General features: G+C 39.9%; 1 protein-coding gene, 1 long non-coding RNA gene and 2 pseudogenes across 2 annotated transcripts; 3 read left to right on the top strand and 1 right to left on the bottom strand.

Moving 5' to 3' along the window:
* The first annotated feature begins 27,555 nt into the window (after positions 1 to 27,555).
* On the top strand, positions 27,556 to 27,656 carry LOC130466604 (uncharacterized; annotated as a pseudogene).
* Positions 27,657 to 37,562: 9,906 nt separating this feature from the next.
* LOC130466614 (uncharacterized) lies at positions 37,563 to 37,663 on the top strand (annotated as a pseudogene).
* Positions 37,664 to 43,759: 6,096 nt separating this feature from the next.
* LOC130459797 (uncharacterized) lies at positions 43,760 to 45,551 on the bottom strand. Its single transcript, XM_056827364.1, has 2 exons — positions 44,461 to 45,551; positions 43,760 to 44,173 (listed from the first exon to the last, which is right to left on the bottom strand). Exons 1-2 carry the CDS (start codon positions 45,431 to 45,433, stop codon positions 44,139 to 44,141), a joined length of 1,008 nt encoding a protein of 335 aa, XP_056683342.1. The 5' UTR covers positions 45,434 to 45,551; the 3' UTR covers positions 43,760 to 44,138.
* Positions 45,552 to 46,843: 1,292 nt separating this feature from the next.
* LOC130459816 (uncharacterized) lies at positions 46,844 to 48,258 on the top strand. Its single transcript, XR_008919472.1, has 2 exons — positions 46,844 to 47,021; positions 48,026 to 48,258. It is a non-coding gene; the product is annotated as an uncharacterized lncRNA (long non-coding RNA).
* Positions 48,259 to 72,089: the final 23,831 nt, after the last annotated feature.

Raw genomic sequence — 72,089 nt, 5'->3', positions numbered from 1 at the left:
CCAGAGCAATAAAAGGAAAGAAATGATCGTCGTGATGACATTAGTCTTTAGAGAAATGTAATCCTTAGTTATTTATTTTTCGTTGAATAATTAGTGGAAAAACTACTACTTATGGTTGCTAGTTCTATTATAGTTGGAGAAATAAAAGTCATATCATTGGTGGATGTAAGACCTATTCATTGAAGCATTAATAAAAGGATAGAATTTCCTTTTCGTTATCTCTTAAGTTCAATTTTCAATTCTAAGTTTTGTGGATATCGCAAATGGATTAATTGTTATTTCTTCAATGAAATTTTATGTGCAAGGTGGTCAAAGTAGCAACCATCTAAATTACATGCATCGAATAGTTGGGTGAAAAGGCCCAAAAGTGGCGCCAACTCCCCCTAGGGCACGTGTGATTGTGTTCTTGTTGTGAGTGGGTTCGTTGTCGAACTAGTGCCTTAGTAATGTCATGTCCAACCAATATTAAAGTTAGCCTTCTATTTTATTCAGGAGAAGGGATATGGCTAACCAAGAGATTTCTGAAGTGGTTAGACAACTAGCTGAGGTAGTTCGAGACCTGGCTCAAACTAGAGCCAACCCAGTGCATGATCCGGCTGGGGAAATGTTTAAGAAAATAGCTCAAAGCAAGCCCCCACTATATAGCGGAGAGATTGAACCAAGTGTGCTTGAAAACTAGTTGAGAGAATTTGATAAGCTTATTATAGCTGTGAATTGCCCCAAGAACCTTAGGGTGAACAGTGTTGTGTACTACCTGAGAGATGAAGCTGATTTATGGTGGCAACAATGTGAGAATACCCTTAGAGCCACACCTAACTTTGGGTGGGAAGCATTCAAAACCGCATTAAGGAACAAGTTTTACCCACCTTATCTGAAAAAGCAAAAGGCGCAGGAGTTCATCGAACTCAAAATGGAGGGTCTGTCGGTAACACTATTCTAAGTTTATAGAGCTGTCTAGGTTTGCACCTGAAGTGGTGGCAACGGAAGAGCTCAGGGCTCAGAGATTTGAGAATGGATTGACCATGGACTTGCAATTGTTGTTGTCCGGAGAGACCTTTACCTCATTAGACACCCTGTACGGAAAAGATGCTTACCTGTATGGGTTACAACAACGAAAGAATGGGAGTACTGAAAAGAGAGAGGATGGTGGAAACTCGAATCAAGGGAATAAACATCAGAATCAAGGGAATTTTAAGAAGCACAAAGGGAGTGGGAACTTCCAGTTTAGAGCTAACAATGGTGGCAATCGCAACAACCAAGGTGGTGGAAATCAGTCTGGAATGAATGGAGTAAGGACCTACAACTGTAGGCGCTGTAACATGAATCACCCTAGAAAGGATTGTGACGGAAACTTAGTGACTTGTAGATTCTGTCAGAAGTTAGGCCATAGGGAGTATGAATGCTATTCTAAGAATGGAAGGCCTAACAAAGGTAACCACCAGAACAATAATCGGAATCATCAGAACCGAAATGGGGGAAATGGAGGTGGAAACCAAAGGAATTACCAAGGTGGTAACAATGGTAACAGCAATGGCAATCACCAGAACCATGGAAAGCCTGGAGGAAACCAACAGCAGAATGGGAACCGAAACAACAATGGAAACACCAATGGAGGTGGCTATAACAAAGGAGTTGCCCAAAGGAAGTTGAATGTGATATCTAGGCAAGAAGCGGAGACTTCCTCTGATGTCATAGCGGGTACTTTTTCTATTAATTCCGTTTTAGTTAAAGTTCTATTTGATTCTGGTGCGACATATTCTTTTATATCAGTAGATGCTTTGGGGAAATTAGGGTTGAAAGAGCCCGAAACAATTGCAGTACCTATAGTCATACCTACTGGTAGTATAGTGAAGTGTACCAAAATCCATAGATATGTGCCTTTGACCATAGCCAAGACCGTGTTCTTATATAACCTAATCGAGTTTGAGTTAGGAGAGCTAGATGTAATTCTAGGAATGGACTGGTTGGCCATGTTCAAAGCCAAAATAGATTGTGAGAAGCAGAAGGTTCACTTGAGGTCTAGCCTAGGCAAAGTGGTGTCATATCGTCGTTTTGGTAAGCCTAAGAACATAGGAATTATCACGGAAATGGAACTCGTGAAGCTAGTCGGTAAAGGGAACCCAGTCTTCTTATGCAATGTGAGAAACCTAGAGCATGTGATCAAAGATCAGCCTGAAGATATTGCAGTAGTTAATGAATTCCTCGATGTGTTTCCGGAAGAGATCCGAGGATGCCTCTCAATCGACCTATTGACTTTACCATAGACTTAGTGCCTGGAACCGCGCCTATTTTAAAAGCACCATATCGAATGGCTCCAGCAGAAATGAATAAGTTAAAAGGCCAGTTGGAGGATCTATTGGAGAAAGGTTACATTAGGCCAAGTGCATCGCCTTGGGGAGCACCAGTGTTGTTTTGTGAAGAAAAAGGATGGAAGTATGAGGCTCTGTATAGACTACAGGGAGCACAATAAGGTGATCACGATCAAGAATAAGTATCCTTTACCTAGGATAGAGGACTTATTTGACCAACTGAAAGGTGCATTAATCTTTTCAAAGATCGATTTACATTCGGGTTATCATCAATTGAGAATCGCTGATCACGACATACCAAAGACCGCATTCAGGACTAGATACGGACATTTTGAGTTCACTGTTATTCCTTTTGGGTTAACCAATGCACCTGCAAAATTTATGGACTTAATGAACCGTGTGTTCCATGCCTATTTGGACAAGTTTGTAGTGGTTTTCATAGATGCCATCCCGGTGTATTCGAAGAGTGAAGAGGATCACGCTGAACACTTGAGATCTGTGTTGAGTACCCTGAGAGATAACCAGTTGTATGCCAAGTTCTCGAAATGTGAGTTTTTGTTGGAAAGAGTTGCATTTTTGGGATATTTTGTGTCTAAGGAAGGAGTGGCAGTAGACCCTGCTAAGATCAAAGCTGTTAGTGAATTGCCTACACCCAAGAGTGTGACTGACATTCGAAGTTTTCTGGGATTAGCTGGCTACTATAGACGCTTTGTGCATGAATTTTCTAGGATAGCCAAGCCAATGACAACCTTGATGAAGAAGGAAGCAAAGTTTGAGTGGAATAACCAGTGTGAGGAGGCGTTCCAAGCCTTGAAGACGCGATTGACAACCGCGCCAGTGTTAACCTTGCCAGATGAGAGTGGTACCTATGATGTGTATAGTGATGCCTCTAAGAATGGTTTAGGGTGTGTATTGATGCAGAACGGGAAGGTTATTGTATATGCGTCCAGGCAGTTAAAGCCATATGAATCCAATTACCCTACCCATGATTTAGAGCTAGCTGCTATAGTATTTGCATTGAAGATATGGAGACATTATCTGTATGGTGTGAAGTGTAGAATATTCACGGATCATAAGAGTTTAAAGTACATCTTCACACAGAAGGATCTGAATACGCGCCAACGAAGGTGGTTGGAGTTAATCAAGGACTATGATTTGGATATTCAGTACCATGAAGGAAAAGCCAATGTCGTTGCAGATGCCTTGAGTAGGAAATCAAGTCATAGTGTTAATGTGTTAGTAGTTGCTAATGAGCTGTGTAAGGACATGCAACGTTTGAACCTTGAAATAGTAAGTGGTGAAAGTCTTGAGGGAATGATGAATGCCTTAACCATCCAGCCGTCAATATTTGATGAGATTATGGAGAATCAAGCTTGTGATGTAAAGTTGGAGCGAATCAAGGAAAAGATTTCGCAAGGCAAGGAGTTAGATTTCCGAATCCATGATGATGGAAGTTTGAGGTACAAAGGCAGGTGGTGCATGCCTCAAAAGTGTGGAGAATTGAAGGAAACGTTGATGAAGGAAGGGCACAACACGCCATATTCTGTGCACCCGGGTGGTGACAAGTTGTATAAGGATTTGAAAAAGATCTATTGGTGGCCTAGAATGAAGAACGAAGTGGCTGAATTTGTGGCTAGATGCCTGACTTGTCAGAAGGTCAAGATAGAGCACAGGAGACCTTAAGGAAAGGTCCAACCTTTAGAGATTCCAAGCTGGAAATGGGACTGTATTTCTATGGACTTCGTCACTTGTTTGCCTAAGTCGAAAACCGGAAATGATACGTACAATTTGGGTTGTGGTAGATAGGTTGACCAAGTCAGCAGTGTTTATACCAAGGAAGGAAACCTGGAAAATGGAACAACTTGCTAATGCTTACATTAAGAATGTTGTGAGGTTACATGGAGTTCCTAAGGATATCGTATCGGATAGGGATTCAAGGTTTCTTTCGAATTTCTAGAAAAGTGTGCAGAAGAGCTTTGGTACGACATTGAAAATGAGTACAGCCTTCCACCCAGACACAGATGGACAAACTGAGAGAACCATCCAAACCCATGAGGACATGCTTCGGGCATGCGTCATTGATTTCCAAGGAAGTTGGGAAGATAGCCTGGATTTGATTGAGTTTTCATAGAACAATAACTATCATGCTAGTATAGGGATGGCACCATTTAAGGCCCTGTATGGACGGAAGTGTAGAAGTCCCCTTTGTTGGAATGACATTAGTGAAACCGTAGTGTTGGGAGCTCAAATGATAGAGGACACCATGAACCAAATCCGAACCATCCAATCAAAGATTCAAGCGGCGCAGGATCGCCAAAAGAGTTATGCAGACTTGAAACGTAAGGATGAAGAGTTCAACATAGGTGATAAGGTGTTGCTCAAAGTTTCACCAAAAAAAGGTGTCATGAGATTTGGAAAGAAAGGGAAGTTAAGCCCTAAGTACATATGCCCATATGAAATCTTAGAAAGAATTGGAAAGGTAGCTTATAGACTATCCTTGCCTATGGACTTGCATAGAGTGCATAATGTGTTCCACATATCTCAGTTAAGGAAATATGTCCTGGATAAGTCGCATGTGTTGCAACCGGAGACCATAGAATTAGACCAAAGTTTAACTTTCGAGGAAAGACTTGTCAAAATCCTGGATAGTAAAGTGCGTAGTACACGTACTAAAGATGTGAAAATTGTCAAAGTGTTGTGGTCTAATCAAGAATCTAAGGAAGCAACTTGGGAAGCGGAGGACGAAATGAGAAAGAAATATCCGAGCTTTTTCCCGAGGTCAGTTGAGTTACCGGGTCCTAACTCGTGTCTTTTAAGGGGGGTAGAGTGCGGTAGAATTTCGCGCTTTTTACCTTGTTTTCCCCTATTTTATGCTCAATTTAGTGCTTTCTATTGAATTTGCACTTATTATTGTCCTGTTTAATCATGTAAAGAGTACATCAACTTAAAAATTTTGCAAGTAAACGCATTAAAGTCTCATAAAGTCTCAAGTTTTGAATTTGAATTATGATTTCCGAACCCAAGTTTCGGGACGAAACTTCTTTTAAGGAGGGTAGACTGTAATACCTCGTATTTTTATAATATTTATAAATATATTTTATTATGTTGAAAAAGCATTTTACGATTTTTGGAATTTATTTCGCATTTAAATACTCCCTCCGTCCCAGACTAGTTGTTACACTTTCCTTTTTCGTTCGTCCCACATTAGTTGTTACACTACTAAATTAGGAATGACCCCACAATTATTATATTGTCTCTCTCTTCCCACTAATTTTTTTTGTCCCCACACCCTCTCTCATTCAATTAAAAAAATACCACACTAACTCCTATCACATGCATCTACTTTTTCAATAAAATATTAATTGATAACCACACTACTACTTATCACATTAAACTGTGTGCCCAGGAGAGTGTAACAACTATTCTGGGACGGAGGGAGTATTATTTAAATGTATTTTAATTAATTAGAATACTTATTATTTTAATTAATTACGGAACGAATTTAATTTTCGAGTCGAGAAATTTAATGGGCCGCAAGTAATTTGTAAAAGGTTTGGGTTTTAAATGAACAGTCCAATTCGTTTTATTAAACGAGCCCAATCAAAAGAATTTAATTCAAGCTCTAAGCTAGCCCCATCATTTAATTCCCTAAGCCCAATTCTAATTTCCTAAGCCTAGCCCATTAGAAATTGGGAGCCTATAAATAGGACTCTGTCCCCTCATTAAATGATCCCTCTATTTTGTCATAAACCCTTTTCTCTCTTACTTGCCCCTCACTCTTCCTCTCTCCCCCTTGTGTCAGGCTCCCTCACCCGCACTCGACCGAGCACGCTGCTCGTCGAGCCTCGCCCAGCACTGCCCACTCCTCGGCGCCCTCTCGCCCTCGCGCAGTGCAGCACGCAAGTGCTGCTGCGTGTGTTGTTGTTGTGTGCGTCGCTGCTGTGCTGCCCCTCTCGCCCAGCCACACGCGCACACCCTCCCTTTCTCTTGCTCGCGCCCAGCCCGCGCACTCGCCCTTGTGTCTCGCTGCTGTGTCGCGCCTGCTGCTGCTTCGTTCCTTTGTCCGCGCGCGCACACACATCGTGTGTGTGTGTGTTTTTGTTCTTTCGTTCAATTCTTTCGCCCAATCACATTAATTCGTGGTTGTTCCGTGCTATAGACAAGATTGGTATAATTCTCTTCTTCCTTACCTATTTTATTTAAATTCCGTATTTTAAATTATAATATTACTATTGTTTAAAATAATTAAAATGCTGGGAATCGGTTATGAACACCGTGTTTGAGGATTTATATGTTGTGATTCATTAGGCTTCTTTTAATTATTAAAGCATAAATTTTCAGATTCTTTTATTTAATAAAGAATTGATTTTTATGATGTTAAATTGGTTTTATCGGGATTTTCAAGTTAGGGTTTTAACCTAGACCTAATGAGTCAATTGATTAGCCTAATTAGGTGATGATTTTAATTATGATAATCAATTGTATTTTCAAATTTATATAAAGGCTTAAAGTGTTGATTTTTATTGATTTTAAAGGCGGAAAAAGTATTTTTTCATACTAGGGATTGGTTTTGCAAATTGAGGCGACTATTTTATTAAAGAACGATTGAATTCTAAAGTTTAAACAAGGTTTAAGATTTTATAAAGTTGCTGGAAATTTAATGAACATGGAAATCATTTAAGTTTCATTATCTTGGTGATAGGAGGTGATTTCTAAGTAAGTGCTCGTATTGCAAAGTGGCCCCTACGCTTAGGTATTCAAGGTACGTACAAGTCTAGGGCGACCACACCATTTGTCAAGAGAATTGCATGATTGTGTTGACGTGAATTATATTATGTGGATTCATGTTTATTTGGTTGAATGATCATGTGAATTATGATGTTGGATTTATTGGATTATTTGTTGAACAAGCATGTTGGGATTATTATGAGTATGGATTCCATTGTCAATCATGTTGTTCAATATTTATGCGTGTATGGTTTGTTTCACATGCAAGGGATGGATTATTTATTATTATGGCATTGTACGGGATGTCTAGCATACCTTGAGCCAATTATTAGTACCTCGTTGTACTATTTATTTTACCACATGTGAAGGGTTAGCTCACGTAAGCCACCGCACATGTAGTGTTCAGTTGGGAATTTTATATGAAATGAATTAGGATTTGTCGTGCAAGGGCACAACCCTCATGTTAATGGGCATGATGTGGAATCTCACTTTTGTGAGGAGGAACCTGGTAGTAATTTCACAAGTGTCTTGCTTTGTTGACCACAAGTCCTAAAGCATTAAAATAAGATTGTTTTGGTTGTTGTTTATTAATTGTATGTGTGTATGTTGTTGAGTCTTGAGTTCACCTTTAATAATATAGTAATAAACGTAAAGTTCAACCAGAACAAGCTTCAAAGCTCTTGGAACGTATATACCTTGAGTATGAACACTGGGGGGAGACTTGCCGGAAAGCTTGATCTCCTACTAATGATACAAGACGTTTCATTTATATTATGCGCAGGAATTCCGTCGGTATGGCCCGACACTCAGTATGGCCCGATTTTATTATTTATTATTTGGTGTATGGTTGGCTCCCATCACCTTTTTCCTTTATGGAATATTTCTTTGTCCCGTTCGAAGCTTATTCTATTTAAATTGTGAGTCAAGAATCGAGTCTTGTATTCATGATTTGTTTATTATATATGAAATGGCTTTTGCATGTTGATTAGTACTTAGTGAGTGATAAATGTTTTAGTTTTGTTTCACTCTATTCTTGTAAGTACTCAGCGTTTGCTGACTACGTGCTTTGTGTTTTTGCTCATGGCCTTTGCCTTAATGACCCTATGATGATCTATCATTTGCACTTGGATTGATGGGGAGTAGAATAATATAGCAGGTTGGTAGATCGAATTCATGTGGCTTGGATGATTGAGAGAGTTGCATGCTTTCGTACTTTGAACTATTTTATTATACTTTAATTATGTTTGAATTCGTTGAACTTTTTATACTTTGGTTTTTGGGCCGTCATGGTTCCAATTTGTAGGAGGCCTCAGTAATTTAATTATTTATGTTTTGAAAAGTTAGTTGGCATTCTGCTGCGTAATTCTGGTAATAGCCTTAACCGTTATCACGGTTGCGGTAATACTTTAGTAATTCCTTTATTTTAAGTTGGAAAATGGTTTTACAAAAGCAAGGAATTATTAGGGTGTTACAAAGGCCATGGGTGTGGCCCATCCCTCGCCAAAACCATCGTAGCAGCAGCGCCCATGGGCCGCGTGCACGAGTGCAACACCCATGGGCCTGCTCATTGCTTGGTCGCAGTAGCATAGCAAGCAGCATAGCATAGCAAGCATCGCAGCACAACAGCGTAGCATAGGGCCAGCGCTCGCTGGTGCGACGCAGCGCTCGCTGGTGCGACGCATCGCTCGCTGGTGCGACGCAGCGCTCGCTGGTGCGACGCATCGCTCGCTGCTTGCCTTGTCGACAGCATCGCCCATTAAGTGCACTCGTACGTTCTTGGCCCTTGCGGCCTTGTCCGTGCGTGCAAGATCATGAATGCTTTATAACAATTAAATTATTTTATATTTTAAATATTATGATAATTTAATAAACTATATTAATTTCATAAAATTTGGCGAAAAATCGAAAATTTATTATTTACAACAATTTCTGAGTGCATGATTTATAGGGATTAAAATCTTGGTCATAAAATCTTAAAGATCCATACTTTAACAAATTTTATGGTGGTTTTTAATCATAGGATCCCTATTAAATTATCAATGAATTATGAAAATCAAAAAAAATTCCAAATTATTTGAAATTCAACAAATTAATTATAATTACAAATTAGGTAGCATAATTAACGAATTTAGTCCTTAAAATTGTTAAACATATACAGTAGGTAATTTATTAATTCAATATTTATACACAAGATTCGCAAATATTTAATTTAACATCATCAAAATTACAAATTTTGCGTTCGAAAAACTAAAACATCCGAAAAGTCATAGTTAGGGTTCGAATTTGGGAATTCTGGGTTCGGCTCGAAATTCCTATTTTTGTCAAATTTTAAAACAATGTTTACATGCGCAATACACTATAAAAACATAAGATTCCTCTCATTATTGACAAAACTACCAAAATTCCTGCGAACATATAATTTAATAATTGAATATATTTGCAATTAATTACATATACGAAATTAATTCACCCCTTTAATTCATTGAGAATTTATAAAATTTAATCCATGTTAATATAATTGATCATGCAATTAATTAGAGGGTCGTGATACCACTGTAAGGTTATGAACAATGTAATTCATGCTGAAAAAACAATAAATCCAGGAATCCAAATTAATTGGCTTATGATCATTTAGCATAATTTAGTATACATACTATATGATGCATGCCTTCCCTAGCTGCTCCCGAACCGAACAAGAACAAGTGTAGGGCTCCAAATGTCGCCCCTCCGTAGATAGTCCACAACATGTTCGGATCCGCCTTAGGTTCAACCAACTAGGATATTATCTAAAGTTTTATGTACACTCAGGAACTCACAATAAGTGATAGGTAAATTATTAAATTCGATTGAATTCAACGTGTGTTGTATGTTCTATATTTTGTGATCATGGATCACATATATATAGGGGAGGAATAGAGTAGTCTTGTCCTACTAGGGTTAAGTTAATTAAACCCATTAGGATTCTAGTTAATCTTAACCTCTTAGTATTTCAGAAATAATCAAACACTATTAGTATTAGATTTATCCTAAAATTCTGGTTTAAGTAAGATTAGGAAAACGACTAGCTTGAGGCCCAAGCTACTGGTCGTTCAAGTAGGCTTAGCGCCCAAGCCTTTCTTGTTGCACACCCCAAGGCATGGTGCTGGGCTACACCACGCGTGGGTTAAGCCCAGGTAGCTGTTCCTCCTTGCATGCCGCGCGCGCAGGCCCGCTGGGCGCTGGGTCTAGCGCTTGCGCTTGGCCTTGCGCCTTACGGACTTCCTCGTCGAGCAATTGCTCGTTGTGTTTCCGATTCGTTTTCCAATTCCAGAATTTATTTCTTATTCGAACAATATTTACGTTTCCGACAATATTTCCGATACCGACAATATTTTCCTGTTCCGACAATATTTCCGATTCCGGTAATATTTCCGTTTCCGGCAATCTTTCTGATTCCGGTAATATTTCTATTTCCGTTAATTTTTTTCGAAACAAACCCTATTTCCATTTCTGGCAATATCTTCGACTTCGATAATATTTATATTTCTGTTATGAACAATATTTTCGTTTCCGGCAATATCTTCATTTCCGACAAATATTCTTTCTTTGCCTTTTGATGATTTCAGCTCCCACTGGAACCAAGATCCATCACTTTCCGGATGTCCATAAATGGCGTATTTAATGAATATTATATTCAACTAAATACTTGATCCGTTCACGCATTATTTGTGTGACCCTACGGGCTCAGTCAAGAGTAAGTTGTGGATTAATGTGGCTCGGAGACCAATGGAGAGGTTCGTTTGAGAGTTTGTACTTGGAATTTTGAATTTGTATTTAGGAATTGAATACTGTACAAAGTTCCGAAATGGGAACGGGCTTAGGGATTGTATTTTGGATTTTTGGACTTAGAATATTTAGCAATTGGGACTTCCACTCGGAGTTGTACCAACCTTGGCGCTAGGATAATGGTTTCGTCATCGGCCCTTAAGGGGAGACACAAATTTGGTGTCTACAATATGGCTTTAGGCATGACGAACATATACCAATATTTATTGATCTAAGTAAAGATCAACTTGATTGAGATCAAGAAAATCGTATGGTACTTGAAAAGGTAAATAAGAATAGTTCTTAATGCAAGGAAATAAAGATATGCTAAATATTGATGCTACACGCATAAAACACTGGCAAAGGATCAAGCAAGATCTCTTCAGAGTTAACCATTGGCAAGGAAGAGCTATAATGCATCGTGTTTTGAAATGGAAACATGGATAGAGAACCATGATGTTGGAGAAATGATAAATAAAGCAGAAATTAGTATCATCACTTGCATGATTATAGGATGCGTAAGAGAAATGACAATTTGAGGTGGTAAGCTATTTACTTTTATTCTCCTACTATTTTAGGAAAAACAAAAACATATATAAACATGCTATTGATTATTGTAACAATCATCCCAAAAACAAAAAGAAATATAAAGGAGAGAGAGAGAGAGAGAAAATCTTTAAAAGAATTTTTAGAGAAAAATTCTTGGGTGTAATTGGGGTGCGTATAGGTTGTGAGTTACAATAAGTATTGTGAACACTTGTGTATTATTTATCTTTTCAGTAAAAGTTTTGCACGGTATTTAGAGATTATAACACTTTTCGGATAATCAATTTGTTTGTGTGTGTTATTTTAAATATTATTGTTATTCCTACTAATCTAATTCATTAGGAAAGTTGCATAATTTCCTAACAACTGGTATCAGAGCCGAGTTGGTAAATTCTGTTCGTATCCATAGACGAATTGTCAAATACGATCCAACGAAGTTAGATTTGAGTGGGAGCAATGGCTGCAGATGAAGGAAAGATAAAACTCGAGAAATTCGATGGTGCAGATTTCGGATTTTGGAAGATGCAGATCGAAGATTACCTGTACCAGAAAAAACTTTATGAACCTCTCTCAGAAACTAAGCCAGAGGGAATGAAAGATGAAGATTGGAATCTTCTCGACAGACAAGCTCTCGGAGTTGTCCGATTAACGTTATCACGCAATGTTTCTTTTAATATAGCAAAGGAAAAGACCACGGCGGGTCTTATGAAAGCTCTCTCGAATATGTATGAGAAGCCATCGGCCTCAAATAAAGTTCACTTAATGAGGCGATTATTCAATTTGCGGATGACGGATGGTGCATCGGTAGCTCAACATCTCAACGAACTTAATTCAGTCACAACTCAATTAAGTTCAGTCGAAATAGATTTTGAAGATGAAGTTCGAGAATTAATACTTTTGTCTTCATTACCAGATAGCTGGAGTGCTACAGTCACAGCCGTGAGTAGCTCGTCAGGAAGCAATAAGTTGAAATTTGACGACGTTCGTGATCTGGTTCTCAGTGAAGAGATCCGATGGAGAGAGTCGGGTGAATCATCAACCTCTTCAGTATTGCATACAGATTCAAGAGGAAGAAATTCAACTAGAAGGAATGAACGTGGAAGATCAAGTTATCAAGGTAAATCTAGAAATTGGAGATCGGAATCAAGGACTCCCAATAATTCAACGAGCTCAAAGACTAATTGTGGGAAGATTGGGCACTACCAAAATCAGTGCAAGAGTGCACCAAAAAATCAAGAAGCGAAGGCATAAGCAAATATCACTTCTACCTTGGAAGAAGATGATGCGTTGATATGCTCTCTGGAGAGCAAGGAAGAGTCTTGGGTGTTAGACTCTGGAGCATCATTCCACGCTACTTCGAAAAAAAGATTTCTTCGAGAGGTAAATCTGTTAGGGGGAAAAATACCCTCTTGGTGACATGGGCATACGCGACAAGCATTGCTTACGTGGCTGCCAACAAGGCGCAATGTGGCATTATTCGAACGGTATTCCCAACTGCTGGGCTCAAAACGGACGTTACAAACCCTTGATGAAGTCGGCCTTCATTACGTATTTATTATCTAATTATGGGCAATTATTCCATAAACGTTACATTCTTGTTGTAAATGCCTATAAAATGGCTTAGTCTTGTCTATTTTATGAAGGAAATATGTCCTTCACCCAAGGTGCATTAAGTCTAATACCAAGGTTCGGATTAATTGCGAACAATTAATTCAGTGAGATCAAGTGATCGGAACAGCTAGCTGGAGCAATGCTTCCGATCAGTGAGTTCTAATGGATATTGAACTCACAACTTACTCTTGACTGAACCTACAAGGTCATACCAATGACACGTAACAGATCACCGGATTAAATGAATCGGAAATTCATTTAATAGCTTTTCGGGATTTAATTTGGAAACGTATTATACGATACGACCTTGCATCGGAATCGTATATCGTATCGCGAATATTCGTAAGCTAGGAGAAACGAATAAATCGTATCGTACAACGGTGATTCGTCGTATACGAAACGATAAATAATATATCGGAAATATATTAAACGCGAATACGAAGAGATGCCCACGAGCCGAGTGCACGAAGCACTCGAGGCCCATGGGCGCGCGCTAGGCGAGCAAGCAAGGGCCAAGGCAACACGGCAGCGCTGGCCCATGGCCGAGCGGAGCTGCGCGTGTGCGCGCGGGCCTATGCAGCGACACAGCCACAGCAGCGAGGCCCATGGCCCAGCGCGCTGTGCTTGTCTCACGCGTGGCTTGCTAGCCGGCCTTGCCTCCGGGCTTAGTCGGTTAGTAAGGTTAATAACCTTATGACCTAATTTCCAACTTACGGCAATCACAATTCAGATTACTCAAAACCCTAGAGACACAGAGAACCCTAATTCTCTCTGTGCCTCCAAAGTGAGTTCTTCCCAAAAAGCAAAGTATCTTGATTAATTGTCTAAGCTACGATTATCAAGACGGATCTGATCGTGTCGGTGAACCAAGTAGAGGAACGACAATTGGAGTTCTTTGTTCGTGTTCGTTGACGGATTATTGTGGAAAACACGCTTCGAATGTAAGTATGCTTAATCTGTGCTTTATACATGTTTCCTGGCTTTGGGGATTGTTCCGCACATGTTATTATGTTTAACTGTATTCCCTTACATTTTACACACATGATTTCCGAGTAATAAACCTACGATTATCTTATGCTATTACAACTTGCTCTCACCATTTTCAATTATCTAGCTCGATCGATTGTTAGCACCTTCATCAAGGCAAGTTCGTCTCTAAGTCGAATTTGCCCAAAACAATTTGGCGCCCACCGTGGGGCTGACAATCAAAAGCAGCTCGATAATACCATTCCAATCACCATGGCTGGAAATGCTAGCTCATCCGATGATATCACTCGTCGCTTCGAAGCCATGGAGCAGCGCATCAACATCCTCCAAAAGGATAACGAAGCGTTGCACTCTCAAGTTAGGTCCGCCGCCTCCATCGCCACCGGATCCAGGTTCCAGTACCGACGAGACACCTCCGGGTTAAACCGCCGCTTGGATCTTAACGCCGCTCCAGATCACCCCCTCCATGTACCCTTTGGCGAACCTAGGGGTCCTGTTCTCCAGTAGATCCGCGAATTCGATCCATTACCGAATCAACCCCGTTCTAACCCGAGTTGGCTTCCCCCGCCTCCAACTCAACCATCTTCTGCAGGTACATCGGCGACAGTTGTCACCACGACGGCTGCCCGGGTAACCCCACCTCAGGTCGGCATGACGACATCCACCCTGGTGACGGCTCCCGCCTCCGCTCCGGTGTCTCGTCTGTTGCCTCCCCCAATGGTGACCATGTCAATGCCCCTGCCTGTTACGCTTCCGGCGCAAGGATCAACGCCAGCGATTCAAATGCCATGGGACCAACCTGTTGTCAACCTGGTCACTTCGGCGCCAGGAGCACCTCCCCAGTTGATGAAGGTTCCTTTAGCTAGCCAAGCACCGCAAGCAGCGTTTCCCAATTCCCTAATGCGACCTGCCTCTTCTCGAAACTATTCTCCATACACTCCTCTTAACAGGTCAGTCGCTCCAGTTAGTCACGGTTTCGTAACTCCTTTCCCTTATGTTGCAGGTACCCACGCTACTCAAGGAACGCCCCCTTACATGCAACAAGTGGTGCCGCGGTTCACTCCTCACCAGCCTCATGGCGTATACCCGCAGAGTACCTATTATCAACATCTCCAAGCCAGCCTTCCCGAAACGTTTAGCCCCCTCGTCCCGGTGCTCAACAGCATCTGTGAGAACACCAATCACCAACTCCAACAAATCATGACTATGATAAACAAAATCCCTGGTGTACCAACACCAATCAAAGAAGCTAGCCTAGACAGTTATGCCGACTCCCCATATGCTGATTCCATTGATGCAATAGACATCCCAAAACGATTTAGCCCACCCAACATGCCCATGTACGACGGGACGACCGACCCAAGAGAACATATCTTGACCTACAATCAACGGATGATGACCATTCCAGTCCCCAAACACATGAGAGAAGGCAGCCTTTGCAAAGGGTTCGGTTCGACATTGGTTGGGCCCGCCTTAAAGTGGTTGACTAGCCTGCCAAATGAGTGCATTACCTTTTTTTCTCACCTCGACAACATGTTCAACCAACAGTTTGCTAGCAGCAGGTGTTTAGAGAAGCAGACAAGCGACTTATACCGAGTAATCCAACGTCCTGACGAACCCTTGAAGGATTATATAGCCCGGTTCATCAGGGAGAAGGTGACTGTTCCTGAATGTGATGTCCCGACAGCCATCGAAGCGTTCAGGCAGGGATTGTATGGCGAAACCGACCTTTGGAGGGATTTAATCAAATACCCCTGCAAGACGTTCGAAGATGCTCAAGCCAAAGCAATGGCCCAAGTTAGGTTGGAAGAAACTCTCCATTCTCGGAAAGGGGGCAATGATTACTCAAAGACGGAAAGACGGTTGCCCTATCCCAAGAGGAGCAACGACCGCCCTGCTCCTTATTCCCGACCTCAACATGTATGAGTGGTGGAGGAAGACGACGACTCCGGCTGGAAGAACAGCCCGGATCGGCCTCCAAAAATTAACGAATATTCTTTATGTGTTGACACTGTAGGTCTGATGAACCACCTCTCGAAGATGGGGAAAGCAGTGCAATGGCCGCCGAAGTCCAGCAAACCCGAGTGGAAGAAGGATCCCTCTAAATGGTGTGATTTCCATGCCGACATCGGTCACATAACCAACGACTGCGTCGCGTTGAGGAGAGAAGTAGCCTACCTGCTGAAAAATGGTTACATCAAGGATGTCATGTTAGATAAAGCTCGTGGCGTTGTCAACAAAGACAACTCTAACTCTCAATCTCGACCTCCTCCACTTCCCCCTCATACTAAAACTGTGAATTTCATTGCAGGAGGTTCTGATATTTGTGGTTTAACTTATTCTGCAGCGAAGAGACACGCCCAAGAAAATGAGATAGACAGACCTGTCCGAGTTGTAGCCGCCAAATACCTAACCCCTATATCTTTTGACAAACATCACGACGGCTTGGTGATATCTATTCCTGTTGGAAACTGCATGATCAAACGAGTCCTTGTCGACAATGGCATCTCAACTAACGTGATGATGCTCGACGCTCTCAAGGAGATGGCGCTCAACCCAGACACAGACGTCGTCAAAAAAATCCACCGTGCTAATAGGGTTCAGTGGCGAAGCAAAAACCACCTTCGGAGAAGTTACCCTACCCGTTTACGCACAAGGGATCAACCAACAGGTAAAGTTCTATGTTATTGATTGCCCTTCATCTTACAACATTATTTTGGGCAGGCCCTGGATCCACGACATGAAAGCCATCCCTTCGACATATCACCAAACCATCAAGTTCCCGACTCGATGGGGGGTTCAAGAAATCAAAGGAGATCAGCAAGAGTCCAAATAGTGCTATAAGGCGGCCCTAAAGCCATCGGCCACAAATAAATCCTCATTATAGCAATTACAGTCCAAACCCGAACCAACAAGCTACGAAGAGCCCAAATCTGAGCAGCTCGACGAGATCATCTTGGATCCTGCTAAGCCAAAATAGGTCGTCTTTATTGGATGTGATGTACCCGACGACATCAGGTCGGAGCTTGTTACATTTCTTAAAGCCAACGCAGATTGCTTTGCATGGTCACATGAAGATATGCCAGGCATCAGCCCAGATGTCATCACTCGCAAACTCAGTGTCGACCCCCGACATAAGCCCGTCAAACAAAAGCGGCGGAAGTTCGCTCTAGAACGCAACCAAATTATCAACGATGAAGTTCAGCAGCTACTAGATACAGGAATGATCAGGGAAGGAAAATACCCAGACTGGTTGGCCAATGTCGTCGTAGTCAGGAAGAAGAATGGGAAATGGCGAGTGTGCATAGATTTCACCGACATCAACAAAGCATGCCCTAAAGATTCTTTTCCCTTACCCCACATCGACGCCATGGTTGATGCCACTGCGGGACACGAGATGCTCACGTTCATGGATGCGTTCAGTGGATACAACCAGATTTTGATGCACCCAGAAGACCAAGAGAAAACCTCCTTCATCACGGAGCGGGGAACTTATTGTTACAAGGTCATGCCGTTCGGTTAAAGGAACGCAGGCGCCACCTATCAGCGCCTAGGAAAACAGCTGGGCGACACAATGGAAGTCTGCATCGACGACATGCTTGTGAAATCCAAGAAAGCCTCGGATCACATCACGCATCTTCAACAAGCCTTCGACGTGTTACGACAGTACAACATGAAACTCAACCCCACCAAATGCTCGTTCGGAGTCTCTTCTGGGAAATTCTTAGGTTACATGGTTACTCAAAGAGGCATCGAAGCTAGTCCTGATCAGATCCGCGCAATCATCAACCTACAATCACCTCGAAATCAGAAGGACGTACAGAAATTAGCAGGCAGAGTGGCTGCCCTCAACCGCTTCATCTCCAGGTCGTCCGACAAGTGCAAATTGTTCTACGACATCCTCAAGAAGAATGAGAAGTTCAGCTGGACTGACCGACACGAAGCCGCATTGCAGCAACTCAAGAAATACCTGTCAAACCCCCCGTTACTGTCCAAACCAAAAAACAATGAGGTGCTACAAGTATACCTCGCAGTTACAGAGTCGACCATCAGTGCGGTGTTAGTGCGGGAAGAAGACGGAAAGCAGCTACCTGTTTATTACGTCATTAAGTCTTTACTTAGCGCCGAAACAAGGTATTCTCATCTCGAAAAACTTGTCCTTGCTTTAGTCGTTGCTTCTGTTAAATTGCGTCCTTATTTCGAATGTCATCCTATCACTGTTAGAACTAACTATCCCATGAAGTCAATCATGAGGAAACCCGAGTTGTCTGGCAGGATGTCCAAATGGGCAATATAATTAGGTTGTTACGACATCAGGTATACGAACCTCGTACAGCCATCAAGTCGCAAACCCTGGCTGATTTTGTGGCTGACTTCAGCCCGAGCCTCCAACACGAAGTCGATCACGAAGTCAACACACTGACCAACAATGGATCCTCGTCAACATGGACCCTACATACTGACGGCTCCTCCAACATACGGGGGACAGGCCTCGGCATCGTGCTAAAGTCGCCACAAGGGGACACCATAGTACAATCTATTTGTTGCGAGTTCAAAGCTACCAACAACGAAGCAGAGTACGAAGCGTTGATCTTGGGGTTGTCATTAGCACTCGACATGAATATCCGCCGACTTGAGGTACGTTGCGATTCTTTATTAATTATCAGCCAGATTAACGGTTCGTATGCAGCGAAAGATTCAAAGATGCAGGCCTACTTGGAAATAGCAAAATGGCTCGTGAACAAGTTCGACTCATGCACCTTACAACAAATACCAAGAGACCAAAACACCCAAGCTGACGCCTTAGCCAATCTTGGCTCAAACATCAAACCTAAACTCACCTCCATCCCCGTAGTCCACTTAATGTATCCAGCCATCACCAAAGATAACCTACCTATCACCGAACAGTCTCGACCTACTCAAATGCCCTCATGGCGCGACCCTTACATACACTGGCTTAAACACAACACTACCCCACCTGGAGTCACCCACGAAAAAGCCTTCCGCATGAAAGCCTCCAGATTTATCCTAATCCATGGAGTATTGTTCAGAAAGTCGGTTGCAGGACCGTACCTGAGATGCCTTGATCATGACGAGATTGAGTCGACATTGCGCAACATACATGATGGGGAATGTGGAAACCACGCCGGAGGAAGAAGCTTAGCCCACAAAACCCTTACCATGGGATATTTCTGGCCCACCATGAAGAAAGACGCAATCACCTTTGCTAAGAAGTGCGACTCCTGTCAGCGGTTCTCTTTCATCTCTCATCAACCTTGTGAAGTACTCCACCCTATCTTGTCCCCTTGGCCCTTCACGAAATGGGGGATGGACATAGTAGGTCCCTTACCACAAGCATCAGGACAACGCGTCTTCATGTTGGCAATGACTGATTACTTCTCCAAATGGATTGAAGCAGAAGTTTTCAAGCGAGTTCGAGATACTGAAGCCATCTCGTTCATCAAATGAAATATCCTCAGTCGGTTCGGTATCCCTTCCGAGATCGTCTGCGACAATGGTTCTCAGTTCATCAGCAACAAAACCAAAGAATTATGCAGTAGATATAACATCACCCTGCACACCTCAACACCAAGATATCCTCAAGCAAATGGCAAAGCCGAGTCAAGTAACAAAATCATCATCAACAACCTCAAGAAGCGCCTCGACGACGCCAAAGGAAGATGGGAAGACGAGTTACCTATGATCCTTTGGGCCGACAGGACGACGCCCAAGACGGCAACCAATCACACTCGTTTCTCCTTAGTCTTCGGTTGCGAGGCAGTCATTCCTCCCGAAGTCGAGCTCTCCACAGCAAGAAGTAGTTTCATGGCTCCAGGAATGAACGACTCAGTCTTGGCTTATGAGATCGATACTGTTGACGAACTCAGAGAAGCAGCGTCGGTTAGGATGGCGTCCTACCAACAAGCAGTTGCAAATAGCTACAACAAGAACGTGAGGGTTCGAGTATTTTAGCAGGGAGATTGGGTCCTACGCAAAGTCTTCCCAAACAAAAAGGATCCTCGACACGGCAAATTGGCCCCGACATGGGAAGGTCCCTACCAGATCGTGAGACGAACAGGACATGGCGCATACGAGTTGGTCGACAAAGACGGCACACCCATCCCAAGAAGTTGGAATGCGACACACCTAAAACTGTACCATTTCTGAACACTCGAATAATTTTTGCTTTCTAGTTTTTCTAACGCAACAGGTACTCTAGCATTCATCACCATTATGTCGATACCCCCGAGACAGAGTGGGCATGACGTATTACGAAGTCGAGAACATCTCGAACTATATACGCTTATAAGTAACAAGAAGTTAAGGTCCTCTCCTCTATCTTTTTTCCTTTCCTCCTTGTATGTTATCACCATTACTGACTTAGGCATCGGAGGGCCGTTGGCTCCACCAACGGCCAACCCTCACGTCATCGTCTTGTTTTGCAGACAACACCGTGGCGACATCATAAGTATACACTTAGGAGGAATAACGAACATAAAGACTCGACTCAAACTTCGTCCCGTATTTCTCCTTGAACTCTTTCTTTCTTTTTTCTCCTTGTCGTAATTTCCTCTCATTTTTATGTTGCTCCATACTGACTTAAGCATCGGAGGGCCGTTGGCTCCACCAACGCCCAATCCTCACGCTCTGCTGTGTTGACAGTATGGTGCCCACATGGTGACGGATTCGACAAGGAGAAAACAGATGAAGCAAAGTGTACAACACAGCATACAGGAAAACAAAAGTCGAAATTGTGCACGCATGTTTAGAAAAACGAAGTGAAAGGAAAACAATGTTCTTTTATTCAAAATGCTTGTATACATTACATATTACAAATCTTACAAACTACAAAACACAATTTAGGCCATTACAAAAACGCCTGGTACACTACAATGTACACTACATACATAATGGAATACAGATCTACATTTTTCTACAGCATGCATTTCTTGCAGGTTCCCCTTTGACAGGTTGGAGGCCTCACCAAAGTCGAACTCGAGGTATGTGCCCAACCTGCAAAACAAAACACCAAACCAAACACTTTTTTCCAAAAACAAAGCAAGCAACACATAATTCGCAAACCACAAATATTTACATGAATTGCCCCCTTGGACAAGCCCAAAAACATTCAAAAGATTGCCGCCTTCAAGGCGAAACACAACCACAAATATCTTTTCGACCTTCCCAAAGGCCGAACACACAAAACATTGTTTAAAAGCCATTGTTTAACAAACACAACATTCAAATTTTAAATTTTTTAAGGAGGGGGGACAGAACTACTCCTGATGGTCTGTTGGGCCTGTATTCTCCCCTTGTTCGCCATCGCCTGGTGCCGCCATCGTCTCGACATCGGGGCTGGTTGCAGTTGCACCCTCCTCGACTTCTTCTTCATCGCTAACAGCACCAGGGGGATATAGTCCTCGGGGAATGCAGTGTTGAACTGAGCAATATCTTCGTCAGGAGTCCAGTTCACATGTTTGCCCGCCTTGAACTCCTCCATCATCTCGGCCTTCATTTTCTAAGTGTAGTAACCAGCACACTCGTAAATCCTCGCCTTGACTTTGGAGAGAGACGTCTTCAGCTCGTCGACCTCAGCAACCAGCGTCTCCTTCTCAGCGTTCAACTGTGCGACCTCAGCAGCCCCCTTCTCTTGACTCATCTGCAGCGCCTCAGCTCTTGCCGTCGCCTCCTTGGCCACACCGCCAAGACGACCAGCTTCCTGCTTTGCCTTCTTCATGTCATTTTTCAGCTTTACTATTTGATCTTCTAACATGATGACATGATGACGTGTACATGTTGGCAGCATTTATTTGACGACTCAGTCTCGTCACAACAGTTGTAAATTGTATTTCGTATTAGAAAGGGCAACGAACCCAAAAACTGTAAACTAACCCTAATCCATGTTTACCTGTTGATGTCGACATGTTCGCAGGTTCAGAAACTTCTTCTTCTTGAGAAGGCTCTTCGCGTTCGAACTTGAGGCCGATGAAAGCTATGTCCTTTAGAGGGACCCCCAACAGCACAGCAGTCTTTTCTATAGCTTCGGCACCGACACCAACTGTGTCGAAAGATGCACCTACAAAAACACAAAAGTGAGACAAAGTCAAATCAACAAGCCCAAAAAACACCAAAAATCAAACAAAATACCTCTAGCCATCCACTCCCCCGTCAAGAAGTCGGAGTCGGGCCCTTAACTAGCCAACTCCACAAAAAAGAACCGACCCATCCACCCGCGGTCGTTCGACTTGTCCGCACCAAGAAGAGCCTCCCTGTCGTCCTTGACATGCAGCAAGTATCTACAAGCCCCATAATTTTGGACCTTGTAGGTGTACACAAGGTCCTCAACCCGGAACTCCATGTCCAGTTTGCCGGCCAGATGGTCGACCAAGTGCATCACCCTCCAGACCTGCGGCATCAGTTGCGCCGGCGGCACAGCCAGTGCCCTTAGAACTCCTCGCACCAGTGGCGAGAAGGGATAAGTATACCCAATTCTGAAGGGATATTCATAGAAGCACACCTTGCCGTCCGATACCCAATCGGCCCGTTCGTCGGGCTGCGGCAAACGAATTACCGCCGACGGAGGGAAACCACACTCCTCCCTGAGCGCCTCCACATCCTGCTTCCCCCAAGTGGCCGGCCGAGCATTCTTTCTGTCCAGAATGTGGGTAGGGCTGAAAATTGGCCCCTCAACCAAATCGCACTCCACCACCACTCTCTTGTTCTTCGCGCGGGTGGATTTCGTCCCCATTCGTTGCGACATAGAGGAAATCGAAGAAAGAAAGAAGAAGAGAAGAAGATGGAAGCCGAGCAGTTACCTGAAAGAAGGAGAGAGAAAGAGCGCCGATCGTTTTTTCTGGGAAAGAGAAGAGAGAGATTGCAGAAGTGATTGCGGATGGTTGGAAGCGCAGTCCTATTTATTGGCGCAGATGGACGGTTGGCTTCTCCAAGGAAAAAGTCATCATGATCCTAACGCCGTCAGTGTTGGGGAGGTTAAGAGGCGGTTTCCGTTTTTTTCCTTCCGTGAAACCCATTTTTCCTTTTTGAACTTCCCGGAATAAATTCAAAATGGGTTTGGGGACAATTGTTTGGGGGAAAAATACCCTCTTTATATGACAGCAGGGGCGTGTTGTTCAGTTGCAATTGCAGCGGGAAATGAAAATTCCAAATTGTGGCACCAAAGACTTGGCCACATGAGTGAGAAAGGGATGAAGCTTATGCATTCGAAAGGAAAAATTCCAGAGTTACAGTCTGTTGAAGTAAACATGTGTGAGGAATGCATACTTGGAAAGCAGAAGAAGGTAAGCTTTCACACTAGTGGTAGAACCCCAAAGAAGGAAAAGTTAGAGCTTGTTCACTCCGATGTTTGGGGACCAACAACTACTTCATCCATCGGAGGAAAGCATTACTTTGTCACTTTTATTGATGATCATTCTCGAAAGGTATGGGTTTACTTTCTAAAACATAAATCTAAAGTGTTCGAAGTTTTTAAGAGATGGAAAGCTATGGTTAAAAATGAGACAGGTCTGAAAATCAAAAAGTTCAGAACTGACAATGGTGGTGAATATGAAGACACCACATTTAAGAAGTTTTGCTATGATCATGGTATAAGAATGGAGAGAACCGTACCTGGTACACCTCAACACAATGGGGTAGCTGAGCGTATGAACCGAACGTTGACAGAAAGAGCCAGAAGCATTCGTATACAGTCTGGTTTACCGAAGCAGTTCTGGGCAGAAGCAGTCAACACAGCATCTTACTTGATCAACCGAGGACCATCAACTCCGTTAGAATACAAAATACCAGAAGAGGTATGGAGTGGAAAAGAGATAAGTTTAGCTCACTTAAAGGTATCCGGTTGTGTAGCATATGTGCATATTAGTGATCAAGGCAGGAATAAGCTTGATCCTAAATCTAAGAAATGTACTTTCATTGGATATGGTGGGGATGAGTTTGGATACCGCATCTGGGATGATGAAAACAAAAAGGTGATCCGTACTAGAGATGTGATTTTCAATGAAAGAGTTATGTACAAGGATAGACACAAAAATGATGCCAGCGACTCAGTACTGAGTGGGCCGATGTTTGTTGATGAAGATTATGTCCCGGATAGTACAATGACAGAGTCAATTGTAAGGGAACCTCAACAAAATGAATCCATTGAACAAATCACTATGCCACAGTCCAACATGCCATAATCTTCTAGTCCGGTACCAGTATTAAGAAGGACTACTCGTCCACATGTGCCAAACAGAAAATATATGAATGATCTTTTATTGACTGATGAGGGAGAGCCTGAATGCTATAATGAAGCATGTCAGACCAGTGATGCTAGCAAGTGGGAGCTTGCAATGAAAGATGAGATGCAATCTTTGATCTCAAACTAGACATGGGAACTAATTGAGTTACCCATAGGTAAGAAAGCCCTTCACAATAAATGGGTATATCGAGTGAAAAAGGAACATGATGGTTCCAAGAGATACAAAGCTCGATTAGTAGTCAAAGGATTCCAACAGAATGAAGGAATTGACTACAATGAGATTTTTGCACCTGTTATGAAACTCAATACCATCAGAACAGTGTTGATTATTGTTGCCATTGAAGATCTTCATCTTGAGCAATTAGATGTGAAGACTGCATTTCTTCATGGGGATCTGGATGAAGAGATATATATGAATCAACCAGAAGGCTTCTTAAAAAGTAAGAAAGAAAATATGGTGTGCAAACTTAAGAAAAGTTTGTATGGCCTAAAACAAGCCCCGAGACAGTGGTATAAAAAGTTTGATAGCTTTATGCACAAGGAAGATTTCCAGAAGTGCAATGCAGACCACTGTTGCTACATTAAAAGATATCAGTCCAGTTATATCATCTTACTACTTTATGTCGATGATATGTTAGTAGCAGGTCCAAATATGGATTATATTAAAAGGTTGAAGCAGCAATTGGCTAAGGAGTTTGACATGAAGGACTTAGGTCCAGCAAAGAAGATTCTTGGAATGCAAATTAGAAGAGATAAGCATAAAGGTAATTTGCAATTATCTCAATCAGAGTACATCAAACGTGTTTTACAGAGATTCAATATGAGTGACTCCAAGCCAGTTAGTACACCCTTGGCAAGTCACTTTCGGTTATCCAAGGATTAGTGCCCTCAGACGGAGGAAGATAAAGATTATATGGCTAAGGTTCCTTATGCCTCAGCCATTGGGAGTTTGATGTACGCAATGGTTTGTACAAGACCAGATATTGGACATGCAATGGGAGTTGTTAGCAGGTTTATGTCAAATCCAGGAAAAGTTCATTGGGAAGCAGTGAAATGGATTTTGAGGTATCTACGAGGTACCACAGAGAAGTGTTTGTACTTTGGTAAAGGTAAATTAAAAGTACAAGGTTATGTAGATGCAGACTTTGGAGGTGAAGTCGACCATAGAAAGAGCATCACCGGCTATATATTCACAGTTAGAAATACAACGGTTAGTTGGATGTCGCAGTTACAGAAGATTGTTGCTTTATCCACTACAGAGGCTGAATATGTAGCAGTAACTTAAGCCAGTAAAGAGATGATATGGCTTCAAGGTTTGTTAACTGAGTTGGGATTCAAGCAGGAGAATAATATTCTATATAGTGATAGTCAGAGTGCGATACACTTGGCAAAGAATTCATCATTCCATTCTCGAACAAAGCATATTGGGCTTCGATATCATTTTATCCGATCTTTACTAGAGGATGAAGTGTTAAAATTGGAAAAAGTTCAAGGAACTAAGAATCCGGCAGATATGTTAACAAAGGCGGTGACTATTGACAAACTAAAGTTGTGTTCCACTTTAGTTGGCATGCATGAGTAACATACGAAAAAGTTGTACTCCATGGAGTAAGGTGTGAAGACAGATTAAAATCAGTCTTCAAGTGGGAGATTGTTGGAGAAATGATAAATAAAGCATTATTTATTTTTAGCTAAAAATAAATTAAGAAATTAGTATCATCATTTGCATGATTATACACTACTACAGAAATATGCTTTTACAGCGCTTATTTAATAGCGCTTTAACCCATTTCGCTGTCAAAGATATCAAATAAGGCATTTAATAGCGCTTTTACAATAAGCGTTGTCGTATGTACAAGCATTTAATAGCGCTTTTACAATAAGCATTGTCGTATGTACATTATGCTACATCGATTTCAAATAAAATACTATCAAAACCTTAAAAAAACAAATAAAAAAACCGCCTAAAAGAAAATATCCCTCACGGAGTTTCTGTACGCCTCCATCCTCACCTCCTTGCATCTCCATCTTTCTCCTCCTTAGATCACCCCCTATCTCCTCTCGCATCTCCTCCTCTACCGTCCTTTATCTTTTAGTATCTATGGCAACGGTGTGGCGATGGTAGTGTTGTGGGCGGTGATGTCGGTGCTTGTGGCGCTGTAATTCCTAGATTAGGGTTTCGATTTGGTTTTTTTTGGGTACGAGCTTCTTCAATTTTCTCTCATCAAGTTTTGAATTTAAGTCTTTTGCATAATTCATAAGTTTAAATCTTAGGTTTTCTAAATATATTTCTGATTTAGGTTTATATCTTTGGTTTTTGCATAATTGGATTCCTAGACATTTGGTTTTTAGTGCAATTTATGTTTTGTTATTGATTATTGCATTAGTTTTTAGACATTTTGTGGTGTAATTTTTATCATGTGATACGATTTGTTGTTTGTAACGTTCCTCTTTGTTCAGTCGCCTGCTGGAATGGGATGGTCGTATTCAAACACTTTATTTAAATATAATTTATAATGCCTGGGATGCAACCTCTAATATGACTAGAATCATTTGCTTCCTGCCAAATTTTGTTGAATGTTTTGATTTTGCAAGTATCATGTTTGTGCTGATGTAAAATGTTCAACTATTTTTACTGCTAAGGATATGCTCACATTTTTAGTGAATTGGTTGCTGAAGTTTCCTTAATTCAAATCTAGGGATCTTTTTCTTACAGGGAAGAGCTATACAGGTTCTTTTGTAGCTAGCTTGCATATATTTTCATGTTTTAAGGGTGAATTGGATTCTGATATCTGTAGTCCTAGTTAATTGGGATAATGGATGGTAATATGGTATGCGAGAACTAGTATTAGTCTTTACTTTTTGTTTATGAGAATTAAGACTATATAAGGATCTGTTGAATGATAGGCGTGTTTTCCGTCGTTGATAGAAAACCGCCTATGCAAACAATATTTATAAAACCACTTCAACTACCGGCAAGCGGTAAGCAAAGGGATCGTCCCAAAGAAACGGTGAATTATTGAGTTGGAAGTCAATCTAGTTCGATCAAGGATTTGTTTTGAATTGTCACTTTTAAGAGTCTAAAAACAAATAAAGAACTATGTAAAGTTGAATCAAGAAAGGGAAATGCTAGGGAGTCGGGGATAGCCTAGGGAAACCGGGAGAAATCAATTCAACTATTTAGCAATGGTGATCTCCTCAATTTGATCTTCCGTTTTGTTCATGATGGGGCCTCCCGCGCCCGCATCCAAACTTGTTTTCGAGCTTGGACTCAATCCTAGGTAAAAAGTTTGTAGCAACAACCACATGGGAATCCCATGATGAGGGCATTCCCTTTGGTACTCCTTGAATCGGTCCCAAGCCTCGAAAAGCGATTCATCACGGCCTTGCTCAAATGATTGAATCTTGTGGCGAAACTCCGCCGTCTTCTCATGAGAATAGAACTTGTTCAAGAAGGCACTAGTTACTTCGTTCCATGTGCGAAGTGAGTTGGGCTTGACCTCCTTGTCAAGCCAATCACTAGCACGCCCAAGCAAAGAGAAGCGGAACAAAGTCAATCTCACATAATCCGAGGTCACACCGTTGTGTTTTATTGTGTCACAATAGTGTTCAAACTGCTTGAGATGCTCGTGAGGCGACTCATTTCTTTTCCCACAAAAGGGATGACTTTGCACCAAATTGATCAAGGCGGGCTTGATCTCAAAATTATTAGCACATGTTGTTGGTGCTTGAATCCCACACGTAGCCTCAAATGCTCCTGGTATTCCCAAGTTCTTAACCGGAAGAGCCATGTTCTCACTAGCTTGCTCACTCACTTCTTGTTCCGTGTCAACACTCAAAGCCTCAAACCTATTATGATTTGACGAGCTAGAACGAGCACGCCTAAGTCTCCTTAAAGTCCTTTCCAATTCAAGGTCAAGAGGATGGAGGATCCTTTGACGAGCACGTCCCCTATCAAGCATAAACACTCAAGAAAACCGTGAGCAATACAAAGGAAAAACTAAAGCAAGAATCGAATATTTTTGTATTTTCAATTAATGAACTAGTCTCAACTAAACTCAATAACAACGACCGTTCCCCGGCAACGGCGCCATTTTGATAGGCGTGTTTTCCGTCGTTGATAGAAAACCACCTATGCAAACAATATTTATAAAACCACTTCAACTACCGGCAAGCGGTAAGCAAAGGGATCGTCCCAAAGAAACGGTGAATTATTGAGTTGGAAGTCAATCTAGTTCGATCAAGGATTTGTTTTAAATTGTCACTTTTAAGAGTCTAAAAACAAATAAAGAACTATGTAAAATTGAATCAAGAAAGGGAAATGCTAGGGAGTCGGGGATAGCCTAGGGAAACCGGGGGAAATCAATTCAACTATTTAGCAATGGTGATCATGCAACGAAATGGTGATTAGGCAAACGGCACCTAAAGACGAACCACATTTTGATAGGGAACGCTAAGCGTCTAATCCACGGAAGAGCTTTCGCCTAATCCTAGACTAAACTAACTAGCATATAATAGGTACCGCCATTTGATCAACACAAGATAGGTCCACAATGTCTTGCCAAACCAATCCTATGGTTCCACGGAAATCTAATCGAATAGCATTTGCAACTACCACTCAACTAGCATGGATTTCCTATCATCAAATCTTATTTAATCACATGAATCAACCAACAATCAATAATCTATTTCCCCTAATTCATCCCCTAGTTTCTCCCCTTTCCCTAACCTAAAACTACTCACTAATCATCCTAACAATCAAGCTATCCATTAGTTCAAAACTAGCTATCATGAAATTAAAGGAGGAGAAGTAGAGAATAGGAAACTCAGTTGCACAATCAAATCAAAAACTGAAAATCAAAGTAACAAGCAAAATTGAAATCAAGAACTCAAGGTATTGAGGAATTGCAAAACAATTATCAACTAAGCAAGTGAAAGAATTAAAGAACTAAGAATTCAATTGCATAAAGAAGAGAAGAGTTGAAGAAAATTACTGAATTGATGCTTGGAATTAAAGAATTTCTCTCTCTAGATTGAAGAACAAAATCACAAAACCTCTAGAATTGAAAGTGTAAAAATATGAAATGTAAAATATGAAAGCGTAAAATGAAAATAATCAAAAATCCTATTTATACTAAACCCCAAAAATAAGAGTTTTAAACTCGAAAACTGAATCCCGCGCAGCCGTGCGAACGTGCAGACCCAGGTGCGACCGCATCAGTGCGATCGTGCTGTGCATCAATGCGAACGGGCCCTGCGACGATTCTTCTCCTTCGTGCCGTGCGATCGTGCTCAACAACCGTGCGATCGCACGGCTGTAACTTGGCTAAATCTTAGAAAATCCTTGTGTGCTCGCACAGGAATTTAGTGCGAGCCCACCGAAATTCCGTGCGAGTGGGCTCCTCTGTGGTGCGATCGCACAAAATCACTCATAGTTCCTGCATCGATTTTCCGGATTTGTGCGAGCACACGAATTTGAGGCACGAGCGCACACACTGCCTTGACTTTTGGAGCCAACTCTGTAGACTCGTGCGAGCGAACAAAATGTCCGTGCGATCGCACGGCACCTGCTCGAGCAAATCTCAGTTGTTTTTCCATCATTTTCAACATTATCACCTGAAAACCACAAAGATGGAAAAGGGGAATAAAAGAACAGCAAAACTATATAAAACTAACAAAAAAGCGTAATAAAACTCTATAAAATCCTAGCCTAGAGCGACATAAATGCCGCTCATCAAACTCCCCCAAGCTAAGCGTTTGCTAGTCTCTAGCAAACAAAACTCAACTAGGGAAGAATGAGCAACCTAACAAGTTCTAAAATTTACCAAAATCGAAATCTAGCAAATCTAATCAAGGCAAGACTAAAAATGGAAAACGCAAATCAAGAAAAGAGAGAAAGAAAAGAAGAAAAGAAAAGAAAAGAAAAGAAATTAAACTACAAAATCCAAGATGGGGGCTTTATTATGGAACAAGCATAGAAGAACACTAATATTACTAATCAAATAAATGAGTACACGCTAACTAATGTCCCAAATCGAGTGAAAGATTCGAGCATCAAGCAAAGCGAACTAAAGGCAAACACTAGTCAATCCCCCTACATCCGGGCATACCACGTCAAAACTCTAGATCTTATTCACCTTTGAGAATAGCGTCTCGAGACACCGCGAAGGCGCCAGAAAATCAAGATTAGGCTACCCGACATCTTAGCATAACAATCCCATTCCATAAACTTGACCAAATCCTCCCTCCACCGACAATGACTCAACTCAAAAGGGTCAAGAGGACTTTTTAGGGTGTAACGTAGGCTAGGGGTAAGGTGCGGAATAAATTTGGGATGTGGTGCTCATACCTAAAGTGAAGCGCAATAAGAACTCAACTCAAGCATAATCAACCGAAAACAAACTTTTCCACTTATTTGGGATACCCCCAAGCTTATTCAACAACAACTCTAAACTACAACTCTTTTTGTTCTTTTTTCCTTGATTTGATTTTTCTCTTTTTTTTTGTGTTTCAATTGAAACTTTTCTCATGCCTTGTTTTTCTCTATTTTTGGCTTTTCAGAATTTAATTCTATATTTTTTTGCTTTTTGCATCAATTATTCACTATGTACAACACTCTTCCAAAACTTTGACATTCACACCAAACAACATTCATTTCTCAACTTTGCATATTCAATCCAAAACATCAAGCATCATAGAGAAAACAAAACAAAGGCTATTAGGCTTGTATTGTGCTCATAAGAAATGAAGGGTCAAGGCTCAAATGGCTAGCAATGGGGCAAGTGCAAACAAAAACATATGAGAAAAATAGAAAATAAAGTTCTAACCTAAAAAGAAAAATAGTCACCGAAAGAAATGCCTCTATCGTCTCCTAAAGTAGTTCGGTCGCAGTCTCGGGAAGGAAATGGTCAAACTCGGGAGACAAGAAAGTCAATGCTAAGGATCCATGCCACTCAAATGAATATATGAATATGTGTTTGGGCTAATTTGAACATGAACCTCACAAGGGAGCAAATACCATTCTCTCCGGCTTCAAATCACTAGAGAATTCAACACCATCTTACCACAAGCCAAGAGTTCTTGACGCATGCTACCCAAAGTTCAACCAACTTTCTTGACACCAAATCCTAGACTCGACCCAAGACATTAAGAACCGTGTAAAAATCTACCAACTAGGAATAAAAGCATTCTAATCTACAAGTTCCAATTTTATATGCCCCAATCAAGAATATTGCCTAGAAAACCTAGAAAACTTGCCTTGACGAAAAAGAAATCAAAACAAAAAGAAAAGGAAGAAAATAAGAAAACACACCAAAAAGGAAACAAAAAGAAACAAACACAAAGAAAAAGAAGAGAAACTAAAAATCAAACTAAGAAAACAAAGAAACAAACATGTATTGGTATGATTTCAAAGCAAAAAGCATCAACAAGTGGGCATCCACAAACAAAACTCCCCCCAAGCTAGAATTAGGCCATGTCCTCAAGGCCTAAAACTAAGCAAGGAGGGGCACAGCTACCCATCCACCCAAATGCCCCAACATGATATATGCCCGTCCCCTAAAGAATGCATAAGAGTCGGAAGGATGTTACCGGAAGTATCGTGGGAGCAAGTCCCGCAAAGACCCGTTAAAACCTGAACAAACTCACCAAAAATGGACGGACAAGGCACAAGGTGGAAAGTGAGAACCCACCGCAAAGAATCATACCAAAACAATGCTAAAAAACAAGCAAGAAAAATTGTTAGTAGACAAGGGCTAAATGGCCAAAACACACCAAGAACATCATCAAAGACTCATCATCATCATAAATAGACAACCACATGAAGTGGCAAGAAGACCATCAACACCAACAAGCTGCAAAAGATCCCAAGCAAAACCCCCACTCCGCAATTCTCCCCCAAGCTAATTGCAAGCATACCATCATATCAAGATGGGGGAGAAAAGGAGGGAACCCTAAGAAGAAGGACCCGGGGCATGCGCCTTACCCTTTGCATCATAAATCCTCCAAAAGTCATCCCGCTCAAGGCGATGGGCACGAGCCGCATCGTCGGTGAAAGGGGGTGACATTGTAGGTGGGGTCCACGTCGGGCCCCGAAGCATCGGTGTATGGCGGCCAATCATATTCGGGCCGAAGGGGGTAGTTGCCATGGGGAGGCTCTACTCGGGGACCATCCCAACCTCCCATGTACCCCCTAGGCCACCCGGTGAAATCCTCGGGCCAACCTTCTGGCCGATCAACCGGTGGGGGAGTGGGATACATGGGGTCACCTCGGTAGTCACTCACGCCCATCATGGTATAATCATAAGGCTGAAAAGAGGGAGGAGTGACTCCGGGATGGGATGGGCTCGTCCAATACGGGTAGGTAGGTGTACGCTCCTCATTCCAACTAGGGATGGGCCCTTGTTGGGGAGGGTGATAGGGATAGTTGACATAGGGGGTAAAATCCCCTTTGTCAACATGAAAATCGTACACCCGCCTACTGTAGTAGGACGAGTCAAAATCGGGATAAGAATCCCCCGTGCGGCTTCCTTGTGAAGCAAGAGAAGCCAAGGTGTTGTCTTGGCTCCTTGTTCTTGCAAGATAGCCGCAAGGGTGGATTGCAAGCCTTGGAAATCAAAAGGAGAGGAAGAAGAGGACATACCACCCTCATTAGGGGAAGGCTCCAAGATAGGAGGACTACGGGGAGGACCATGTGGAGGAGAATCCGGATTGGGTTGAGGAGGAGGAAGCCGATGTGCTTGGGCAACGAATCGCGGGTCACGGGGAAGCAAGTACCGGACATTAGGAGTCCAAGAAGTGATGGCGGGATTGGGGAGGATGCACCAATCTCGCTGCTTTACCATCCAAATATACTTGTCGTCCTTGGTGGCCTTGATCCACTTGGCATTGGAGAGTGTCCTCAAGTCAAGGAACTCCCCTCCGGGAACCTCATCCAACTCAGCTAAGATGTCCTGATAGGGATCACCGGGGAGTGCCCTCAAGAGAAGAGTGAGCATCCCTCCTAAGAAAATATCCCCACAAGTCGGTTGCCCATCCCGATGCTCAATGATTCGGGTGATCAACAGCTGCCCAAAATCTAGGATCCCCTCATTCTTCTCCGTGGCTAACCATAGGGCGCCAAGTTCTGCACTAGACAAGGATTCGGTGGCCCCCTTTGCAAAGACCGCATATAGGAGCATGCGGTTCAAGTAACGGATGGCGGGGTGGTGAAAAGAAGAAGACTTGGCTGAGGAGGAAATGAATTTCATCTCCTCTCCCGTGAGCTCTCCCCACAAAACATTCTCATCATAGTTGTCCACACACTCCCCACCGGATTAACGATCAAACCCCGGTTCGGGTGAGTGGTAAAGAAATCATTCGGGTTGATGTTAAAGAAATCATTGATCGCCTCGTCGGTGAGCACGTGTTGATTATTGAAAGCTTGGAAATGAAGCTCAACCGACTCTTTTCCATTGTCATGCACCCGGCGCCTCCTAGCCGAGGAAAGAACCTCAAGAGTGACCCTCTTATAAGTTTTTGCATTCATGGTCACAAAATCCTCAAGCTCAAACCCCGCAATTAAAGCGTTTAGCTCCTTTTCGAACCCCAAGTCCTGAACGGTCTTCTTGTGATAGAACTTTGTCGGGCGGATATTCCGCTTAGACAATTCCTCATAGTAACTCCAAGACCGTTGCTCCGGAAAAAAAATTCCGTAGGTCTCGAAGGCCGGAGGAGTGATAGCCTTCCTCTTGTTCGCTTGGGGATTGGGTCCCTTCTTTGTACGCTTGGTCATCATGATGAATCTTAGGGACAAAAATCTACACACAAGCAAGAAAAGAGACACAATGCAAGGCAAAAGGAAAAAACTAAGTTAGTAAAAAAAACTACAATCTACTATCAAAATTATCACCAACAAGTATCACTTCATCACTCAAGTTCAACCTAAATAATCCTCATCAACCAATCCTCATTATCCAAAAACAACAACCCATCAAGAATTCACCAACATTTCACCAAAAAAAACGATCGATAGACTAGTCTTGATAAATATTCACAATGAAACATGCATAATAAGTGTAGACTAGCAAGGAACAAACACAAAAACAAACATGCAAATCCAAACAATCAAAATCAAAGATTTCAGAATTTCACCCAAATAGTATGAACAATGAGCTTAAATGTAAAGAACAATGAATAAAGAAGGGAAAGAAATCGTCACCACAAGTAAGGGAGGTAGACAAGATCACCCAAAAGCAAACTCCAATTCTCTAATCACAACAAGGAATCACAAAATCAATGTTCAACCAAACCCTAAAAATTTGGGGTTTTTGAGAAAAATCAGAAATAATTGGTTTTGAGGTGAGGAATGAGGATGATTTTGTGAATGTGAGTGGTGTAGAGTGAAATGTGTGAGAAACATTGAGTAGGAAATGGAGTTTTGAGGAGTTGGAGTAGAGAGGAAAGTAGAGAGATGGTGAAGAAATGAGAAGTGAGGTGAAGAAATGAAAAAGAAAGGGGACGGATTTTCCAATAACACGATCACAGAACAGCTCCGCCCGACCCGTGCGAGCGCACGAAATAACCGTGCGATCGCACGGTTCGAGCCCGATCGCACGCCCAGCAGCGCTCGATCGCACGGAATGGCTGGGAGCAACTGCCTCGATTTTCCAGTTTCGTGCGACCACACGAATCAACCGTGCGATCGCACGGAACTGGAATTATGTTTCTTGGCTTGCTCGACTATTGCACACCCATCTCAACATATTTATTATGAAAAGAAAAGTAAAAAGATGAAAACACACAAAAACAAACCAGTACAAGAGTTAGACAACCGGGTTGCCTCCCGGGAAGCGCTCGTTTAACGTCATTAGCTTGACGGACCCCCCCAAAAAGGTCAAGGGGGGTCAAACACGACCAACTTTGGGTCAACACTAGTCACCATGCACTTCTTTGCCCCTTTGGGCACAAAGATCTTACCGATACCGCCTTTCAAGAGACGAAAGCCAAACGATCCACCAACATGCCCCTCCTCGGGAATTGATGGATTCTTGACCTTCTTGGACTGCTTGGCTTTCTTAGCCAACCTATGGAACACCTTGGAGCGTTTAGCTCCATTAACATCTTCATCATGCATCTCAAATAACTCGGAGATGGTTACAACATCATCAAACTCATCCCCAAGAGTCTTTGGATCTCCATGGACTTCCTTTTTACCGAGAGAGGACCTAACAAGCTTATTAGCACACTTAGAAACATGAAAATCGTTAGAAGAATTAGCACAAGTATGGTTGTTCTCAACACAAGCAAGAGTGTCGATTTTCATGCAACTTTTCATTTTGGGACAACATTGATCATCAATAGTGAGCTTGAAGCTAGCTTTGGCATCTCCAGCCTTCAAGGTGATAAGTCCCCCTTGCACATCGATAAGGGCACCCGCGGTGGCCAAGAATGGCCTCCCCAAGATAATGGGGGTGTGGGCATCCTCATCGATGTCCAAGACAACGAAGTCAACAAGAAAAGTAAGCTTGCCAACTACGAGGGGAACATCCTCAATCCTACCCAATGGAAACATAACCGATCGATCGGCTAGTTGCAATGACATAGCGGTAGGAGAGAGATCACCAAGAGTAAGCTTCTCAAAAATCTTATATGGCAAGATGCTCACACTTGCCCCCAAATCACAAAGAGCATTCTCAAATTTTAGCTTATGAATGCTACAAGGGATAGAAAAACTTCCGGGATCATTGAGTTTTGGGGGAAAGGAGTGCTGAATTAGAGCGCTACAACTCTCCGTGAGTTGAACGGTCTCCTTGGGTTCACACCCTCTCTTGCCACTAAGAATGTCCCTCATGAATCTTGAGTAGTGGGGCATTTGTTTGAGTGCCTCGGTAAAAGATAATGACACATAAAGTTTGCTAATGGTTTCCCAGAATTTGTGGAATTGGTCATCCATCTACTTACCGGCAAATCTTTGAGGGTAGGGGGGAGTAGGAGTTGGGAGAGGAAGAAGGGTAGTCTCTTTTGACTTATCACCATCACTCATGCCATCGACATGAGACTTCCCTTCCTCATCATCATGGTCCGAGGACTCATCTCCCTTAGAATTTTCCCCCCTAGAGCATTGAGCTTCAACATGCGTAACACCATCATCTAAAGTCTTCCCACTCCTTGTCACAATTGCGTACATTTGCTTAGGAGGTTGACCTTGGGGTGGGAGACTTGTGTGCACTTGTTGCTCCTTGATGGTGCTAGCAAGTTGAGCTAGTTGGGTCTCAATCATCTTAAGATGAGTATTGGATTGCTTGAACCCATCCTCAAATTCAACGTTTTTCTTGGCTTGCACCCCCACAAACGACTCCATGAGAGCCTCAAGATTCGACTTGAGAGGAGGGAGTGGTGGAGGTGCAATGCCATAACCACTTGGGTTGGATTGATATTGGTTGCCAAAGGTCCTCGGTCCATTGAATCCGGGAGGTGGCAAATGAGATGCACCATAAGGAACTCCCGAGTTCAAAGGATAACCCCCACTTGAGGCACCCCTAAATTGCCCATAAGAGTAGTTATAACCCCCTCCACCTTGATGGTTGGGATTATAACCCCCTTGGTTGTATTGGCCTTGATTGCCAAAACCTTGAGATTGACCGTAGGGCGCTTGGCTTTGATAGCCTTGTGCTCTATAGCCACCTCGGCCTTGGTTATCATACCCACTTCCTTGGCCATAGCCTTGGTGGGGACCATACATGGAGGGCCCTCTAGGTTGCCTAGCAAAATTAGGATTGTTAGGGTTATCATTCCTAGACCTCTCATTGATGGCATTAGCATACTCTACATCAAAATCTCCTTCATACGAAGGGCCATAATCCACAAATGACAAGTTATGAACTAAAGGGCATGCATCGGGGGAATGATTATAGTCTTGGCAATTTTCACAAAAGAATGTGCCCGGAGGCATTGAGCCATAAGAACTAACCTTGCCCTTCCCCTTATTGAGAAGAGTGGCCGAAGGAGATGGAATTATGGACGGAGATGGTGGCTTGCTTGCTGCACTTCCCGCAAATGGTGTATTCTCAAGCTTCTCTAATCTCGAGCTAAGCTTCTCTATCATCCGTGCTTGCTCTATGGCGTACACCGAACCCTTTCCATCCTCAATCCTACTTTTTCCATCATAACTTCTTGCATCTACATGCCAAGATTGGTAGTTTTGAACTACATCTTCAATTATCTCCTCAATTTGATCTTCCGTTTTGTTCATGATGGGGCCTCCCGCGCCCGCATCCAAACTTGTTTTCGAGCTTGGACTCAATCCTAGGTAAAACGTTTGTAGCAACAACCACTTGGGAACCCCATGATGAGGGCATTCCCTTTGGTACTCCTTGAATCGGTCCCAAGCCTCGAAAAGCGATTCATCACGGCCTTGCTCAAATGCTTGAATCTTGTGGCGAAACTCCGCCGTCTTCCCATGAGAATAGCACTTGTTCAAGAAGGCACTAGTTACTTTGTTCCATGTGCGAAGTGAGTTGGGCTTGACCTCCTTGTCAAGCCAATCACTAGCACGCCCAAGCAAAGAGAAGCGGAACAAAGTCAATCTCACATAATCCGAGGTCACACCGTTGTGTTTTATTGTGTCACAATAGTGTTCAAACTGCTTGAGATGCTCGTGAGGCGACTCATTGCTTTTCCTACAAAAGGGATGACTTTGCACCAAATTGATCAAGGCGGGCTTGATCTCAAAATTATTAGCACATGTTGTTGGTGCTTGAATCCCACACGTAGCCTCAAATGCTCCCGGTATTCCCAAGTTCTTAACCGGAAGAGCCATGTTCTCACTAGCTTGCTCACTCACTTCTTGTTCCGTGTCAACACTCAAAGCCTCAAACCTATTATGATTTGACGAGCTAGAACGAGCACGCCTAAGTCTCCTTAAAGTCCTTTCCAATTCAAGGTCAAGAGGATGGAGGATCCTTTGACGAGCACGTCCCCTATCAAGCATAAACACTCAAGAAAACCGTGAGCAATGCAAAGGAAAAACTAAAGCAAGAATCGAATATTTTTGTATTTTCAATTAATGAACTAGTCTCAACTAAACTCAATAACAACGACCGTTCCCCGGCAACGGCGCCATTTTGATAGGCGTGTTTTCCGTCGTTGATAGAAAACCACCTATGCAAACAATATTTATAAAACCACTTCAACTACCGGCAAGCGGTAAGCAAAGGGATCGTCCCAAAGAAACGGTGAATTATTGAGTTGGAAGTCAATCTAGTTCGATCAAGGATTTGTTTTGAATTGTCACTTTTAAGAGTCTAAAAACAAATAAAGAACTATGTAAAATTGAATCAAGAAAGGGAAATGCTAGGGAGTCGGGGATAGCCTAGGGAAACCGGGGGAAATCAATTCAACTATTTAGCAATGGTGATCATGCAACGAAATGGTGATTAGGCAAACGACATCTAAATACGAACCACATTTTGATAGGGAACGCAAAGCGTCTAATCCACGGAAGAGCTTTCGCCTAATCCTAGACTAAACTAACTAGCATATAATAGGTACCGCCATTTGATCAACACAAGATAGGTCCACAATGTCTTGCCAAACCTATCCTATGGTTCCACAGAAATCTAATCGAATAGCATTTGCAGCTACCACTCAACTAGCATGGATTTCCTATCATCAAATCTTATTTAATCACATGAATCAACCAACAATCAATAATCTATTTCCCCTAATTCATCCCCTAGTTTCTCCCCTTTCCCTAACCTAAAACTACTTACTAATCATCCTAACAATCAAGCTATCCATTAGTTCAAAACTAGCTATCATGAAATTAAAGGAGGAGAAGTACAGAATAGGAAACTCAATTGCACAATCAAATCAAAAACTGAAAATCAAAGTAACAAGCAAAATTGAAATCAAGAACTCAAGGTATTGAGGAATTGCAAAACAATTATCAACTAAGCAAGTGAAAGAATTAAAGAACTAAGAATTCAATTGCATAAAGAAGAGAAGAGTTGAAGAAAATTACTGAATTGATGCTTGGAATTAAAGAGTTTCTCTCTCTAGATTGAACAACAAAATCACAAAACCTCTAGAATTGAAAGTGTAAAAATATGAAATGTAAAATATGAAAGCGTAAAATGAAAATAATCAAAAATCCTATTTATACTAAACCCCAAAAATAAGAGTTTTAAACTCGAAAACTGAATTCCGCGCAGCCGTGCGAACGTGCAAACCCAGGTGCGATCGCATCGGCGCGATCGTGCTGTGCATCAATGCGAACGGGCCCTGCGACGATTCTTCTCCTTCGTGGCGTGCGATCGTGCTCAACAACCGTGCGATCGCACGGCTGTAACTTGGCTAAATCTTAGAAAATCCTTGTGTGCTCGCACAGGAATTTAGTGCGAGCCCACCGAAATTCCGTGCGAGCGGGCTCCTCTGCGGTGCGATCGCACAAAATCACTCGTAGTTCCTGCATCGATTTTCCGGTTTTGTGCGAGCACACGAATTTGAGGCACGAGCGCACACACTGCCTTGACTTTTGGAGCCAACTCTGTAGACTCGTGCGAGCGCACAAAATGTCCGTGCGATCGCACGGCACCTGCTCCAGCAAATCTCAGTTGTTTTTCCATCATTTTCAACATTATCACCTGAAAACCACAAAGATGGAAAAGGGGAATAAAAGAACAGCAAAACTATATAAAACTAACAAAAAAGCATAATAAAACTCTATAAAATCCTAGCCTAGAGCGATATAAATGCCGCTCATCATTGAACCTTGAAGAATTCAGTTGTACGATGAGGGTGATATTGTGCCGGCAGGATCCTGCTAAGAAAGATTATACAGAGGAGTTGTTTGTCGGCCAAATTGCCAAATTGGTATAAAAAAAGAAGAGTTTTTACCAAATTGGTATTAAAAAAAACTCCAGCCACATTAAAGTATATAAAAAAAAGAATAGGGGTCAGTTGGGCCTATTATTATTCCCGATATAACGCGTGGGATACACAGTCTTTTTACGCGTTTGGGATGACTGTTTATCAATGACTTCACTACTTTTTCATCTTCTTCCCAGGTTTCAATTACTTTTTGTTCCATTTTCATTTCCACAGTATCACCTAGAGTCTTCTACCTTCTATATGGAGTACGTGCAAATTATCGGAATTGAAAGCTTAATAATGTGTTCTCGTTTCCCCTTTTTTACACATCTCAGTTTCTTCTTCATCTTTTTTCCTCTGTTTTTCTTTTTAATTTTATTTCCTTTGTTTCGGTTATTTTTCACAATTTTCTCGCAAATATTTACAATAGGGGTTTGTTAATTGATAGCTACAATGTTCTAAATTATTTCAGTATTGAGATACGGAGTATTACTTAATTAAAGCTTTCAATTGGGAGTGAAAATTGGGAAGAAGAGTTAATGGGTATAACTGTATCAATTGGGAAAAGAAAATTTGTAGACATGGTGACTTGAGATGAGAATGGTAAGATTCCATCTTTAATAAAATTAGTGAATTCAGTACATTTCTTCCTTCTACTAAATTGAACAATTACTTTGTTTTTGTTAATTCGTATATGAACAATTTTTTATACTCAAATTATTGAACTATCTCTTTACTGATATGTAAATGAAGGTATTGATTTTAAAGCATTTTTCCTGATAATATGATATTACAATCAACAAGGATACAGAGTACTAGTTAGCAATTAAAAGATTTTTTTAATCTTATGTGTGCTTGTCAAATATTGTGTAATCTCGTATCATTCTCATTAATAACATACGTATATATAGTACAACTCAGTTACCTAAACCCTAGGTACACATTAGGTAACTCACCATAGTTAGGACTCTACAGAATATTCACAGAATAATATCTAATATCTTAACATATCTTAACATCCCCCTCAAGGTGGAGCATGTAGATCTCGAATGCCCATCTTGTTCAAAAAAAACTCAAATTGCGCCTTCCCCAACGCTTTGGTGAAGATATCTGCTAACTGAACCTTCGTCGACACGTACGACGGACTGATGATCCCTTCCTTGATTGCATCTCGAATGAAATGACAATCTGACTCGATGTGTTTTGTCCTTTCATGGAACACCGGATTCTGTGCAATATGCAACGCAGACTGACTGTCGCAATACATCCTCATGCCTTGGTCGTGTGTCACCCCCAAGTCGCGTAGTAGTTGTTTCAACCACTTCAACTCACACGTCAGAGCTGCCATCGACCGATATTCTGCCTCAGCAGACGACCGAGAAACAGTATGCTGTTTCTTGGTCTTCCAAGAAACTGGCGACATACCAAGTGACACAAACCATCCAGTCACCGACCGACGCGTCATTGGACACCCTGCCCAATCCGAGTCGCACCACCCCTCCAACTGCAACGCACTGTCCGACCGAAGTAGTATACCTTGACCCGGACACTTCTTCAAATATCTCACTACTCGCAAAGCTGCTTCCCAATGTGCCTCCTTTGGTGCTTGCATAAATTGAGATAAGACATGTACAGAGTAGGCAACGTCTGGTCGCGTGACAGCCAAATAAACCAGACGTCCGATCAGACGCCTATACTGCTCACCGTCCGACAGGTCTGGCCCGTCTTCCAATGCCAACCTATGATTCTGTTCCATGGGAAAGTCCACAGGCTTTGCTCCCAACAATCCGGCCTCTGAGATGATGTCGAGGGCATATTTTCTCTGACATACATAGAACCCTTGACTACTTCGTGCCACCTCTAACCCAAGGAAGTACTTCAGAGCCCCGAGGTCTTTCATTTTAAAACACTCCTTCAAGTATGCCTTCAAACTCTCAAGCGCAAACTTGTTATTGCCCGCGATAATCATGTCGTCCACATAAATGAGCACACTCAGCTGCAACGTACCTTTAGACAGAGTAAAGAGCGAATAATCGGACAGCGACTGTCGAAATCCATAGTGCGTCAATGCCGTCGACAACTTCTGGAACCAACATCTAGGTGCTTGTTTCAACCCATACAACGACTTTCTCATTCGACACACTTTATCAGAGTGATTCTTCTGGAATCCAGGAGGAATCTTCATATAGATCTCTTCCTCCAAGTCACCGTGCAAGAACGCATTATGGACGTCCATCTGATGCACGTCCCACTGTTTGACAGCTGCGACAGCTAGGAAAGTTCGAACTGTCGCCATCTTCGCGACGGGAGCAAATGTCTCATTATAATCCAACCCTTCCTCCTGATGATTCCCTAAACATACCAATCGAGCCTTCAGTCTCAACAAATTCCCATCCTCATCACGCTTCTCAGTATACACCCATTTACTCCCCAGTGCTTTCTTCCCTTCCGGTAAATTTTCCAACGTCCATGTCCCCTGTTCCTCCAACGCGTCGATTTCAGCGGCCATTGCCTGACGCCACCCCTCATGCTGCATCGCTTGTTTAAAACTCTTAGGAACTTGCCCTTCTTGCAATGCTGCTATATAATGCCTGTGCTTTGACGAAAAACGCTCATAATTAACAAAATATGTGATAGGATAAGGAGTACCTGAGAGTGATGACGCCGTAGGTGTTTTGTCGGAAGTACTATATTTTTCCCGTATTGTATGTATCACACAGTCTTTCAGCTTTGTCGACGGAAACTTCACACGCTTCCCCCTTCCTAACTCCGTATCCTCCACACACTGCCTTGTCTCACTCTCGTCACTACCCGTCGTTTCCTCTACACCTGTCTGTGAGGAGACGACGTCTGAATCCACTCGACTAGGTGTTTCATGTTGTTGTTCCTCCCTCACAGGCGACGACACTCCCCTGTCGTCACCACTGGTCAATGACACCCCCTCATCAGCTCCCGGAAGCGACAACGCTCCCTCAGTATCACCTGTAGGCGGCGACACCCCAGCAGTATCACCTGCAGGCGACGACACGGTCTCAGGACCCGTAGTCCCACTCTCATCCAAACTCCAATGGTCAAGCCCCCCATGACCATCATGCACCGGTGGCAACACATCCGATTCATCTACAAAAGGAAACGTCCCTTCATGAAACTTGACATCCCGTGAGACGAAGAACTCATGTGTCTCTAGATCATAAAGTTGCCATCCCTTCCTGCCAAACGGATAACCCAAAAACACACATCGGCGACTCCGAGACTCAAACTTATCCCCTTTACACCGGAGATTATATGCATAACACAGACACCCAAACACTCGGATAGGCACATACGATGGTGGTTTACCAAACAACATCTCATAAGGTGTTTTATTGTCAAGGATCGGGGTAGGTGTACGGTTTATCAAGTAACAGGTGGCCAAAATACATTCCCCCCAAAATTTTATTGGAAGATTTCCTTGAAAACGTAACGCCCTCCCAACATTCAAAATATGTTGGTGTTTTCTCTCGACTCTCCCATTTTGTTGAGGCGTCCCAACACACGACGACTCAAACAGAATCCCATGTTGACGAAAATAATTTTGTAAGCAATTGAATTCAGTACCATTATCACTGCATACTACCCGAAGGGATCTATTAAACTGACACTTAATCATGGCAACAAAATTAAGAAATGTCGATGCAACTTCCATTTTATTATTCAGTAAATAAATCCACACACCTCTAGAATAATCGTCAACAATGGTAAAAAAATACTTTGCCCCACAAGACGAGGGAGTCTTGTAGGGTCCCCATAAATCAAGATGAACCAATTCAAATGTGCGACTAGCACGACTAACACTAACTGGAAAACTCTCCCTACATTGTCTCGCCCGCGGACATACATCACAAATTGTTTTATTCTTCCTAATCTTATGACTCACATGAGGAAGTAACTGCAACACTTTTTCCGACGGATGCCCCATCCGTTGATGCCACAAATCGACCACACACTCCACTGCTAGCACACGAACCTTTGGAGCCCCACGGAAAAAATATAGTCCTTCCTGTCGATCACCTACGCCAATCACCATCCTCGTCGAGCGGTCCTGAAGAACACACATTTTGTTAGTAAATTGAGCAGCACAATGTAATTCGTCACTTAATTGAGTTACAGAAATTAAATTGCAGTTCAATTTAGGCACAAATAGAACATTATCGAGCACGAAACCATCCTCCAAGACCACCGAACCATATTGGTTTGAATTTACAGGTTGACCGTCCGGCAACACAACCTGTTGATTTCTTGATGTCTTGATATTTCTCAGGATTGAAATATCACCCGTCACATGACGTGATGCCCCACTGTCAACAATCCAACGTAAATCAAGATTACCTTGCAACTTGGTTGAAGGTCGTGACAAGATGTCAACTATTTGCTGGACTTGCTCCTTCGTCACCCCAACAAGCTCATGATTGGTTGTCGTCACTGCACCATGCGATCCGTCTCCACTCGTCACAGTGGTTGTCGCCCCTCCTGTGGCATTGCTCACGGCATTGGCACGAGCGACACCATTGGTCGACGACGCTGCCCCGCGAGCTACTCTGCCTCCTCTAATCGACGTCCTGCCTCCTCGACCAGGCCCTCGTCCACCTCGTTTCTTCTCATCCCACCATTCAGGAAATCCAATCAGCTGATAACAAGTTTCTTCCTCATGACCCTCACGATTGCAATGACCACAAAATCTGCCACTGACATCTCCCGACCTCGACCGAGCCTTAGTCTCGACCTTGAACGCCATGACACTCTCCGGACCTCTCGCAGCCTTGGCGCGCATGGTCTCGGTATTCATAACCGTCTGGTACGCCTCGTCGAGTCCTGGCAACGGCGATCGTGCTAACAGTTGTGCACGAATGGCTTCATAGTGATCATCCAGGCCAATTAGGAAATAGTGCAGACGATCTTCATCGTGAATGTCCCCCACCTGCTTCGCTATATTACACGTACAACCCGCACATACACACCTGGGAACTCGTGCATACTGTACGTACTCCTTCCATACCTTCGACAAGCAGCCATAGTACTCCATGACGCCCTCAGACGTGCCCTGCTTGCAACCACTCAGAGCCATCTTAATATGGCAGACCCTGGTGCCCGACACGACGCAGTACCGCGTCCTCAAATGACTCCACAACTCGTGAGCAATATCAAAGTCCTCCAGATTCGAACGCAAACTCTCGTCAATGGTGTTTGTGATCCAAGACACCACCATCGAATTGACCGCAATCCAATGTTTCATCTTCGTCTCGTCCGTAATGGGCTCCTTCACAGACCCATCAAGAAAACCAAATTTGAATTTTGAAATCATCGAGCGACGAACGGCTTTGGCCCATTCATCGTAGTTCGATGCTCCTCTCAGTTTCACAGGGGTGATAACAATACCGGGGCCGTCGCCTGACCCGAGATAGTAGTCTAGGTCGACGGCGGCGGCGGTGACCTTTGGTGGTGCCTCCTCATCGGAACTTATGGTGATACTTAAGGAATTGTTAACTCCTAATCTCAATACTCAACAAGCGAAGAAAGTCGATGTTCTCAATACTCGGCTACACTCTCTCAAATTTCTTACGGAAAAAAATCTAGGGTTTTTAACCTAGGCTCATGATACCATGTCAAATATTGTGTAATCTCGTATCATTCTCATTAATAACATACGTATATATAGTACAACTCAGTTACCTAAACCCTAGGTACACATTAGGTAACTCACCATAATTAGGACTCTACAGAATATTCACAGAATAATATCTAATATCTTAACATATCTTAACAGTGCTTCATTATTTGGATGGCTTATGGTGAGGAAACTCTTTTGTTTTTTTTGAAGAGTTGAGTACATAACTTACGCTTTAATGTAATGGAGAGGTAGGGTAAATGAAACTATGAAACAGACTATAAGATGAAAAGGGAGGAAAAAGAAAAATGATGAAGTATAAAATGAAAGAAGAAAAAGAAAGGAGTACAATTCACGCACCCTGCGGAATGAAAGCTGGGCAAAAAAATAGGTCCAACTGTCCCCTGCTCTTTTTTTTATACCTTGAAGTGGTTGGAGTTTTTTTATATACCAATTTGGTAAATACTCTTCTTTTTTTTATAACAATCTGGTAATTTGGCCGTTGTTTGTCTACAGTGACAAGTGGAACCCTACTCTTTTCTTCTACCTTAGAGGAACTCGTTCAGGGGATGAAATGAGTCAGAATACGAAGTGTGGCTTCATCAATATAAACTTAGATTAATCATTTGTTAATTGCTTTTCATTTGTGAGTGATAGCTTACATTTCTCTCCTTGTTCAATTCTAGGGAATGCTTTCAACAATTTAGAAGAGTGTTTTTCAAATACAATCACGAAGTAGCTTTTCTGCTCGGTGCCCAGTTTAACGCGGTCAGTCAGACATATTCGTTCATATAAACATTTTTTTATAGGTTTCTGTCAATTTAGAAGTTGGTTTGTGACATATTGCATAGATTGACAAGAGTATTAATTTAGAATCTTAGTTGTTCTGCTGATGTTTCTCTGACAAATGTTTGCTGCTATGTTTCTGATCAGGCTGCTGTTGTGTATGCTTCATTTGTACAAAGATACTATCCTTTTTTATTTTATTGATTTGCATAAGTATGATATTACAGAAGGGAGGCCCAAACTCGCAGCTTGGCTTAAGGTATAGTGCACGAAATCTTATAACTGTTATCTGTAATATTATATATATATATATATATATATATATATATATATATATATATATGAGGAATACATAATCAAATACGAAGATCAATTGTTGATAATCATCATTCATACCTATAAATGGTACTGGCACTGGATACAATTGACTATTGAGGCCTTCCAGAAAACCAAATGGGATGACGGGCTGAATATAAAGAGCAACAAGAGGCGCAACCTGGTAAGCTTAACTAAACTTACTTTAAAAATGCCAAACATACTTTACAAAATTTGGAATGAAGCACCATCTGTCATAGCCTAATGGGTATATAGATGTTTGAGGTTAATTATGTTTCTTATGGAAGAAAGGAGGGACTTATACAATGTGGTTATGATGCTTTTGGCATAGAATAATATGGACTAGGAACAAATCTTTTTCCTTGGACACTTGAAATGTGTTCATTTGAGAAGTTTCACGGAAGGTGTTCTTGATTTATGTTTATGTTCTGTTTGACCTTTGATTTTCCTCTTCCGAGGACTTTCCTTTTCCAAATTGTCATTAAGGTTTTTACATGACTGTTTTGAATAGGTGTTCTTAGAATTATAATATTAATAGATAGTACAACTTTTCAATTTTGTGATCAAAGTAGAAGATCACAGCGTGTCAAAGACTCTGGAAAGAAACTAGTTAATATCATTGTACACGGCATATGAAATAAGGCATGCTGATATCAGTTTGAAATAAGTTGCTCTTATTTTATGAGTTCAAAATCATACAAAACTGCATATATGAGTTCAAAGTAGAAGATTACAGCGTGTCAAAGACTCTGGAAAGAAACTAGTTAATATCATTGTACACGAAATATGAAATAGGGTATGCTGATATCAGTTTGAAATAAGTTGCTCTTCTTTTATGAGTTAAAAATCATACACACTGCATATATGAGTGGAAAAAAGACTTGATGGATGACTATGCCAACTGGCCAGAAACGTAAGTGGGACACACAATGGTACATCTTGATAATGTACGTAGTATGTAATATATACTTTAGAATTCCAAACATATAAAATGATCTAAGGTTAACACAAATCAAAACACTACCCCCTCCTTTCATGAACTAGTGTCTTAATTACCTCTCATGAACTTTTGAAAATTTAGAACATGAGTCTGTTTTGTTTCTGTTTGCTGCCATAACTACATATGTGTGAATATCTTATACCCCGTTGTTTTGCAATATTTTTCAGATTGTCAGTATTCAAGTTTTGACAAAGAGCATATTGAGGGAGTAAGGACTTAGTGGGTGCTTCATGCTGTTCAACAATTGTATAATAGCTAGGTTACGTTGTAAAAAATATACAACTCTATTATTTAATGTATTTTGCGTAGTCTAATGTTTGTAATCTTATTGTAGAACATATATATTTATGTAATCGGTTTTATTAGGGTAAAAATTACAAAATTCATTGAGGTTTGGAAATTAATATTCAACTATTTACTATACACTCTTCAATATATGGTACATTGAATTAAATATGTATTTATTTTGTTACATAAAATAGAATATATTATAGCCAACGAAATTATATATAAGAAATTCACTTTAATAGCGCTTCATATAAATCTGCTATGAGAAAATAATTTAAAAGTTGGCGGCAAAATATTTAATAGCACATCTTTAATAGCGCTTATAAGTTGCTATAAAAGAAATATTTGAATTATCCTAACAGTACTTTTTATAGCGCTTTTGACAAGCACTATTAAAAGTACCTTTTACTTACAATAGCGGAGCCATCAACAAAGGCCATATTAAGCTCTATAAAAGGCATTTTTTGGCGTAGTGATAGGATGCGTAAGAGAAATGACAATTTGAGGTGGTAAGCTATTTACTTTTATTCTCCTACTATTTTAGGAAAAACAAAAACATATATAAACATGCTATTGATTATTGTAACAATCATCCCAAAAACAAAAAGAAATATAAAGGAGAGAGAGAGAGAAAATCTTTAAAAGAATTTTTAGAGAAAAATTCTTGGGTGTAATTGGGGTGCGTATAGGTTGTGAGTTACAATAAGTGTTGTGAACACTTGTGTATTATTTATCTTTTCAGTAAAAGTTTTGCACGGTATTTAGAGATTATAACACTTGTCGGATAATCAATTTGTTTGTGTGTGTTATTTTAAATATTATTGTTATTCCTACTAATCTAATTCATTAGGAAAGTTGTATAATTTCCTAACACATGAGTTGTTGCGTGGGAAATTAAATATTAATTTCTATGTTCCAATATACAGATGGAAAGTCTTCCACATATATGTGAACTGCTTGGATAAGTAAAATCCAAACAAAGCATCACTAGCAACCTATACAGTTGAATTAAAATATGTATTCCCTAAGAACGAAATTGTTTATGTTAAAGAGTTCTTCACTGAACTTGGGTGGATCACATGTCCGCTAAATTGATTGTTCTTCATTGCAAAATGTGTAGAACTACTTTTGACGCAAGAAAGACTAGATCACGTAATAAACATACCCAAAAGATCTTATCATCCGATCTCAAAAGGCATTCGATGAAAAAGATATTATGTAACACCCCGACCTCTAATTCAAGTAATTAAGCAGCGGAATTTACCTAATTCGGTTGGGACATTACCTGCCGTAACTCCCTCTTGGGAATTACAAGGCAATTAACATCATAACATAAGCTATTGAATCTCCAAATTAATATAACAGTCCTTTATATATCCAAACTAAAAGTACATAACTTACTAAAAGTACGTCTTTACTTAAACTATAGCGAAAATATAACTAGGTGAACATTATTAAAGTGAAATTCCTCGCCACTACTTGTTTCCATCGTCCCCATCAGTACATAAAACAGAAAACAAAACGGTGAGCCGAAGACTCAGTAACGAACTATTCTAGCAACGTAAATTCATTTCAACTCATTTTAGTTGATAAAACAGGGAGGATAGAATAATATAAAAACATTTCATAAAACATCATATTTATCCATTAAAAAAAATTTATTATTAACATGCTAGTTGTTGGCAAGTACGAACTGGTGGAAGATTTTTCCATGAAGGGCCTGGGCCCGTAGGAGCCTGGGTTCATAATCAAACTGGTAACATTGGGTCTGGGCCCGAGCCTGGGGTCATAAACCATGGGAGCCTGGGATTGTAATCCATGGGTAGGTGTCCATAGGTACATGCATGACCGAGAAATAGAAACATGATAGTATATATACTACAAAACAGACTAGGTCTTTCACTTTCATTTATCATGTTATATTTTAATTTTACTAAGCCTTGGCTTTTGTACTTCAATTAAAGTAACATAACTCATTTAGATCATAAAAGATCATTTAGATCCTGGGATCAATAAAATATCATTTCTTTCATGGAATCACATAAACATCATTTTATAAGAAAACTAAATCAAATCATCTTATAAAGAATAATTAAATCAAATCATAATTCAGTCCCGCAATTCATAAAACTTGTCAAACAATTTAGTTCATAAATTCAATCATATCGTCATAATTTCATAATAACGTTTATAAGGGAATTGCGGGTACTAGCAATAGCCGTTACCTCAATTCTGCGATTTGCTAAGGTTTTTCCTCCGTTCGTTCTTCCTGAGCTCCGAGTCTAAATTCTTTCAAAAGATTAAATTATTGAATTAGTATTAAAAATATTAAAATTATAATACTAATATTTTATAATTAATAAATTTATATACTGAATTTACAAATAACGATTTTTAATAAAAATATAATTTAGAAATTTAATGAAAATATGATTAATCAAAATTTGAATCAAAATGGATTTTACATGAAATATTATTTAAATTTCAATTCTTGATAAATAAATCTAGTAACTTTTTTAGTAGAATCGATAATTAAATATATTTTCCTACCTGAAAAATAATAAACAGTTTATTAGTAAATAATTAGATTATAAAAAAAATTATTAAAACATAATTATTGATAAATTGAAAATCTGAAAATTCAGATTTGTCTTACCCAAAGCCCAAATTGTTAGATTTGGCCTAACTCTATTATGGGTTTAAGAATTGAAACTTGGTTTCTTTTTCTGGGAAAGGGAGGCACGAGCAGGGGAGAGGGCACGAAACAAGGGGAAGGGAGGAGGGAGGAAGAAGGTGGTTGGGGTCTGGGTGTCATGGTGTCGCCGGGTTGTGTCGGTGAAGGCGAAAATGGTGGTGGGTGTTTTGTGGCGGCAGAACGACGAGAGAGAAGGAGAAAGAAGCACGAACATGGAAAAAAACAGGGGAGTTTGGTGGTGTTTTTCGATCGGTTTTGGGAGGTGGGAGGGCGGTTCGCCAGAAAATATGGGGGCAGAGGTTTATTTAGAAGGTTGTGCGGTGGCTGGGAAGTGGTGGTGGTGTGATGTTGGTGGTGCAGCAAGGGAGAGAAAGGGAGAGAGACATGGGAGGGGAAGGGGGTCGCGACGAAGGAGAATAGAGAGCAGGGAGGCACGGTGGTGGTGCGTGCGGTGGTGGACGGTGGTCGTGGCTGGGTGGTGTTGGACAGAGGTGGTAGACGGTGGTGGTTGCAGTGGTTGTTGGAGGTGGTGGTTCGAATCAGATAAGAACAAAAACAAGTGAAATTGAAATTGGATTTGGAATTTGATATTGAAAGTCAATTCTGAAATTGAAATTGAATTTGTAAACAGGTAGAGTGAATGATGAGTGACATTTAAGTCGCTCATAGGGTAGTAATTTAGGCATAACTTGAGTCCTTTTATTCTATTTTTAATATTTTTCATCTTTATTTTTCTTAATTTCTTAATTTAATTATTTATAGCTTAGTTTAGCATTTTTAGCTATTTTTGTTAGTTTTTAGGTCTTAATTCCGTAATTTATTTGTTTTATAATTTTGTAGTTTAATTATGTTATTTTTCTTATTAATTTTCTATTTTATTTCTATTAATTTCTATTTAGTTGTTTTTATTTTCTATTATTATTATTAATTTTATTATTATTATTATTATTATTATTATTATTATTATTATTATTATTATTATTGTCATTATTGTTATTTATCATTTCTATTTATTTTATTTTTTATTTGTCCCGTTTTCTCCCCCTCGCCTTTGTATTTATTGTGTAGGTGTGCGTATTTGGAGCCGTGAATTTCAAAGTCAAAGTTAAGTCCATTGTATCGCTTGGTCAGCAAAAGTCAAACACACACATTGTGGTACATTTATGCCTAACATCCAAGCAGTCCTATCCTACACCACATCTCCACTATCATACACCACATCAATGGTTCCATCTCCTTTCCTGCTGCTAACCACCATACTACCACCATCGCCACACAATAACAACATCAAGCGCATCAACAAAACCACCAATTACCACAAATCAGCAATGAAATAGTGCATCAAAATCAATCAAAATCAATCAAAATTGAACACAGAAAACAGAGAAAACAAAGTAATTTGAGTATGGTCGAACCCGTATTAAGTTCGACCGAACACGAATTTTTGAGTTCCTGACAAGGTCGGGTCCGGCCGAACATTCCTTGAGTTCGCCCAAATTAGAAACGGGTTCGCCCGAACCTATATTTAGTTCGTCCGAACCTTTTTAGCGCTCAAATTTGGTACGGAATTAATGAAATTGAACAGCTCCGAGAATTAGAGCCGTGAGATTGAATTAAAAGGTGACGAAGATGGTGCGTTGATGGTGGAGGAAGATGAATGGCTCTGATGATTGATTGCTGAGGATGGACGGTGATGATGCGAGACGATGGGTGTGGGTTGAAGGGAGATCGATCCACGATGATCGCTGATGATGATGGATGGTGATGATTGATTGCAGAGGAAAGACGAGGATGGACGGTAGCCGTTGATGATGCCTGGTGATGATGTGAAGAGGGTGATAGGCGGAGCAACGAAGAAGAAGGGACGACGAAGAAAAAGATTGGGTCTGGTTGTTTTGAAAGAAAATAAGGCTGAAAATTTTGGGCCTTTGCTTTTTTTGTTTTTGTCTGGATCCGTTTTTGGTCTCCTGTTTCTTAGGAATCCTTTTTTTTTTCTTTTCTCCACTCACTTTTCTTTTCATTTTTTTTTCTTTTATTATCTTTTTCTATTTTTTTTCTCTTTTATTTTGTTTTCTTATTTTCCTTTTCTTTTCCTCTCTTTTTAATTCCTTTTCTTTTTGTTTTAATTTAATTTCTTTTTTTTTCTCTCTTTAATTTCTTTATTAGTCTTTAGTATAAATAGCCCTAGCTCTTTAATTTTGAGGACCAACTTCATTACAATGTACATAATTAGTCTCATTTTCAAGGGTTTTAGTTTTAGGGAGAGAAAAGTGAGAAAATTAAATGGGTTGAAATTGGATTTTGAAGAATCAAAGATGGGGGACTTGATGATTTGGAGATTTCCATCATTTAATCAATGAGATTTTCTTTACTCTTCTCTCTTCATTTATTGTCTTATTTATTGTTTTATATGTTTCTTTGATTAGATTAGTTTCATGTTTAGTTTTATAATTAAATCTTTAAATTAGTTGTTTCTTTGCTCAGAATCATGTTATTAGTTATTAAAGTCTTTAAATTTATTGTTTTTATGTTGATGGAGTAGTTTATTGGTTAGGGTTTGAGTGAAAACCTAACAATGATTGATTTGGGTAAATGAGTTTGAATTTGGTGATGTTGCATGATTAAATTATTGTTTGTTTGAGCATACTCAAACTTTGTTGTATGCAAATTAGCTACTTGTGTATGATTTAGATTTTGGGGTAGTTGACTTTAGGAAAATCGAGGGATCTTGACCTAAGTTGACTATTGTTTGGTTTGTGCTTAACCGTGACCTAAGGGTAGTTGTGTGTAGGACGGGAGTTCGCATTTGACTATTCTAAGAATTGATCCAAGGCGGGAGTCATTTGGGGATCTATTTCTTACTAACGCATCATTCATACTTTGCTTATGCATCATCATTCTTAATTGTTGCTCGTATACTTGTTTCATTATTGTTGGTGTTTGATCTCATTCCTTGACCATGTTTGTCCTTTGGTAGTTAGTTTAGTTTTAGTTGGTTAGTTGACTTTTCCAACCCTATTCCGACCTAGTTTGTTGTTTGTTTAGCATAAATTAGTGCACCTTAGTCCTTGTGGATTTCGACCCTTACTTGCCGCTTTACTTGTATTTAGTGGTTAGTTTAGGTTTTTTATTTGATTAGGAGAGACTAGTAACGACCTAGTTTTCCCTAGATCAAAATGGCGCCGTTGCTGGGGACTACGATTTGCATTGGTTTGTGTTAGTTATATGAGTCTAGGTCATTGTGCATAGTTCGATCTTTTGTTTTTCTTATTTATTTGTTTTGTTTTGAAAATTCAAAAAATGGCAAGTTTTTCGTTTCCTCAATTTGAGCATGAACCGTTTTGGATGTATTTTAAAAGACTTGAGGAGTCTCTTGGAAGTGAATATAGGTTTGATTTATGGGAATTGTGTGAAGTAGTTTATGATGGTCTTAATGAGCTAACTAGGGGAATGGTTGAGAATATGTTTCATGGTGGATTTCGGGCTAAGTCATTGGATGAAGCTTGGAATTTTTATAATTGGTTAGCTAGAGATACCTATGATTGGGAAATGACCAATCATGGGACATGTGTTCGGGATTCTCATGTTTCTAATGTTGATTCTAGTTTTTGCATGAATTTCCTTGAAGCTCCACATGTTTTTAATGGTGAACCAAATATGCACGATTCTAATCCCCTTCCCCTTTATTCTCATGTTGATGAGTTGCATTCTAATGTAAATGTTTTTTATGCTTCTTATCAAATTCCTTCAAATATTTGCATGAATTCCCATGATCTCCCTCATACCCCCAATTTTGAATCTCACATGCTTGATTGCAACCCCTCTTCCCATGTTGATGTTCAAAATTCTATGCATTCGGAATCGTCAAAATCTAACTTGGAGCTTCTCCTTGAGAGTTGCATGAAAGAGTTTAATTCTAGGGCCAACCAAATAGCCGATCATATGACCTTTCTTGAGGCTAAAATCAATGTTATTCGGAAACCCATAGACCATTTTTCTATTATTGACGATGATTTGATGAAGGTTGAGAATGAAAATCAATTGGGAAAGAGTAGTCTAAATCTTGATGGTGGTTTTTGGGATGATGAAGATGAGGAGAATGATATTGAGGAGAGTAAGGTAGCCTCTTTTGGAGATTGGTTAGTTGAGGGAGTAGAGAATCATGAGCCCTTATTGATTGATGATTCGATTCTTGAGTCTCTTACTCCTATCTCAAGTGACCTTAAGTTTACTCCCTTTCCTCTATCTTTAGAGAACCCATCCTCTCATATCCCCCCTTCCTTGAGTGAATTCTTTGGTCAATATGAAATTAAGACATCTCATTTGGTGGTTGATGATGTTTTTGAGGCGAATGATCGTGATTTGGAGGAAAAATCTTTGATTGAGGACCCTTTGGTCGAAAAAGCTTATGTTTTGAAGTCTTGTGATGTGGGAGAAGTTATTTGTGAAGCCCTTGTTTCTACCCCTTCCCCTTATGTCCCATTTTCAAGAAAGCTTGGCCTAGTTCCCTCATTTCCCATCTCATACCCTTTTTCTTTTCTCAAACCACCTCCATTAGATGATAATCTTGCCTCCATTGTTCTCAAAGTGCCCAATTCGTTCATGTTTAAGGAAGAGATTGAGATTGCCCCCCAAAAAGAGTTTGTTGAGGAGAGTTTGCCGATTATTTCCTCTTTTTCTAATTCTTTTGATTTTTCTTCTTCTTATTTTCTTGTTTTCGCTTTTGATCCTACTTCTTTTCGGCATCCTTCTCCTTGTTGGCATAGAATGGCACTAATATTTATGCATGCTTTTCTTTTGAGCATTGCATATGTTTTATTCCTTGAAATGTGTGCCGATGCATTTGACAAACTCTTGCGTTTTTTGTCGGGTTATTTACTAGAAAGGTCGTGCTTGGGACCTTAAACAAGCCTTTCTCGGGAAGTAACCCGTGATTTATTGCTTTCATTTTCTTTATTTTTGTTCTTACTTATGTTTCTTTTCAATTTTTGTTTTAGGTACTTAAGTGGAATAAACGTTCATTCTCGATAGCATATGGAAACAAAGCACGATTTTAGTGAAAGTTGATTTCAAATGGAGAAATTGGATCATTTGCGGGTATTTACACCCACCTACCATCCGGTAGTGTCCTTCCTCTCCTTCTTTTTATTACTCCATGGATTGATTGGGCATATGAATTGATGAGGCATGAGGTTGGATGGTTGAAAATGTTGATTCGGTTGCCTACATTTCTCTTTCGCTAATGTGTTGTGATTTGCGAAACTATCTTTATTGGTTGAATGCGTGTTTTCTTCCCCCCCCCCCCCCCCCCTTCCCTTGAGTCTTTGTTTCAAGCATTGAGGACAATGCTTAATTCTAGCTTGGGGGGATAGCTTTTCGCTAGCTTGGGGGAGGATTCATTCTTTTCGTTTCTTTATTTTCTTTTTCTTTATAAAATTCAAATCCAAAAATATTTTCTTTATTTATTTCTCTTATTTATCTTTTCTTTCAAATTTTTGTTAAATAATCACAAAAAAATCAAAAATGTTTTGAAAATCCAAAAAAAAGTCTCAAGTTATTGAATAAAAGCACTAAAAATGATTTTCTTGTCCAAAGAAAGAATCTCGATGATTTTTAATGTGGATTCCCTTGCGTGTCATTTGGATAATTGAGTATATGTATTTCCGTCGGATTTTTGCATGTGTGAGTTAGGGCGATTAGGGATAGCTTAATCTTTGTTGCTTGAGTCTCTACTTGAAAAAGTTTTCGATAATTCTAAATGGTGAGCTTTGGTTTGAAAAAAGATTATTTTGTTCTCTTTTGGATGCTCTTTGCTACCTTAATTCCCTTTGATGCACACTTCATTCCCTTAGGTAAGACCAATGCTAAGAGTTAATTGGATGGTAAAACAAAAAGATTGTGATTAATATTTCGAGTCCAATAAGTGGAGCCAATGAGCCCACAAGGCGAAAGCCAAAGTGTCAAGTCCGAGTCAATAAGTGGCGCCAATGAGCCCACGAGGCATAAAAAGCCTATTAAAGTTTACAAAAAGCAAAAAAAGAGTCAATAAGTGGTAAATACCACAAGTCCTTGAGAAAGTGGGTTAGTTTAGATGATTGAGTGGGAGCTTGAATATTTATTAAGTAAAGTTTTCCATAGTGATGATCAATGTCATTGTGGCTCAAGAATCGAGACTCTAGACACATTACTCAAGTTCCTTAATTTTAAAATCCAAGATTCTCTTAGCAAAAGTCAAGTTTGGGGGAGTGAATGAGCATTTTAGGTGGTCGTGATCATATTTATCCATTTGAGAACAATTTTTGACTTTTCGATGCCTTAGTGAACCTAATTGATGATTCGATGCTTTGATTGTGATTCTCTTGCACCTTAGATTAGTCTATCCCCTATATTCCTAATTCATGGATGCATCTTGATGATGGTTATGCTTTGAAAGCTTGTTTGAATCGACCATGTTTGGCAAACCATGCTTGATGAGATGACTTTGGGTGAAATGTCTTGATTGTTCTTAATAAGAGTTATGGGTTAATCTTATGGGAAACCCTTGCGAGATCTCACTCGCCCTCTAGAGCGATTTAGAGGTTTAAAGAGCTTATTGCATGTGCTTAAATGCAATCGTGATTCCTATGACAGTGAGTTAGTGTATATTCTATCTCAATTTCTATTTTCTATGTTGATTAGCTTCTTAATAACTCGTTTTGCTGAAATTTTCTATCCTATTTCCCTTTGTGTTTCAATGTTTTGCTCGCAGACGAGAAAAAGCTCAAGTTTGGGGGCATTTGATGAGTGACATTTATGTCGCTCATAGGGTAGTAATTTAGGCATAACTTGAGTCCTTTTATTCTATTTTTAATCTTTATTTTCCTTAATTTCTTAATTTAATTATTTATAGCTTAGTTTAGCATTTTTAGCTATTTTTGTTAGTTTTTAGGTCTTAATTCCGTAATTTATTTGTTTTATAATTTTATAGTTTAATTATGTTAGTTTTCTTATTAATTTTCTATTTTATTTCTATTAATTTCTATTTAGTTGTTTTTATTTTCTATTATTATTATTATTATTATTATTATGATTTATTGTCATTAATGTTATTGATCATTTCTATATATTTTAATTTTTTTTTGTCCCGTTTTCTCCCCTAGCCTTTATATTTATTGTGTAGGTGTGCGTATTTGGAGCCGTGAATTTCAAAGTCAAAGTTAAGTCCATTGTATCGCTTGGTCAGCAAAAGTCAAACACACACATTGTGGTACATTTATGCCTAACATCCAAGCAGTCATATCCTACACCACATCTCCACTATCATACACCACATCAATGGTTCCATCTCCTTTCCTGCTGCTAACCACCATACCACCACCATCGCCACACAATAACAACATCAAGCGCATCAACAAAACCACCAATTACCACAAATCACAGCAATGAAATAGCGCATCAAAATCAATCAAAATCAATCAAAATTGAACACAGAAAAAGAGAAAACAGAGTAATTTGAGTTTGGTCGAACCCGTATTAAGTTCGACCGAACCCGAATTTTTGAGTTCCTGACAAGGTCGGGTCCGGCCGAACATGCCTTGAGTTCGCCCAAATTAGAAACGGGTTCGCCCGAACCTATATTTAGTTCGTCCGAACCTTTTTAGCGCTCAAATTTGGTACGGAATTAATGAAATTGAACGGCTCCGAGAATTAGAGCCGTGAGATTGAATTAAAAGGTGACGAAGATGGTGCGTTGATGGTGGAGGAAGATGAATGGCTGCGATGATTGATTGTTGAGGTTGGACGGTGATGATGCGAGACGATGGGTGTGGGTTGATGGGAGATCGATCGACGATGATCGCTGATGATGATGGATGGTGATGATTGATAGCGGAAGAAAGACGAGGATGGACGGTAGCCGGTGATGATGCCTGTTGATGATGTGAAGAGGGTGATAGGCGGAGCAACGAAGAAGAAGGGACGACGAAGAAAAAGATTGGGTCTAGTTGTTTTGAAAGAAAATAAGGCTGAAGTTTTTGGGCCTTTGTTTTTTTTTTTTTGTCTGGATCCATTTTTGGTCTCCTGTTTCTTTGGAATCCTTTTTTTTTCTTTTCTCCACTCACTTTTCTTTTCATTTTTTTTCTTTTATTATCTTTTTCTATTTTATTTTCTCTTTTATTTTGTTTTCTTATTTTCCTTTTCTTTTCCTCTCTTTTTAATTCCTTTTCTTTTTGTTTTAATTTAATTTCTTTTTCTTTTCTCTCTTTAATTTCTTTATTAGTCTTTAATATAAATATCCCTAGCTCTTTAATTTTGAGGACCAACTTCATTACAATGTACATAATTAGTCTCATTTTCTAGGGTTTTAGTTTTAGGGAGAGAAAAGTGAGAAAATTAAATGGGTTGAAATTGGATTTTGAAGAATCAAAGATGGGGGACTTGATGATTTGGAGATTTCCATCATTTAATCAATGAGATTTTCTTTACTCTTCTCTCTTCATTTATTGTCTTATTTATTGTTTTATATGTTTCTTTGATTAGATTAGTTTCATATTTAGTTTTATAATTAAATCTTTAAATTAGTTGTTGTTTTGCTTAGAATCATGTTATTAGTTATTAAAGTCTTTAAATTTATTGTTTTTATGTTGATGGAGTAGTTTATTGGTTAGGGTTTGAGTGAAAACCTAACAATGATTGATTTGGGTAAATGAGTTTGAATTTGGTGATGTTGCATGATTAAATTATTGTTTGTTTGAGCATACTCAAACTTTGTTGTATGCAAATTAGCTACTTGTGTATGACTTAGATTTTGGGGTAGTTGACTTTAGGAAAATAGAGGGATCGTGACCTAATTTGACTATTGTTTGGTTTGTGCTTAACCGTGACCTAAGGGTAGTTGTGTGTAGGACGGGAGTTCGCATTTGACTATTCTAAGAACTGATCCAAGGCGGGAGTCATTTGGGGATGTATTTCTAACCAACGCATCATTCATACTTTGCTTATGCATCATTATTCTTAATTGTTGCTCGTATACTTGTTTCATTATTGTTGGTGTTTGATCTCATTCCTTGACCATGTTTGTCCTTTGGTAGTTAGTTTAGTTTTAGTTGGTTAGTTGACTATTCCAACCCTATTCCGACCTAGCTTGTTGTTTGATTAGCATAAATTAGCGCACCTTAGTCCTTGTGGATTTAACCCTTACTTGCCGCTTTACTTGTGTTTAGTGGTTAGTTTAGATTTTTTATTTGATTAGGAGAGACTAGTAACGACCTAGTTTTCCCTAGATCAGTGAAGGAGAAGCAATGAACATGGACTGAATTGGGGGTGGGGAGGAATGAAGGATTCCTTCATTCTTTTACGTGAAGAGCAAGGAAGAGAAGAGAAATTTTTCTCCTTAGAGGCATTTTAGTAATTTCACATAGTTAGGCAATTTTCAGAAATGTTGTTGCTATTTTTGGAAATTGATATAAATAGAAATGTTTAACTAAAATAATTCTTTATAAAATATCGTTAACGTAAAATAAATTTTAGATTAGGAATTTATCGTTTAAAATATTTCGTAAAACGTTTAAAATAACGGAATTAGATCATTCGTAATTATTTAAAACGAAATCAAGTTAATAAATATTTTTAATTTTAGTAAATCAAGTTTAAACATTTTGGGGTATTACATCCTTACTCCCTTAGAAAAAGTTTCGTCCTCGAAACTGGAGCTTAGTTGAACTTGGATTAATTTTCATTCTTCGAACTCATTCAAGTCATACTTAATCTTTTTATTCGTTATACAAACATGATTGAATAATATTATAACATAATCATTTAAATAATATATCAAAAATTCATACATCTTATCGTTTCTAAGAGAATAACTGGGGATATTTCGATTTCATTTGCGCTTCGCCTTCCCATGTGGCTTCAGATGTCAAGTGATTGGCCCAAAAGACTTTAATCATTGGAATTACCTTGCTTCTAAGTCGTTTCTCTCTTCGTTCGAGAATTTCAATTGGTTTCTCGTCGTACGTCAGGTCGTTACGCAATAACAAGGGTTCAATTCGTGCGTAATCACATGACTTGAATCAGGAACATACTTCCTTAACATTGATACGTGGAATACGTTATGCACTTTTTCTAGGTCGGTCGGTAAAGAAAGTCGATATGCTACTTCACCTATTCTTTCTAATATCTTGTATGGCCCGATGTATCTTGGGCTCAATTTTCCAGTTTGACCAAACCTCATTATTCCTTTTGTTGGTAAAAGTTTCAAGAACACGTGATGTCCAACTTCAAACTCTAATGGTCTTTCTTCGTTGGTCTGCATAACTCTTTTGTCTACTTTGTGTTGCCTTCATTCTCGATTGGATTAAATGGATCTTGTCAGTAGTTTCTTGAATGATCCTATAACACGTGCTTCATCCATATCACTCCAACATAATGGTGTTCGGCATTTCCTTCAATAAGGAGCTTCATACGGGATCGTACCAATGGCGGCCTGGTAACTGTTGTTGTATGAAAATTCAACAATAGGTAAAAAAAATTCCCACGTTCCTTGAAAATCCAAAACACATTCTCTCAACATTTCCTCGACAATTTGATTAGTGTGCTCTGTTTGTCCATCAGTCGTTGGATGGAATGCAGTGCTAGAGTTGAGTTTTGTTCCAAGGGCTTTCTGCAATTCTTTCCAATAGGTATATTGATACCTCGTGTCATGATCGGAAATAATCAAACTAGGCCTCCATGCAATCGCACAATAATGTTCAAATATAGTTCAACAAGTTGATCCAAACTCTCTTCATTGCTAAGAAATGCCCTGACTTTGTTAATCGATCAACAATCCAAATAGAATTCATTCCCTTGGTTTAAATTGGTAAGCCTATGATAAAATCCATTGAAACCGAATCCCATTTCCATTATGGCGCATCCAGAGGTTACAACAATCCTGCTGGTCTTTGATGCTCTATCTTGATTCTCTGACATGTCAAACATTTAGCCACGTAATTTTCCACTTCTTCTTCATGTTGCTCCACCAATATACCTATCTCAAATCCTTATAAATTTTGTTTCCTCCACGGTGGATCGAGTATGGTGAAGTATGGGCTTCTTCTAAGATTCCCTTCTTTAACTTTTCATCATTTGGTACACATAATCTTCCTTGAAATCTTATGTGCCATCTTCTTGGACGCCAAAATTGGGTGACTTCCCATTTTTCACTTCACTTCTTATTCTTTCTAATTGCAGGTCCTTACATTGTGCTTCCTTAATCTCATCAATCAAAGTTGGTCTCATTACCAACGCATTTAAACAAGAATTTCCTTTCTTGATGAACTCAATTTCTATCTTTTGCAGATCATCTTGGTTGGCTCGGGAAAAAGTTAGGATAGAATTTAGGTGACTCTTCCGACTTAATGCATCTGCAACAAAGTTAGCCTTTACGGGATGGTATTGAATATCAAGATCATAATCTTTAAGGAGTTCTAACCACCTGCGTTTTATCATGTTGAGTTTTTTTTGGGTCAAATGTATTTAAGACTTTTATGGTCAGTGAAGATTTGACACGAAACACCATACAAATAATGTCTCCAAATATTGAGGGTGAAAACAACAGCTGCAAGTTCAAGATCATGAGTAGGGTCGTTTTGTTCATGGACTTTGAGTTGGCGAGAAGCGTAAGCTATAAATTTTGCATTTTGCATTAAGACACATCCTAACCCATTCTTAGAAGCATCACTATAAATAACAAATCCCTCAGTTCCAGATGGAAGGGTAAGAATAGGGGCAGTGGTGAGACGTTTCCTAAGTTCTTGAAATGCATGTTCACAGTCATCGTTCCACATAAATTTGGTGTTCTTTCTAACTAATAGGGTTATAGGTAAGGCAACCTTAGAAAAGTCTTGAACGAATCTTCGATATATCCAGCTAAACCATGAAACTTCGTACTTCAGGGACATCAGTTGGTCTAGGCCATTCCACAATTGCTTTTATTTTCTCAGGATCAACAAATACACCTTTCTCATAAATAATATGACCTAAAAATGATATTTCCTTAAGCCAGAATTCACATTTTGACAACTTGGCATATAACTGGTTTTCAATCAATGTATCTAACACTTTCCTCAAATGCTCCTCATGTTCTTCATTACTCTCAGAATATACCAAAATATCATCAATGAAAACAACGACAAACTATCAAGGTATGGTTTAAGAATACGGTTCATTAAATCCATAAATACAGCTGGTGCATTAGTTAACCCAAAAGGCATTACAACAAAATCATAGTGACCATATCTAGTTCTAAAGGTTGTCTTTGGAATATCCTCAAGTTTAATTCGAAGTTGATGGTAACTTCACCTCAAATCTATCTTTGAAAACACTTTTGCACCTCGAAGTTGGTCAAACGAATCATCAATACGGGGTAAAGGATATTTTTACTTAATAGTAATCTTGTTTAGTTCTCTATAGTCTATGCATAACCTCAAAGTTCCATCCTTTTTCTTCACAAACAAAACAGGGGCTCCCTATGGTGAAGCACTGGGTCGAATATACCCTTTTCAAGTAACTCATCTAATTGTTTCTTTAACTCTGGTAATTCAGTTGGTGCCATTCTATATGGTGCTTTATAAATAGGGGTGGATCCTGGAATTAATTCAATGCGAAAGTCTAATTCTCTTGGTGGAGGCATACTAGGTATTTCTTCTGGAAAAACATTCTGGTATTCACAAACGATAGGTATGTCATTAATGGAAGATCCAGAAGTATTTCGGTCAATAACACTACAAAGATAACCGGAAAAACTATTCTCAATCATTTTACGGGCTCTCAAAGAAGTGACAATTTGAACCATTGGTTTTCTTACTAACTTATGGAATGAAATTCTATCCCCGTTCGGCGTTTTAAGGGTCACACTCTGCCTTGAACAGTTAAGGTTAGCTTCGTACTTAGTCAACTAATTCATCCCAAATTACAACAAATTCAAATAGGTCAAAAGATATGAAGTCTGCTAGAAACTCAACTTTTTCTATTTCAATTGGATAATCCCTATACATGGTTCTACATTTCACAATTTCTCCGCTAGGAAGGGAAACACTCATAGCATGAAAGTCACAACATGGTTTCAAATTTAAACATTTTGCAAACAATGGAGAAATAAAGGAATGTGAAGCTCCAGAATTAAAGAGAACATGGGCAGGTGAAGAGTAGATAGAGAAGGTACCAGTGATAACGTTATCATCCTCATCTGCCTCGTCTTGCCTCATCAAGAAAACTCTTCCAGTTGTCGGTGGTCGTTGTGGATTGCGGTTTGAACCTCTTGTGTTGGTGTTGCTACGACCACGATCGTTGTTAGTTGGCACTTGTCCTCTTGTGCTTGGTGTTACTTTATTTGGACAATCACTGATGTAATGATCATGGCTCCCACATCGGAAGCAAGTGTTGGATCCTGCATGACATTCACTATCGATGTGGCCCCTACTTCCATATTTGGCACATTCTGAAGGAAATAATTCCCTTGGTCCAAGTTTTCATTTATGCATTTATTGCTAAGTCTAATAAATGCGGTTCAGTATTAATTAAACAAGTTAATAATTCAGTGAGATCAAGTGCACTGAATGCGTAGCTAGAGGCCGCTTCAGTTCAAGTGGAATTAATAATATTAATCCACAACTTACTCTTGACTGAACCCGTAGAGTCACACAAATAGTACGTGAATGGATCAAGTATTTAAGTGAATATATTATTCATTAATTACTCTATTTATGATCATTCGGAAATGACGGATCTCGGTTCCAGTTGGAGCTGAAATCGTCAAAAGGAAAAGTAAAGAATATTTCGGAAATGAAGATGTTGCCGGAAATGGAAATATGGTTCATGACGGAAATATAAATATTATCCAAGTAGTAGATATGTTGACGGAAATGGAAACATGGTTCGTATCGGAAAATATTATTGGAAATAGAAATATTGCCGGAATCAGAAATATTGCCGGAAACGGAAATATTACCGGGATCGGAAATATTGTCGGAATCGGAAATTATTTCCGGAATCGAATTATTATCGGAAACGTAAATATTGTTCGAATCGAAAATAAAATTCCGGAATAGGAAAACGAATCGGAAGCTCGACGAGCGACAAGCCGGAAAGCGAGCCGACCCATCACTCGACAAGCAAAAGGCCGAGCGCACAGCACTAGGCGCGAAGCCCAGCACCAGCGCCCAGCCTTATGCGATGGGCCAGGCAAGCAGTGGGTCGCGATGAGCCAAGGCAAGCAGCAGCGCCAAAGACCAAGGCCAACAACAGTGCTCGCGTTGGGACATAGGCCAGCAGCGCCTGCGGTTGGGCCTGGCCAGGCGCACGAGCCAGCGTGGGCCCTTGTGGCTGCGTTCCTCTTGTGCTTCAAGCTTTGTCCGATTACTTAGTCGCCAAGTAAACTTTGGCTTTAAGTTTAGTTTTCCTACTCCTACTAGAATTAGATTATTAGGATTAGATCCAAACACTAGGTGTTTAATTATTCCTATAACTCTAATTAATTAATTAATTGTAATCCTGATAGGATTAGTAATTGGTTTCCTAGTAGAACTCTAAGTCTCTATTTCCTACTCTATAAATATGTGATTAGTGTTTACAATTTATACAGCCCATACAATATACTTTACATAGATTGTGTTCAAGGGAGAACATAATTAATAGCCTAACTCGAGTGCATAAAACCTTAGTAAATATCCTAGTTGGTTGAACCTAAGGCGGATCCGAATGTGCTGTGGACTACTTACGGAGGGGCGACACTTGGAGCTCTAAAGACTTGTTCTTGTTCGGTTCCGGGGCATCTACGGAAGGCACGCATCACATCGTATGTACCCTAAATTATGCTAATTGACAATGTGGCAATTAATTTGGATTCCTGGCTTTATGGGTTTTCCGCATGAATATATTGTTTATATTGTTTATAACCTAACAGTGATATCACGGGCCTCTAATTAATTCCATCATCAATTATAGTTAAGATGGATTAAATTTTATAAATTTGCAATGAATTAAAGGGGTGATTAATTTCGTGATTGTAATTAATTGCAAATTCGTGCGATTATTTGATTATATGTTCGCAGGATTTTCGGCAGTTTTGTCATTAATGGTCGAAATCTTATGTTTTTATAGTGATTATCGCATGTAAACGGCGTTTTAAAATTTTGACAAAAATCATAGATTTGATGCCGAACGCAGAATTCCCAAATTCGAAGCCTAACTATTACCTTTCGAAGGTTTTAGTTTTTCGAATGCAAGTAATTTTTATGATGTTAAATTAAATATTTGCGAATCTTGTATGTAAATCTTGAATTTATGATTGACCTACTGTATATGTTTAACAATTTTAAGGTCTAATTTTGTTAATTATACAACATAATTCGTAATTAAAATTAATTTGTTGAATTTCAAATTATTTAGAATTTGTTTTGATTTTCATAATTAATTGATAATTAAATTAGGATCCTATGATTAAAAACCACCATGAAATTTGTTAAAGATGAAATTTTTAAAATTTTATGACCTAGATTTTAATCCCTGAGAAATAATGTAATCGGAAATTAATTTGACTAATAAATTTTATATTTTTCGCCTAAATTTAATGATATTAATATGCATGGATTATTAATTTGTCGTTAAATTTAATTATAAAAGTTTTGATTTTTATGATTTCGTTCACAATCTTGCACGCACAAAGCAATGGAAGCTAAGTGTTACTCTTAAGGGGTGTTGCATGGTGCGGGCATGCGACGACGAGCAAGGGAGCTCATCGCCCATGCGGTACTAGGTAGCGAGCAAGGCATGAGCATGCGCGCGCGGGTACAGGGCATGTGCGGTGTGTGTTGTGCGAGTGATCGAGCAACGCGACGAGCATCAAGCGCAAGGCAAGAGGCAGGGCGAGCAACATGCTGAGCAAGGGAGCTCACGTGCCGCTGCGCCTAGCCCACTGCCCAGCGCACATGGAGCAAGAACAACGTTGGCTACTGCGATGCACCGCACGACCATCGACAGAGCAGGCCATGGGTGTTGCACTCGTGCACGCGACCCATGGCGCTGCTGCTATACGGCTTGGGTGAGGCGTGGGCTTTAGCCTACGGCCTTGCCTTAGTTTGTTGGGTCGTTTCGTTTTAATTTTTCCGTTGAACAACGATTTTAATTAATTTAATTTCGTAATTTTTATTTTTCTCGGAATTTGATTTTGATTAATTTAATTATTATAATTTGTTTAATACTAATTATTTTAATAAAATTAAAACCTTGGCAAAATTATAATTAATTAATTTTTACTCAACTGGAAAATAATTTAGGGATTTAAAATTATTTTATGTGAGCTTTAAATTTTAATTAAATTTGTAAGTTTCTGGTTGGACTAGGAAATGCAGTTTTATGTTTAAAATTAGTAAAGCATGTAAATCCCTGGTTTTAGTGGGAGCTTTTAGTCATTAAACTTTTGACTAGGTCTTTATTCCTTTAAGGTTAAAACAACTCGATTAGAACTAATAAGGGTTAATAATTTGTAGATTGTTGGAACCTTTAATTAGTTGCTGCAAATGTTTATGTGATGCATATTTTTCTACTAACTTGCTAAGTGGGCCATTCATTGATAAATGAATGGATGAATGGTATATTGTAAATGTACTGTTTTGCAAGTTGTGGAAAGTGACTAGGGTAAGGCCCAAATAGGATAGTAAATATGGCCTGCATACTATTAATTTGAATGTAAAATTGATCTAATGCACCAAAGTTTTTATTTAAATATGGTCTGCGTACCATCACATAGTTGTAATTAGTTTAATTATAGCATATCCTATTTGAAGAAAATGGCACCTCCCATGGTGAAATTTAAGACGGAGTTTCCAATCCATTTGAAGACGGTGTTTGAAGTTGAAGCTTCAAGATGAAGTCGGGCCATACTAGATCACATTTAAATATTATGCATGCTTTAAGATTTTTATTGCTTTAAATATGTCTTGATATTATGCATGAGATTGTGGCTTGATTATGTTGTATGATTAAGCATCTTAGTTCACTTAAAATCTAACCAACATAGTAAGAGCCCTAAGTTCCAAACTTTAAAATTGAGTTAAAAGGTGTCATACCAAAATAACGCTTACCTGGATAACCTTTACATCAATCTAGTAATAGTTTTCCGCCATTGCGAGGTGTTACTTATTGATTCTAAAGGGGTAAGGTACACATTAGATGTGAGTACATGTTAGTTTTGGTAAAACTCAACGATATAAGTAAGGAGTCATTTTATGTCGTGGCAAAAGGAATAGGTTTGCCTAATAAGTTCTTAGACGTACCTGTCAACCAAGAGTAGTTTCTAGACTATTAGCAAAGGATTTGCTTACCTAAAATATTTTAGAATTGAGTCTAAATACATAACTGCTAAATTCTTCAATGATTTTGAGGATCTTGGATTCATTTTATTCACACCTGACGGAACACAAAAAACTCGAATAAAATGCTTAAAAAATTTTGAATTATGCATGTATGCTAGAATTTAAGTTTATTAAGAGCATGTATGAATGGTTATTTATTTGTTAATTCTTTTCAATTGTATTTTTAATTATGGAAAACATCAATTCATTCAACATTCGATCAATTCTCGAAAAGGAGAAGTTGAGCGGGAAAAACTTCCTTGACTGGCAAACGAACTTGCAAATAGTTCTTATGCAGGAAGAAAAGGAGTATGTACTAGAAGAGGCGATGCCCGAAGCCGCGGGCGATGGGGTCACTCAGGCAGCTCTCAATCCTTGGATTGATGCCAACAAGGATGTAAAATGTCTCAGATCTACAGAAAATGTTCATAAACTCAGATGCTTTCACGATCATCAGTGAGTTAAAGGACATGTTCCAAGATCTAGCTCGAGTCGAAAGATTCGAGACTCATAGACAAATTCTTTACACCAAGCTCAAGAAGGCCGAGCCCGTAAGTCCACATGTTCTCAAGATGATTGGATTAATTGAGAATATGAGTCAGCTGGATCAGCAGTTCTCTCAAGAAATGGTTGTAGACACCATCCTCCACTCTCTTCATAGCATGTATGATCAATTCAAACTGAATTACAGCATGAATAGTCTGGAAAAAACGCTCACTGAACTTCACGGTATGCTGAAGACCGCTGAAAAGACGCTCAAAAGTGATAAGCAGGATGTGCCTATGATGCATGGGGGCAAGTTCAAGAAATATGGCAAGAAGAGGAATGCTAAGAAGGGTTGCAAGAAAGCCAACCCACCTAAGAAAACTGGCGGCACCAAATTTGAAAAGAAGAAGGTGAGCCAACCCACTTCTGAATCTGAATGCTTCTACTGTAAGAAGATGGGGCATTGGAAGAGAGATTTCTTGAAGCTAAAGGAAGATCGGGAGAACGAAATTGTCGTTCCATCTTCAGGCATTTTCATTATAGACTGTATACTTGCTAATTCAACTTCTTGGGTATTAGATACAGGTTTTGTCTCACACTTATGTTCCAATCCAGAGGGACTAAGAAGAAGTATAAGGTTAAGCAAGGGTGAAGTCGACCTACGAGTGGGAAATGGAGCAAGGATTGCTGCATTAGCTATAGGAACTTAATATTTGTCATTGCCCTCTGGGCTAGTTTTGGAACTGGAAGAATGTTTTCCTGTTGCAAGCCTTACTACTCCCTCCGTGCCAAATTAGTTGTTACACTTAGCTTTGCACAATGTTTTAGGTGATAAGTGGTTGTTTGGTTATCAATTGTTATTTTATTGAAAAAGTAGATGTGATAGGAGTTAGTGGGGTATTTTTTTAATTGAATGAGAGAGGGTGTGGGGACAAAAAAAGTTTTAGTGGAAAGAGAGAGACAATATAATAATTGTGGGGTCATTCCTAATTTAAAAGTGTAACAACTAATCTGGGACGGCCGGAAAAGGAAAGTAAAACAACTAATCTTGGACAGAGGGAGTAAAAACATCATTTATGTTTCTTGCTTAGATGCTAAGGGATTTAGCTTTGAAATAAAAGACAATAGTTGCTCGTTTTATTTTAAAGAGATGTTTTATGGATCTGCTAAATTAGTCAATGGACTCTACGTGCTAGATCACGACAAACAAGTTTATAACATAAATACCAAAAGTGCCAAAATAAATGATTCAGATCTCACCTATATGTGGCATTGTCGATTACGCCATATTAACATGAAACGCATGGAAAAGCTTCAGAAAGAAGGAATTCTAGAACCATTTGACTTAGAGGATTTTGGTAAATGTGAATCATGCTTATTTTGCAAAATGACAAAGCAACCTTTCTCTAAAGTTGGAGAAAGAGCAAATGATCTATTGGGTTTAATCCATACAGATGTATGTAGACCAATGAGTTCAAATGCTAGAGGTGGTTTTAGCTACTTTATCACTTTCACTGATGACGTCAGCAGATATGGTTATGTCTACCTAATGAAGCATAAGTCTGAGTACTTTGACAAATTAAAGGAATTTCAGAGTGAAGTAGAGAATAACTAGGCAAGAAGATTAAAGCACTATGGTCGCGGTGAATATCTGAGCTATGAATTTGATGACCATCTGAAAGATTGTGGAATCTTGTCAGAATTGACACCTCCTGGAACACCTTAATGGAACGGTGTGTTAGAACGGAGGAACAGGACCTTGCTAGACATGGTTCGATCAATGATGGGTCAGGCCGAACTTCCAATAGAATTTTGGGAACATGCACTAAACACAGATGCACTCACACTAAATAGAGCTCCGTCTAAAGCTGTCGAAAAGACTCCATATGAGTTATGGTTTGGAAAGCCTCCAAAAGTGTCTTTTCTTAAGATTTGGGGTTGTGAAGTATACGTCAAACGATTAATTTGAGACAAACTTCAACCGAAATCTGACAAATGTATCCTTGTGGGTTACCCAAAGGAAACAAAGGGGTATTACTTCTACAATACATCTGAGAACAAGGTGTTTGTTGCTCGAGATGGTATCTTTTTGGAAAGAAATCACATTTCCAAAATGACAAGTGGGAGAAAAGTAGACGTCGAAGAAATTCGAGTCGAACAACAAACTCTAGAGAAAGATCAAGATGACATTCAAGTTGAAACTCAGAGATCTTTAGAAGTATCTTGTGAGAATCAAGAACCAACTAGAAATGTAACCCCGCGTAGATCGCAGAGATATAGGTCTCAACCAGAAAGATACGTAGGTATTTTGACGAATGAGAGCCAAGATATTCTATTGCTGGAAAGCGATGAACTTGCGACTTACAAACAAGCTATGACTAATATGTAAATATATTTTAGTCAAAGATTTGATTTTGTAAATTACGGTTAGCATAAAATTAGGCATATTTTGCGTGCCTTTTCTCATTGATCAGTAGGCTTAATATACAGATTATACAAACGTAATTCTAGGCTAGAGAATAGGAAAATATTTTACAAATTTATTCTATGCCTAATTTTATGCTAACCATAATTTACAAAATCAAATCTTTGACTAAAAGATATTTACATATTTGTCTATCAATGACGAGCCCTACCTCCAAGCAGTGGCAAGAAGCCATGCAATCTGAATTAGACTCCATGTCTGAAAACCAAGTTTGGGATTTCAAACTGAAGCAAATGGGTTTTTAAACTGAAGCAAATGGGTTTCCAAAATGAAAAAGTTATCAAAGCTAGATTGGTTTCAAAAGGATACATGCAAGTCCACGGTGTGGATGGTGATGAAACCTTTTCACCAGTTGCAATGCTAAAGTATATTCGGATAATGTTAGCAATCATTGCATATTACGATTACGAAATATGCCACATGGATGTCAAAACCGCTTTCTTAAATGGCATTTTAACAGAAACTGTTTTTATGACACAGCCTGAGGGTTTTGAGGATCCAAAAATGCTAAAAAGGTATGCAAGCTTAAGAAATCAACTTATGGATTGAAGCAAGCATCAAGGAGCTGGAACATACGTTTTGATGAAGCAGTCAGTTACTTTGGCTTTGTCAAGAACGTAGACGAATCTTGTGTATACAAGAAAGTCAGTGGGAGCAAAATTTCTTTCCTAGTATTGTATGTCGACAACATATTACTTATCGGAAATGACATTCCTATGTTAAACTCTGTCAAGATTTGGCTTGGGAATTTTTTTTTCGATGAAAGATCTAGGAGAAGCACGGTACATGTTGGGCATCAAGATCTACAGAGATAGATCTAAAAAGATGATTGGACTTAGTCAAAGAACTTATATCAATAAGGTGCTAGATCGGTTAAATATGGCTGACTCCAAGCGAGGCTATCT

This window comes from Spinacia oleracea, chromosome 1 (assembly GCF_020520425.1).
Source record: "Spinacia oleracea cultivar Varoflay chromosome 1, BTI_SOV_V1, whole genome shotgun sequence".
Taxonomy (NCBI): domain Eukaryota; kingdom Viridiplantae; phylum Streptophyta; class Magnoliopsida; order Caryophyllales; family Amaranthaceae; genus Spinacia; species Spinacia oleracea.
This window is presented reverse-complemented; position numbering and strand designations above follow the sequence as displayed.

Excerpts from the sequence above, each read along its gene's own strand:
- LOC130459797 (XM_056827364.1), bottom strand. The coding sequence starts at position 45,433 with ATGATTTCAAAATTCAAATTTGGTTTTCTTGATGGGTCTGTGAAGGAG. Across the intron at positions 44,174-44,460 it reads ACCTTCAACCAAGTTGCAAG|GACCGCTCGACGAGGATGGT; the intron begins GTAATCTTGATT and ends TGTGTTCTTCAG.